This window comes from Carlito syrichta, unplaced genomic scaffold (genome assembly GCF_000164805.1).
Source record: "Carlito syrichta isolate Samal-C Ts95f unplaced genomic scaffold, Tarsius_syrichta-2.0.1 Scaffold303646, whole genome shotgun sequence".
Taxonomy (NCBI): Eukaryota; Metazoa; Chordata; class Mammalia; order Primates; family Tarsiidae; genus Carlito; species Carlito syrichta.
The window spans coordinates 294,298-362,931 of NW_007247742.1; the positions used below are offsets into that span (position 1 = coordinate 294,298).

The 68,634-nt window shown below is 44.0% G+C and overlaps 2 protein-coding genes across 4 annotated transcripts in view; both read left to right on the forward strand.

Annotated features, from left to right (window-relative positions):
* STK36 (serine/threonine kinase 36) overlaps positions 1-6,032 on the forward strand; it is a 29,238-nt gene extending 23,206 nt beyond the window's left edge. The window contains exons 22-27 of the mRNA XM_008058856.2: positions 1,158-1,232; positions 1,676-1,850; positions 2,097-2,244; positions 2,502-2,649; positions 3,214-3,960; positions 5,681-6,032. Of these exons, the coding sequence (XP_008057047.1) occupies positions 1,158-1,232; positions 1,676-1,850; positions 2,097-2,244; positions 2,502-2,649; positions 3,214-3,960; positions 5,681-5,824 (1,437 nt within the window). The 3' untranslated portion in view covers positions 5,825-6,032. The remainder of the gene's footprint in view (positions 1-1,157; positions 1,233-1,675; positions 1,851-2,096; positions 2,245-2,501; positions 2,650-3,213; positions 3,961-5,680) is intronic.
* Positions 6,033-25,175: 19,143 nt separating this feature from the next.
* Positions 25,176-56,994, forward strand: TTLL4 (tubulin tyrosine ligase like 4). Of its 3 annotated transcripts, none has more exons than XM_021712797.1 (19): positions 25,176-25,368; positions 42,373-43,960; positions 45,270-45,376; positions 45,734-45,797; positions 47,895-48,019; positions 48,460-48,570; positions 48,949-49,025; positions 49,969-50,160; positions 50,260-50,342; positions 50,573-50,701; positions 51,131-51,253; positions 51,547-51,645; positions 51,986-52,120; positions 52,455-52,592; positions 54,231-54,333; positions 54,976-55,186; positions 55,331-55,401; positions 55,817-55,902; positions 56,364-56,994. In XM_021712797.1, the coding sequence occupies exons 2-19, from the start codon at positions 42,471-42,473 to the stop codon at positions 56,617-56,619; spliced, it is 3,600 nt and encodes a 1,199-aa protein (XP_021568472.1). In that variant the 5' UTR covers positions 25,176-25,368; positions 42,373-42,470; the 3' UTR covers positions 56,620-56,994. The 3 variants fall into 3 exon arrangements, with proteins under 3 accessions (XP_021568472.1, XP_008057051.1, XP_008057050.1); XM_008058860.1 differs by having other exon boundaries at positions 25,184-25,322; positions 42,702-43,960; positions 56,460-56,994; XM_008058859.2 differs by lacking the exon at positions 25,176-25,368 and having other exon boundaries at positions 42,365-43,960.
* Positions 56,995-68,634: the final 11,640 nt, after the last annotated feature.

Below are 68,634 nucleotides of genomic sequence, written 5' to 3' on the forward strand. Positions count from 1 at the left end.
ACGGAAAAGGAATCAAGGGGTCCTTTTTGAGCTTTCTGCACCCAGATAATAAGCCCCTCTAGCCCAGGTTGGTCAGGACTTCAAATTTCTTCTTTTGGTGAAACAGAATTTTTATTTTTATTTTTTTTTATTTTTGAGTTGGAGTCTCACTCTGTTGCCCAGGCTGGAGTGCAGTGGCACACTCACAGCCACCGCAGCTTCAACCTGCTGGGTTCAGGCGATCCTTCTGCCTCAGCCTTCTAAGTAGCTGGAAACTCCAGGTGCAAGCCACCACGCCTGGCTAATTTTCTAATTTAGAGATGAGGTCTTGCCAAGTTTCCCAGGCTAGTCTGGACTCAGGCAATCCTCTCACCTCGGCCTCTCAAAGTTCTGGGATTATAGGCATGAATCGCTGTGCCCAGCAGATTTCTTCTTACTATGCAGGGCTTCTAGAGAGGGAGGGAGGAAACAAAGGAGAAAGGGAGACCGACATGAGTTTTCTGAGGAGTGAGATTTTGCTATCCCCTTCTCCAGAAACTCATGTTCTTGTCAAAGTTCTTCCTAATGCATGGTTTCCTCACTACTGACTGCAGTTGCCATTCTGCTTTTCCTACTGTTCTTAACTGAAATGGAAAAGATAGCTGACATCCTGTGAATTCTTCAGGAACTAAGCCCATTACGTAGTCTTCTTTCTATTTTCTTCTCTTCTAGGCATTTTCTCTCTTTCCTTTTTAGACCCTTTGGAACTCATATTTCCCCTATTTTTTAAAAAGGAGAATGGACTTCATATCAAGTTATTGTCATCCCTTATGAGTGTAGAGTTCTTTGTAAAGCACCTTCACATATGTTAACCCACAACACACTTGAAAGATAGACACACCAAATCTTATAATACTTATTTGCGTTTTCTAGATGAAGTTAACCTTCAGAGAGGTCATATAATTAGTGATAGCACTAACATTCACATAGGAGCCTAAGTCAGAACTTTTGGGGGTCTTCAGTGACTGCTCCCTCTCGCCATTATTCCCCCATCCAAATGGTTCCCCAGTCCTGTATGTTCTAACTTCTGATTGACTCTCAAATCTGTTCCCTCCATGGCACCATCACTGACCTGCCTTAGTTTAGAGGCCACTCTCTCCTTCTCAGGGATCTATATTCTTCTTGATTCTCTCTGACAGGTTCGGCTGATTCCACCAGGTAATTATGGATTTTATGATGGCCTCCTCATTCTTCTGCTGCAGCTTCTCACCCAGGTACAGGTGCATCTTGAGATGGATGTAAAGTAAGGAGAGAGAAACTGGGTGTTTTGGGGAACCACTGAGCAGTAGGAGTGAAGAAACAACCTACAGCCTCTCCTCTCCAACTACTGTGCCTGTGTTAGCCTTAGAATTACCCTACCTGTTTCCAATACGAACCCATTGAAAGAATCTATTCAGCTGCATCCCTTGGGGTTCAGTTGGGAGAACAATGAATTCCCTGGTTTTCTGTAAGCATCCACATGGGTTGAGAGATCAGAAGCTTAAAGAATAATAAGTGATAAGAAAGTTAAATAAGACAAAGGAAACTACTAGATGGGAAAACAGAAGAAATTATTTCTGGAACTTCCTTTTCTTGTAGGTCAGGGACAGCAATGAATGAAGGCATTTGGATTCCTGACTTCTGCCCCTCACTGACCCTCTTTCACTTTTGTCTCCAGCAGGGAAAGACTGACCTTATTAGGAATGTGGCTAGCTCAGAAATGTGGACCATTTTGTGGCACCGCTTCTCCATGGCCCTGAGGCTACCTGAGGAGGTATCTGCACAGGAAGAGGAGCAATCACTATCTAGTACACCAAGCCCAGAGCCAGACTGGACACTTATCTCACCTCAAGGTACCTTTCTGTCACATTTTTTGTGGAAATATATTGGTCCCTCTTCAAGAGGAGGCAATCTAGATCTGAGTTAACTCACAGACATTTTTTTTTGTTTCCACCTTGGTAGAGGAGACAGAGTCTGCACTAGAGCTGCTCTGAGATGGAAAGGGACTGAAATAGGTGATAGCCCTGGAAGCCGTGGGGAAACAAGGACATCTGGGCCTCTTGTCTGTTCCACTGGGTCTCCATTCTTGGTGTTTCCAGGCATGGCAGCCCTGCTGAGCCTGGCCATGGCCACCTTCACCCAGGAGCCCCAGTTATGTCTGAGCTACCTGTCCCAGCGTGGAAGTATTCTTATGTCCATCCTGAAGCATCTACTTTGCCCCAGCTTCCTGCATCAACTGGACCAGGCGTGAGTTTGAGCTAGAGGAAGGAAAATGGAAGATATAGAGGGTCAGTAATGGGGAGGCAGGGAAGAAAAGACAGGCGAGAATTTGCTGATAGATTATGCTATAAGGTCAGAAATGAGATAAGGTTTAGGCTGGAAACCTCAGGAGTTGTTGAGATTGGAGAAGGGGAGTTGGGAAAGGTACTTTGAGAAGAGAGAGGGAAGAATTATAAAGAGTAAGTGAGAAGACCAAGTCTGTTTTTCTATACTCCTTTCCTTAGGCCTCATGGGTCTGAGTTTCTCCCTGTCATGGTGCTCTCTGTCTGCCAGCTCCTCTGCTTCCCCTTTGCCATGGATGTAGATGTTGACCTTCTCATAGGTATCACGACCAACCTCAGTGACTCAGAAGTCGCGGCCCACCTGCTGCAGGTATGTGGGAAGCTATCTAGGTATGAAGGTGAGAAAAAAAGATAGCCAACCTTGTATCTTCTAATTCACTTCCCAAGGGTTCCAGGGTTCTCCTAGAACTCGTAAGAGTGGAACATCTGGCTTGACCTAAGAGTTAGAGTGGAAACAGTACTAAGGCCTGAAGAGAGGCATGTGGTTGGAACTGAGTTGGCGCCTCCTTCTCTCCTTCAGCCCCTCATCTAGTTCTTTTGGAGCTTAGTGGGAAGAATGCCCTGATTTAGGCACTGGAGACTCAATTCCTTGGCTGGGAATCATATCTCTGGCAATTCTTTGCATTATGCAATGGATCTTTGAAAGCAAGAGACTGAGCCCTTGCAGAGCAAGGGGTGAACTTGAAAAGAACCTGCTCACTTAAGTTGCACTGTGTCTCATATGGAGTGCTGTGGGGAAGGACTTCCACCTCTCTGTGGCATTTCTCATCATAGCTTGGCTTTTCTCTCCTGGATTTTGAACTCCTTTTTACCTAACTGTCGTATACTTTCCCTCCCCCTGAACTCTTTTTACCTGCATCCCCTATTGTCTCAGGTCTGCTGCCACCATCTTCAGTTGCTACAAGTTGAACTGCCCATCAGCCTCCTCACACGCCTGGCCCTCACGGATTCTACCTCTCTCAACCAGTTTGTGAACACAGTGGCTGCTTCTCCTAGAGCTGTCATCTCATTCCTCTCAATTGCCCTTCTGAGTGACCAGCCACTGTTGTCCTCTGACCTTCTCTCCCTGTTGGCCCACACAGCCCGGACCCTGTCTCCCAGCCACTTCTCCTTTGTCCAAGACCTCCTAGCTGGCTCTGATGAATCCTATCGGCCTCTACGCAGCCTCCTGGGCCATCCAGAGAATTCTGTGCGGGCTCGCACTTACGGGCTACTGGGACACTTGCTCCAGCACAGCATGGCCCTACGTGGAGCACTGCAGAGCCAATCCGGACTGCTCAACCTTCTGCTGCTAGGGCTTGGAGACAAAGATCCTGTTGTGCGCCGCAGTGCCAGCTTTGCTGTGGGCAATGCAGCCTATCAGGCTGGTCCCCTGGGACCTGCCCTGGCAGCTGTGGTACCCAGTATGACCCAGCTGCTTGGAGATCCTCAGCCTGGTATCCGGCGCAATGCTGCATCAGCTCTGGGCAACTTGGGACCTGAAGGGCTTGGGGAGGAACTGGTACAGTGCCAAGTACCCCAGCGGCTCCTAGATACGGCATGTGGAGACCCCCATCCAAATGTCAAGGAGGCTGCCATCATTGCCCTCCGGAGCCTCCAACAGGAACCCTGCATCCATCAGGTACACACCAGAGGTTTATGAACCATGATGATGAGGAACCCTATTGTTTACAACATTTCTCTGAGATAGTCTGTAAGGAATTGGGACACCCAGAAACCCAAGCTGTGTTTTTCCCTGGGTGCAGGAAACCCAGGGACAGTGTCTTGGAGATGCGTTTTCCAATTCCTGTCTCTCCCCGGAGAAGGAAAGGGAGCTAGAAGAGGGCTCCATTGGGCTGAGAAATGCCTGCGTTCTCAAGGACCACAGCGATGTTTTCTAGAGCCCGGGCAGGAGAACGATGAGGGGAGAAGACTAGGAAGTGTTGGAGGGAAGAGTGGTTTCGTTCGGGAGGCCATGAAAGCACTCTTCTTTCGCACTTGCCAGGAAAAAAGTACCAGTGATAAGCATTTTACCTTTATTAGCTCATATAATACCTTAAGGTATTATATCCTCGTTTTGCAGGTGAGTACAGGGGGTATAAATAATGTAATGGTTTGTCCAAGTTACAAAGCTAGTGTATAGGATATGAGCCTTTGAATTCAGGAGTCTGAGTCCAGAGCCCATACTCTTTCTTTTTTCTTTCTTTTGTGAGTCAGTGTCTCACCCTGATGCACAGGTTGGATTGCAGTGGCACAATCATGGCTTCACTGCAGCTTTGACCCTCTGAGCTCAGGCGATTTTTCCACCTCAGCCTCCCAAGTAACTGGGACTGCAGGCACCTGCTACCACACCTGGCTAATTTTTTTTCTTTTTTATAGATACAAGGTCTCGCTATATTGCCTAGGTTGATCTAGAACTCCTGTACTCAAGCAATCCTCTCTTCTCGGCCTCCCAAAGTACAGATGTGAGCCACAATGCCCAGCTTAGAGCCTATGCTTTTTTTTTTTTTTTTGAGTTGGAGTCTCACTCTGTCACTCAGACTGGAGTGCAGTGGCCGCTCTCGGCCACTGCAGCCTCGACCTGCTGGGCTCCACCGATCCTTCTGCCTCAGCCTTCCAAGTAGCTGGAACTACAGGCACAAGCTACCACGCCCGGCTAATTCTTGATTTATTGTAGAGATGAGGTCTTGCCAAGTTGCCCAGGCGGTTCTTGAACTCGGAGGCTCAGGCAATCCACTCACCTCAGCCTCTCAAAGCACTGGGATTACAGACTGAGCCACCGAGCCCAGCTGAGTCCATGCTTTTAACCACTACTTTATTCTGTCTCTTCTCAGTTTTCAGTATATAAAGAGCCCAGGGGAAATCACACACCTTCCTATGGTAGTCCAAATTATGACATCTTACTGTGCTAGCTTTGGGTAGTTAATGCAGAACAGAAATTTGACAGGATGGTGAAGATTTTGCAGGAATGTTTGGCGATTGGCAATCCCAATAATCAAAGAGAGTCTTGGTGGTAATGAGGTTGGTACCTCTGGTCTAGATCCAAGACTGGGAATCAGACCTTTTGGCTCACTGTCAGTCACTGCTGCATTTATTACTTCTTTCTGGGGACAATTGTATGGGTCCCTTGGCGCCTTGGTTTCATAGTCTATAATCAAAGAAAATGGAAGCAGACCTTATGATTTCTGTCTCCAAGATTTCTCTCCTGTTGTTCAGTCTATTCCAGAAGTCCCCAAGAGCCCATTTCCTTTTTCTCCCTCTTCTGGAGTGAGAATTGCCGTGTAAATGAGAGTCCTCTGCACCTGCCCCAGACACTACCATTTCCGAGCTCACATCTTGTTCTGTCATCTCCTATCCTACAGGTGCTGGTGTCCCTGGGTGCCAGTGAGAAATTAGCGTTGCTCTCTCTGGGGAATCAGCTAATGCTGCACAGCAGTCCCAGGCCTGCCTCTGCCAAACACTGCAGGAAACTCATTCACCTCCTGAGGCCAACCCACAGTACGTGATCCCAGATTCTTGCGGTTCAGTCTCTAAACTTTGTTGGCCCACTATTGCCAACTTTTCCTTATTTTACTACACAAGCACCAACTCAGCCAAGAGAACAAGATACTAGAAGATATATAGATATGTAAATATGTAAAGCTCCTTCCTGCTCCCAGACTCAGGATGATTTCGGCTAGTAAATTTCATTGCTGTTGACGCCAAGGAAGATTCTTCCATTCTCTACATCCAGGGGTCTTTTCTCCAATAATGTGCCTTTAACCCCAGGAACTTGCCTCCTGGACCTTAGGGGAAAACCTTGACTGAAGAGATTTCTTCCTTTCTGGAGCTCCTTTAATCCTCCTAGCAAGTTTTTGCTTTAAGTATGCTGGCTCTAGGACAGTGATGAAGACAGAGTCTATCTTGGCTCAAGGCTATAGGGATAAGTGCCATCAGTCCCTGTTATTGAGGGATTCTCCAGCCCTTAGCCAACATTCATATCTGTGGGTGGGGGTATGGAGTGTTTTTTTTTTTTTCTTAGTAGTGCTATTTGTAAACTCTTTTAATAAAAATTGTGCCTCACCATACTTGAAGCTCCCAGGACAAGGGGTTGGGAGGCTCAGCCCCTCTTTTATTTTATTTTACTTTGTTTTTTAAAATAAAAACAGGGTTGCCGGGCACAGTGGTTCAAGCTTGTAATCCCAGCACTTTGGGAGGCCGAGGCAAAAGGATTGCCTGAGCTCAGGGGTTCAAGACTAACCTGGGCAACTTGGTGAGACCACGTCTCTACAATACAAAAAAATTAGCCAGGTGTGGTGGTACACACCTGTTGTTCCAGCTACCTGGAATGCTGAAGTGGAAGGCTCTCCTGAGCCCAGCAGGTCAAGACTGCGGTGGCCATGAGTGTGCTGCTGCACTCCAGCCTGGGTGACAGAGTGAGACTCCAACTCAAAAAAATAAATAAATAAAAATCAATCAATCAATCAATCAAAACAGGGTCTCAATATGTTGCCCATGCTGATCTTAAACTCCTAGGCTCAAATGATCCTTCTACCTCGGCCATGCTGGGATTACAGATGTGAGCCATCTTGCCCAGTTATCTCTTTTAGCTTTTTTTTTTTTTTTTGAGTAGAAGTCTCACTCTGTTACCCAGGCTGGAGTGCAGTGGCATGCTCATGGCTACTACAGCCTCAACCTGCTGGGCTCAAGTGATCCTTTTACCTTAGTCTTCCAAATAGCTGGAACCACAGGTGTGCATTACCACGCCTGGCTAACTTTGATTTATTGTAGAGATGAGGTCTCACCAAGTTGCCCAGGCTGGTCTTGAACCCCTGGACTTAGAGAGTCTTCTTGCCTCTGCCTCCACAAGTGCTGTGAACAAGACACCAGTAGTTCCAGCATCACATAGAAGCTAAAAAAGACAGCTAGGCATGAGCCACTGCGCCCAGCTGTCTTTTTTAGCTTCTATGTGATGCTGGAACTACTGGTGTCTTGTTCACACAAGATCTTGGTTTGGTGGCAATTTATATCTTTTCCTGCCTTCCATTCTTTCTCCATCCTAGGTGAGTTACATATGGTTACCTACTTTGAAGCCAAGGCCAGAGGAGCTGAAATAGGAAAGGGTAGGTAGGATTAAGCAGAAAGATAAATTGGGTTACTTTGAGATCTCAAGCCTAGTGACTGTTTTTTAAATAGAATTTATTATAAGTTTGCATAATTATTTTAAACAATAGCTGTTTTTGAGAACATATTCAGAAATCCCTGAAAATTTAACAATCGGTTCTCATGAACTTGTGCAAGCTAGCTCTACAACATAACTGACATCTACCATAAGGAGTCTGTAGTAATGGATGGTAAAATATCTCACACTACATAGACTTTAGCATATTTTAGATAATTTAATATAGAAATAGGCATTGTTAAACACCAAGTGAGAAATGAGTGAATATGCATTTCTAAACATAGTTAGCTTATGGTCCAAGAAGTGGACTTTGGGAATTTTTAAACTAAGCAAACAATTTTTTAAAAAATTTTAAATTTAAGAGATACAAGTATGTGTTTGTTAAATGTGTATATTGTATACAGGATTGGACTTCTGGTGTCCCATTCCCCAAATAGTGATCATTGTATCCAATATGTAATTTTTCAACCTTGTCTCCTTTCTAACTTCCCCTTTTTGATGTCCCCAGTGTCTGTTATTTCCATCTTATGTCTGTGAGTACCCATTGTTTAGCTCCCACCTGTAAAAACATGCAGTACTTGGTATTCTCCAAACAATTTAACCTCAAGATGTTCTTTTTTTTTCCCTTTAGAGACAGGGTCTTACTCTGTTCCCCAGGCTGAAGTGCAGTGGTGCCATCATAGCTGCTGCCTCAGACTCCCAATTTGGCCTCCTGAGTAGCTAGAGCTATGGGCATGCATCACTGTACCCACTAACTTTTTAATTTTGTAGTCACAGGTGTTGCTATGTCTGAATCTTTTGACTACATTTTATTTTCTCTCTTGTTACATAGCCACCTATTCTTTTACATTCACCCTAGTTGTGGCCCTTAAATCTGTTCTACTGTCTTTGTCTTCTTTCTCTACTTCTCCTTCATAACTCATCTCTTGGGACAAAGGAAGCCTTTGTTATTATTTTTTATATTTATTTATTTAGAAAGCAGGAATTTATTAAGAAGACAGAAAAGCTCCCACAGCAGGAGGAGACCTGAAAGAGGGTTGCCCTATTTTTTATTAGACAGTAGCCAAGTTTAAAAATCTGGACTTACTAGTAAGATTTTTGGAAAGACTGTATTTTCCTTCTTAGTTAGTGGCAGAGGGCTTCTCCCATTGCTTTTTCCCAGACTTCTTACAATACTTACGCCCTCAGACTTGTCTCTCACAACATTCATGCTCTTTGCAGCTATTAAATCATGGAGAAGATAGAGGTTGTCTTGTCAGTTTGGCAATGCCAACCTCTGGGTTACTGCTAGACATCAGCTGCCTTTCTAGTGGTCATATAATATGATTTATAGTGACTAGTTTTAATATTTAATGGGGTTTCAATGTATAGGGAATCCCAGCTGCTTCAGTCGGGTAACTCTGTATGGAGAGTGTGCAAGTTACCAGAAAGGGGTTTTAGGCAGACCTGCTGGAATTGTAATCCAATTAGAAACACAGGAAAGTTTAAATCTTAACTCATTAGATGGCTTAGGACAAACTTCTAGGGCCCTGATTTCTGCTTCATAAATTGATGAGACTCTTATTTGTCCTTCTTTAAATTCCAGTTGTTTTGGAAATGAAAGACAAAGTGTCATGATTTATAAGGAATTTTGTTTAATCCTTATCTTAATTGTCCACTGTGTTTATACTTTAGCAAAATAACAATTTTCGGGATCACCATAATTTTCTCCTATTTAGAGGAGGAATTCAATTCAACATATATTTATTGACTTCTTTCTATGTGCCAGATACTATTCTAGGCACTGAACATAAAACAGTACCTATCTGTCATAGAATTTCCATTCTGGTAGGGGAGATAGTGAAATGATTAAAATAAGAGAATTATGTACATAGGAAGGTGATGAAAGCTCTGGAGAAAAATAAAGCAGGGAAAGGGTGATGAGTGCAGAGTTGGATGGTCACGGTAGGCCTCACCAGAAGGTGACATTTGGGCTAAGACTAGAAGGAGGTGAAGGAGTAAGCAGTTTAGCTATTTGAGGGAAAAGCTTGGTCAGAGAGAATGATTACTTCAAAGGCACTGAGGTGGAAGCATACCTGGCATGCCTGAGCAGCTGTGGGAGGGGGCCAGTTTAGATGGTGCAAGTAAAGTTAAGTATAGATTGATAGGAAATGAGCACAGAAGGTAATGGTGGGGGCCAGATGTAGACTTTGTAGATCTTGGGCTTTACTGTGGATAGCGTAGGCATCTGTTGGAGTGTTTTGAACAGAGGAATGATGTGATCTACCTTATATTCGAAAAGGATCGCTCTTCATTCTGGTTGTGCAAATGGACTGTGGAGAGCAGGGGAGGCTGGGAAGCAGGGCTATTATACTCTGGGCAAGAGATAATGGTATCGTGGATGGACTGGGGTGGTAACTAATGGAGTGGTAAAAAGTAGTAAAAAAAAATTGTCTTTGATTTGGAGTCTCACTCTATCACCCAGGCTAGAGTGCAGTGGCATAATCACAGCTCCCCACAGCCTCAACTCCTGGGCTCAGGGGGTCCTTCTGCTTCAGCCTCCCAAGTAGTTGGGACTACAGGCACTAACCACCATGCCTGGCTTATTTTTTTATTTTTTGCAGAGACGAGGTCTCACTATGTTGCCTAGGCTGGTCTTGAACTCTTGGGGTAAGGAATCCTCCCACTTTGGCCTCCCAAAGTCCTGGGATTACAGACTTGAGGCACCATGCCCAGCCTTTGACTGATTGGATGTGGTGAGGGTGTGACTAAAAAACAATCAAGGATGACTCCAAGGTTTTTGTCTTGAGTAACTGGAAGGATGGAATTGCCATTAACTGAAATGGGAAAGGCTAGCAGTGGAGTGGGAACATTCAAGTTCAGTTTTGAACATGTTAAGTCTTTTAAACACAAAGTAAAGAAGTTAGTCCAAGCCGGGCTCAGTGGCTCAGCCTGTAATCCTGCACTTTGGGAGGCTGAGGTGAGTGGATTGCCTGAGCCCGCAGGTTCAAGACCCGCCTGGGCAACTTGGCGAGACCTCATCTCTACAATTAAAAAAAAATCATCTGGGCATGGTAGCACATGCCTGTAGTTCTAGCTACTTGGAAGACTGAGGCGGAAGGATCGCTGGAGCCCAGCAGGTCGAGGCTGCGGTGGCCAGGAGCGGCCACTGCACTCCAGTCTGGGCCACAGAGTGAGACTCCCACGCAAAAAAAAAAGAAACATCGAGGTCTGAAATCTTAACAGTTAAGAATAAACCATTCCACTTTTGCCCGAAGGATTTGAGTCACATTGACCCAGAGAAGCGGTCTTGATTTACAGCCCAGGTGCAGAGCTGCAGATAAGGCGTCTCTGGACACAATATTCTGTCAATGTTTACGGAGCAGTCCAGACCCGATGTTGACTTTTTACACAGATCCCTATTTACAGTGAGCCTGTTGGAACACTGCTTCATCCACCTAAACTCCCCCCTTGCAGATCCCATAGTACACCTGTCTCTTCCTTTCTTTGGCAAGTTCCTTTGATGATATGTGATTCCTTTCAAGTCAATAAACCCATCAGGGTGGTTGGCTGATGGGCTAGGATAAACTTTCCAAAGACACTTTCCAAAGAAACTTTCCAAAGAAAGTTTGGAAAAATCACCATGCCCAGCTGATTTTTTGATTTATTGTAGAGATGAGGTCTCCAAAGAAAACCGGAAGGCCACGCCCAGTGGCTCATGCCTATAATCTCAGGACTTTGGGAGGACAAGGCAGGAGGATCACTTGAGCCCAGGGGTTCAAGTTCAGCCTGGGCAACTTGGCAAGACCTTGTCTCTACAATAAATCCAAAAAATTAGCCAGGTGTGGTAGCGTGCGCCTGTAATTCCAGCTACTTGGAAGGCTGAGGTGGAGGGATCGCCGGAGCCCAACAGGTCGAGGCTGCGGTGGCCGGGAGCATGCCACTGCCCTCCAAGCCTGGGTGACAGAGTGAGACTCCAATTCAAAAAAGAAAAAGAATGAGGTCCAGTGGAATGGAATGTAGTAAATCGTATCCAACACAGGCAAGAAGTAAGAAGTCCCCAGGAGTCAGAAGAGGAAAGGGCAAAGGGTCAGAGAAAACGAGACCTGGTGGCTCCAGGAAAGTCACCCTTGGGAAGGCGAGATTGACTCTTGCTTTCAGAGGGGACCCAGACAGCTGGAAGAGTCTGGGGCCAGTTAATAACATGCAACACTTTGGGAGGCCAAGATGAGCAGATTGCCTGAGCCCAGGGGTTCAAGACCAGCCTGAGCAACTTGGCGAGACAGTAAATCAAAAAATTAGCTGAGCGTGGTGGTGCTCAGAGTGTGAGACTCCAAGTCAAAAAAACCCCCCCAAAAAAACAGAAGAAAACAAGCATTTCAAGGAAAGAAAGGCATCTGAGGCTAGACACAGTGGCTCACACCTATAATCCCACCACTTTGGGAGGCTGAAAGGATTGCCTGAGTTCATGGGTTCAAGACCAACCTGAGCAACATGGCAAGACCTCATCTTTACAATAAATCAAAAAATTAGCTGGAGGTTGGGCACGGTGGCTCATACCTATAATCCCAGTATTTTGGGAGGCCGAGGTGAGAGAATTGCCTGAGCTCACAGATTCGAGACCAGCCTGGGCAACTTAGCAAGACCTAATCTCTACAACAAATTTTAAAAATTAGCCAAGTGTGTGGCACGTGCCTGTAGTTCCAGCTACTTGGAAGGCTGAGGCGAAAGGATCGCCTGAGCCCAGCAGGTTGAGGCTGCGGTGACTGTGAACATGCTACTGCACTCCAGCCTGGGCGACAGAGTGAGACTCCAATTCAAAAAAAAAAGAAGTTAGTCCAGTGAACTCTATCACTGCTTAAACAGCTACCATGTTTAACATGCACCCAACCTGTTACTCAGGTATTTTGAAACAAATCCTGGGTAACAGAGCAGGTCTTTTGTTTTTAACAAAAGCACAGTATGGTACCATGCTTGGCAAAATCTAACAAAAGTGGTTAATATTAAATATCTCCTCTGACTTCAGTATTTCTTGGCCTATAGTTTGTTCAAATGCAGATCTGAACAAGGTCCACTCATTGCATTTGCTTAACTTGCTCTTAAGGTTCTTAATAAGGCTGGGCTGGGTGACTCAGTCTATAATCCCAGCACTTTGGTAGGCTGAGGTGAGTGGATTGCCTTAGCCCACAGGTTTGAGACCAACCCGGGCAACTTGGTGAGACCTCATCTCTACAATAAATCAAAAATTAGTTGGGCATGCTAGCGTGCACCAGTAGTTCTGGTTACTTGGAAAACTGAGGCAGAAGGATCGCTGGAGCCCAGCAGGTCGACGCTGGGGTGGCCGTGAGCATGCTACTGCACTCCAGCCTGGGCGACGGCGTGTGACTCCAACTCAGAAAAAAAAAAAGATTCTTAATAGAGGCCAGGTAAGGTGGCTTACATGAGTAACCTTAGTGAGCCTGAGTTAGGAGAGTCATTTGAGGCCAGGAGTTCAAGACCAGCCTAGGCAACATAGAGAGACCTCGTCTCTACAAAAAAAAAAAAAAAAAAATTAGCGGGGTGTGTTGGCATGTGCCTGTAATCTTAGCTATTCAAGAGACCAAAGCAAGAAGATCACTTGAATCAGGAGTTGGAGGCTGTGGTGAGCTGTGATTTTGCCACTGCACTCCAGCCCGAGCAGCAAAGTGATTCTTCAACTCAGAAAAACAAAAGTATTTTAAAGATTTTTAATATAAAACTCCTGTCTACTTTTTTTGATTTCCACTTTATTGAGCAAATTGGATCATTTGAGCAGGAGATTTTTCTCACATTGGATTTGGCTGATTCTATATTAGTATGTCATTTATTCCATTCTAGTATTCGCCGTATTTCCTTTAAATTGGTCATTGGAGTTACATAGATGATGATGTTAGAAGCACTTTTCCTCTTGAAAATTATGTTGTTCAAATCTCCAGTGCCTATTCCTTGATCAGGACCCATGCAGTCAGTCAACTATACTCTTTTAACTTCACTAAGGTCTGTCTGGATAAGTACCTGTCTAGGCAAATACAGTATTTTTAAAATCTGGATTATTTTCCTAAAAGATAAACCAGAAGGAACTACTTTATCCAAGAATTATTTATTTATTTTCTAATATCTCACTAACTATTAGCTGGAAACATCATGCTTACCTGGTACATAAATGATTTGCTGTAGCTGTAAACGTATATCTAAACTCTTTAGGCTATTGCATAATGCAATAGTTGGTCATTTAATTATGCAGCATCAGAAAACATGTCTATGTCCTTGGAAGCATTCAATCTAAAGGATGAGATATACATCAACAATTTTATTTTATTTCATTTTTATATTTATTTTTTGAGTTAGAGTCTCTCAATCTGTTGGCCAGGCTGGAGTGCAGTGGCACACTCACGGCCACTGCAGCCTCAACCTGCTGGGCTCAGGCAATCCTTCTGCTTCAGCGTTCCACATAGCTGGAACCACAGGCATGCACTACCATGTGCGGCTATTTTTTTTTTTTAATTTGTTACAGTAACAAGGTCTTGCTAAGTTGCCCAGGCTGGTCTCAAACTCTTAGGCTCATGCAGTCCTATCATCTCTGCCTCCCAAAGTACTAGGATTACAGGCATAAGCCACCACCTCACTTGACTAACAAGTTTTTATCTAGGAATTATTGCACAGTGTTGACAGAGTGCCAAAAGGGTTTGGAGTGAAAGGTCTGAGCAGTGCCTGGAATTCAGGGAATGTCTGGAAGGTTTGAGGATTTGTGCTTGTATTTGGTTCTGTGTATGTATGAGCATGTATAAGTTTTAACTTTTTTGGTGGTGGGGAGCTTAAAGTTTTTAAACAAAAATAGAATGGCATAATAAACTCCCCATCTCACAGATTCAGTTGTAATTGACATTATGCACTAATGGCTCTATGTACTGTATTTTTTTTTTTTTGAATTGGAGTCTCACTCTGTTGCCCAGGCTGGAGTGCAGTCACACACTTACAGCCACCGCAGCCTTGACCTGCTGGGCTCAGGCGATCCTTCTGCCTCAGCCTTCCAAATAGCTGGAACCACAGGTGTATACTACCACGCCTGGCTAATTTTTTTTAATTTATTGTTGAGCTGAGGTCTTGCCAGTTTGCCCAGGCTGATCTCAAACCCATAGGCTCAGGCAATCCTTCTTCTCACCTCAGCCTCCTAAAGTGCTGCAATTAAAGGCGTGAGCCACCACGCCTGGCCTTGTACTATATTTTTAAAAACGTTAGTTGGGCTTGGTGGCTCAGCCTGTAATCCCGCGCCTTGGGAGGCTGAGGTGAGTGAATTGCCTGAGACCGCGGGTTCAAGACCCACCTGGGCAACTTGGTGAGACCTCATCTCTACAATAAATCAAAAAATTAGCCAGCCGTGGTAGCGCACACCTGTAGTTCCAGCTACTTGGAAGGATAAGGCAAAAGGATCACTGGAGCCCAGCAGGTCGAGGCTGTGGTGGTTGGCAGCGGCCACTGCACTCCAGTCTGGGTGACAGAGTGAGACTCCAACTCAAAAAACAAAAAACCCCAAAACGTTTATCATTGCTGTAGTTTAAAAAATTCTATCTTGAGATAATTTGAAGCTTAAAGAAAAGTTGTAAGAACATTACAAAAACTCCCATATACCCTTTGCCCAAGTTCATTCATTGTTAATATTTTGCAAGATTTAGCTAGTTAGTTAGTTTGTTTGTTTGAGACAGCTTCTCACTCTGTCACCCAGGCTGGAGTGCAGTTGTGCAGTTCTAGCTCATTATAGCCTCCGCCTCTTGTACTCAAGTGATCCTTTCATTTCATCTTCCCAAATGGTGGTGACTACAGGTGTGCACCACCACACCTGGTTAATTTTTTTTTTCTTTTTTGTAGAGATGAGGTCTATGTTGACCAGGCTGAAACATTTAGTTTTTATATTATCCTGAACTACTTGAAAATAGTGGGAAATATCACAGCCCTTTTCCTTTAAATACTTAAGTGTGAATTCCTTAAGATCAAGGATATTCCCTTATATAACCGCAGTGTAATTTATAAAATTAGGAAATTTAATGTTGACAATGCTATTAAGTATATCTGCATATTCAACCAATTAATTTCAAATCATGTTCTTTTTTTTTGAGTTGGAGTCTCACTCTGTCTCCCAGACTAGAGTGCAGTGGCCGCTCCCGGCCACCGCAGCCTCGACCTGCTGGGCTCTGGCGATCCTTCCGCCTCAGCCTTCCAAGTAGCTGGAACTACAGGCACGCACTACCATGCCCGGCTAATTTTTTTATCTTTATTGTAGAGATGAGGTCTTGCCAAGTTTCCAGGCGGGTCTCGAACCCACAGGCTCAGGCAATCCACTCACCTCCACATCCCAAAGTGCTGGGATTACAGGTTGAGCCACCAAGCCCGGCCCAAATCATGTTCTTTATATCAATTTTTCGTTTTCCTGGTCCAGGATTCAACCCAAGATCACGCTTTACCTTAGATTAGAGGTCTTCAGCCTCTAATCTAAAAACATTCCTTAGCTTTTGGCTTTTATGACATTGGTTGATATATTTGAAGAGTACAGGCCAATTTAGGTATATCTGATGTTTCTTTGTGATTTGATTTAGATTATTTATCTTTGGCAGGAACACTACATATGTGATATGTCTTAGTACATGATACTTTTTTTCCATTGGTGAAGTTATCTCTGATCACATGGTTAAAGTGGGCTTGGAAGGTTTCTGTAGCTATATTTTAAAAAATTAATACTTTTTTTCACAGCATGACAAAGTATTTACTGATGCAAATGGAACAGTAATATCAAAATTGGAAAAGGGAATTCTTTTTTTATTATAAAGATACAGGGTACAATTCAGGGTTAGGTATACAAACGATTATACAGGTACCCTTGTTGAGGAGATATGCCCCTCCCTCCTCTAGCAGTTTCCCTCAACTGCCAATCCCACTCCCCCTCCCCTGACAGTTTCCCACTACTGCCAGTCCCTTTCTTATAGTATTATAATAATTGTTCAGGGTCCGCTTATGAGTGAAAACATATGGTACTCTGCTCTTTGTTTTTGTGATCGATCACTGAGTATGATCGACTCTAAATCCATCCAAGTTGCTGCAAAGTCCATATATTTCTCTCCTTTATGGCTGCATAATATTCTATTGTGTATATGTACCACATTTTTTTTTTAATCCAGTCCAGCTTCGATGGGCAACATGGTTGGTTCCATGTTTGTACTATTGTGAATAGAGCTGCAACAAACATACGTGTGCTGGTATCTTTTTTATGGAATGATTTGAGTTTCTCTGGGTATATTCCCAATAGGGGAATTGCGGGTCATATGGAAAGTCAATTTCTAGTTCTTTCAGAAATCGCCACACTGTCTTCCAAAGAAGTTGCACTAGTTTGCATTCCCACCAGGAGTGCAGAAACATTCCTTTTTCCCCTCATCCTCGCCAGCATCTGTTGTTGTTTGTTTTTGTTTTTTGGTTTTTTTTTTTGAGTTGAAGTCTCACTCAGTCGCCCAGACTGGAGTGCAGTGGCTGTTCCCGGCCACCGCAGCCTCTACCTGCTGGACTCCGGCGATCCTTTCGCCTCAGCCTTCCGAGTAGCTGGAACTACAGGCATGCACTACCACGCCCGGCTAATTTTTTGATTTTTTGTAGAGATGAGGTTTCGCCAAGTTGCGCAGGCAGGTCTCGAACCCACGGGCTCAGGCAGTTCACTCACCTTGGCCTCCCAAAGCACGGGATTACAGGCTGAGCTACCAAGCCTGGCCGTGTTGTTTGTTTTATTAAAATTTTGGCCATTCTTACTGGGGTTAGGTGGTATCTCAGTGTGGTTTTGAGGCTGAGCAGTTTTTCATGTGTCTGTTGGCTGCCTGTATGTCTTCTTTGGAGAAGTGTCTATTCATGTCTTTTGCCTAGTTTGGATGGGGCTGTTTGTTTTTTTTCCTTTTGGAGCATTTGAGTTCCTTTTAGATCCTAGATGTTAGGACTTTGTCAGATATACTGTTGGCAAGTATTTTTTCCTATTCTGTGGGCTGTCTCCCTGCTCTCTTGATGGTTTCTTTTGCTTTGCAGAAGCTTGTTAGTTTGATGAGGTCCCACTTATCTATCTTATTTCTTCAGGTATGGCCATTTAGGGTTCTGAATAGGAATTGGTTGCCAGTTCCAATTTCCATAAGGGTGTCTCCTGTGTTTCCTAAAATTCTAATAGTTTGAGGTTTTACATTTAGGTCTTTGATCTATTTAGAGTTAATTTGTGTATGGTGATAGGTAGGGGTCCTGTTTCAATCTTCTGCATGTGGTCAGCCAGTTTTCCCAGCACCATTTACTGAATAGGTTCTCCTCTCCCCAGTGGTTGTTGTTGGAGGCTTTGTCAAAGATGAGTTGGTTGAGGAATTCAGGCTTTGCTTCCAGAATCTCTATCCTGTTCCATTGATCTATAAGCCTGTTCTTGTACCAATACCAGGCTGTTTGATTATTGTTGCTGTATAATAAAGTTTAAAGTCTCGGAGTGTGATAACCCCCGCCTTTTTTTTTTTTTGCTGAGGATTGTTTTAGCTATTCGTGGTCGTTTATGTTTCGATATGAATTTCTGTATTGTCATTTCCAGGTCTGAGAAGAATGATGTTGGTAACTTAATGTGTTGACTCTATAGATTGCCTTTGGTAGGATGGACATTTTAACGCTGTTGATAAATTAATACTTTTTTTTTTTGAGTTGGAGTCTCACTCTGTCGCCCAGATTGGAGTGCAGTGGCTGCTCCCGGCCACCACAGCCTCAACCTGCTGGGCTCTGGCGATCCTTCCGCTTCAGCCTTCCAAGTAGCTGGAACTACAGGCGCACGCTACCATGCCTGGCTAAAATTAATATTTTTTAAGGACAGTTTTAGATTTACAGAAAAATTTAGCAGATACAGAGAGTTCACATATTATATCTTGCCCACACAGTTTCTCCGATATTAACAGCTTACATTAATTAGTATGATACATTTGCTATAATTAATGAACCAATATTGGCATATTATTATTAACTAAAGCCTGTTGTTTATTTAGATTTTCTTAGTTTTTACCTAATATCCTTTTTCTGTTCTAGGATCTCATTACACATTACATTTCATTATCTCCTTAGGATACCCCTTTGCTGTAGCAGTTTCTCAGACTTTCCTTGTTTTGATAACCTTGACAGTTCGAGTACTGGTCTGGTATTTTGTATGATCTCTTTCTCATGATTAGATTGGGTATATGGAGTTTTGGTAGAAAGATCACCAAAGTTAAATGTCAATTTTATCACATCATTTCAAGGGCACATATTATCAATGTGACTTATGATTGTTGATATTCACTTTGGTCACCTGGCTGAAATGTTTGTCAGATTTCTTCACTGTAAAATTACTCCTTTTGTCCCACTCCCAAGCCCCTTTCCATCCTGTGTACTCTTTGAAAGTTACTAGATACAGTCTATACTGAAGGAGTGAGGAGTTATGTTCCCCCTCCTTTAGATCAGAGTATTTACATAACCCATTTGGAATTCTTCTATACAGTGATCTGTCTCTTCTGTATTTATTAATATATTCAATCATTTATTTAGACCAAGGACTCATGGATATTAATTTTAAATTTGGATTATAAACTAACCACTGCTTTGTTTTGTTGCTCAAATTGTCCAGGTTTGACTATTGGGAACACTCTTATACACAATGTGTGTGTGTGTAACACTACCTTTCTAATATTACAAGATGTGCCAGACTCATCTTGTGTATTTCCTGCCCCAGTCCTAGAATCAGCTATTTCTCCAAAGATCCATGGTTCCTTTTAATGGAGAATGGTATTAGAAACCAAGACCGGCCGAGTTTGGTGGCTTACACCTGTAATCCTAGCACTTTGGGAGATGGAGGCGAGAGGATTGCTTGAGTCCAGGGGTTTGAGACCAGCCTGGGCAACTTGGTGAGACCTCATCTCTACATTAAAAAAGTTAGCTGGACATGGTTGTGCATGCCTGTAGTTCCAGCTACTTGGAAGGCTGAAGTGGAAGGATTGCCTAAGCCTAGCAGGTTGAGGCTGCAGTGGCTGTGAGCCACAGCACTCCAGCTTGGGTGGCAGAGTGAGAGTCCGACTCAAAAAAAAAAAAAAAAAGAAATCAAGACTTAGGTGTTAGGTGTGCTCGTTGTTACTGAGTTGTCTGCTGTAGTATTTTAAAGCAAAAGCAGGCAGGACGTGGTAGCTCATGCCTATAATCCCAGTACTTTGGGAGGTCCAGCCGAGAGGATTGGCTGAGTCTAGGAGTTCGAGACCAGCCTAGGCAACATAACAAGACCTTGTCTGTACAAAAAATCAAAAGAATTTGCCAGGTGTGTTGGTGCGTACCTGTAGTCCCAGCTACTCAAGAGGCTGAGGTAGGAGGATCACCTGAGTCCAGGAGGTTGAGACACTGCAGTGAGTCATGAGTGTGCCACTGCACTCCATCCTGGGCAACAGAGTGAAACTCTGACCAGAAAAACAAACAAAAACAAAAAACCCGGAAGCAAACCACTGACATCATGTTATTTAATCCCTAAAAAATATCTATATATATCTCTAAAAAATAAGGATATTTTCTTATGTAACCAAAATGTCAAAATACCTGTATTAGTTTCCTGTGGCTGCCATAAGAAATTACTACAAAGTTGACTTAAACAACAGAATCCTCTTGCCTCTGCCTCCGAAAGTGCTGGGATTACATGTTTAAAAAAAAAAAAAGCCAGACTCAGTGGCTCAGCCTGTAATTCCGCGCCTTGGGAGAGTAGATTGCCTGAGCCCACGGGTTCGAGACCCACCTGGGCAACTTGGTGAGACCTCATCTCTACAATAAATAAAAAAATTAGCTGGGTGTCGTAGCGCGTGCCTGTGGTTCCAGCTACTTGGAAGGCTGAGGATCGCCAGAGCCCAGCAGGTCGAGGCTGCGGTGGCCAGGAGCAGCCACTGCACTCCAGTCTGGGTGACAGAGTGAGACTCCAACTCAAAAAAAAAAAAAGAAAAGAAACAACAACAACAGGAAATTATCCTCTCACAGTTCTGAAGTCCAGAAATCTGAATCAAGGTGTCAGCAGGGCTTAATTCCCTCCTGAAGCTCTTCTGTGTCCAGTTAACCTTCCCTGGTTTATAAGATACTCTGGGAGAGGATTCATAACAATTGAGTTTATTTTGAAGGATTCATCTTTAGGCAGATAAGGGAAGCTCAGAGAAAACCCCTGCTTGCATCTGCTGTACCCCAGTGTCCTCAGTCCAAAGTAATCACATAAAACATCATATTTTAGGGTGGCATTTTCTGAACGCCTTCAGCCATATAAAGTAATATTTATAGGTTCTTGGAATTAGGATGTGGATATATCTTTTGAGGTGGCTGCCATTCAGCTCCCAACAATAATTAACAAAATTAATAGTGGTTTCTTAACATCAACGATTTTTTTTTTTTTGTAGAGAAAGGGATCTTGGCTGGGCGCGGTGGCTTATGCCTATAATCCATCGCTTTGGGAGGTAGGGGTGAGAGGATTGCTTGAATCCATGGGTTCGAGACCAATCTGGGAAACTTGGTGAGACCTCATCTCTATAATAAATCCAAAAAATTAGCCGGGCATCATTGTGTGTGCCTGTAGCCACTTGGAAGGCTGAGCTGGAAGGATCATCTGAGCCCAGCAGGTCGAGGCTTCGGTGGCCGTAAGCATGCCACTGCATTCCAGCCTGGGCGACAGAGTGAGACTCCAACTCAAAAAAAATAAATAAATAAAAGAGAGAAGGGGGTCTCATTCTGCAGCCTAGGGTGGAGTGCAGTGGTATGATCATATCTCACTAGAGCCTCAAACTCTTGGACTAAAGCAGATCCTCCCACCTCAGCTTCCCGAGCAGCTAAGACTGCAGGTACTACCAAGCCTGAATGTTTTTTATTTTTTTATTTTTTTTGAGTTGGAGTCTCACTCCTGGCCACTGCAGCCTCGACCTGCTGGGCTCCGGCGATCCTTCCACCTCAGCCTTCCCAGTAGCTGGAACTACAGGCGCGTGCTACCATGCCCGGCTAATTTTTTTGATTTATTGTAGAGATGAGGTCTTGCCAAGTTGCCCAGGCGGGTCTTGAACCCGTGGGCTCAGACAATCCACTCACCTCAGCCTCCCAAAGTACTGGGATTACAGGCTGAGCCACCGAGCCCGGCTTGTGTTTTAGTTTTTAAGTTTTTTAAGTTCATGCTGTGGCCCAGGCTGGAGTGCAGTGGCACGATCACAGCTCACAGCTCACTTTTGCCTCAGCCTCCTGAGTAGCTGGGACTATAGGCACACACCATTAAGCCTGGCTGATGTTTTTATTTTTTTTTATAGAGACGAGGTCTTACTGTGTTGCCTAGGTCTTAAACTATGTTCTTTTTTTTTTTTGAGTTGGAGTCCCACTCCCCATTCTGTTGCTTAGGCTGGAGTGCAGTGGTACACTCATGGCCAGCATAGCCTCGACCTGCTGGGCTCAGATGATCCTTCTGCCTCAGCCTTCCAAGTAGCCGGAACTACAGGCGTGCACTACCATGCCTGGCTAATTTTTGATTTTTTGTAGAGATGAGGTCTCGCCAACTTGCCCAGGTGGGTCTCAAACCTGCGGGCTCAGGCAATCCACTCACCTTGGCCACCCAAAGTGCTGGAATTACAGGCTGAACCACTGAGCCCGGCCAGCTATGTTCTTAATGTCCCCAGTCCATGTTCAGTTTTCTACATAGTCTTTTCAATGTGGAGTCATGAAGTTCATACATTTGGAAAGGAGAGCTTTATTTCTCTTAAAGGATTGCAGTCTGCATGGTGCCCTTTCTGACAGCCTGGGAGGTATAACCTCTGCCAGAAGCTGAGAACAAGCATGTTGAGGGCGCAGGAATTTATGAAGAGCAGGGTGGCTAAATATACTTATTTAATTAGCTATAGGAGGAGTCTGAATATTTATGAAAGGAGAAACACATACATAATTGGGCTTCATGGTTCTTCATGGGTTGCATGCTCAAAAAATGGTGGTACCATGATCTGAGGGCGGCATTTTTGGCCTTTTGTATAAAAAGGTGAAGCTGAGAACACAAAAACCCTCACCACTGTGCATTATCTGCAAGTGGGCCAAGGAACCAGTCTGGAGATGCATCGTGAAACTGGTAAACTGTCACTTTGAGACTGCAAAGAGGAAGAGGGTGTCCCATGACAGTCTCAGACAATTGGCTAAAGGCAATAAAGAAATGTGTCCTCCCTTGTTTTCTAGAGCTGGTTTCTGCTTGCTCCTTAAGAAAGAATTCTGGTTAAAAGTTGATGAGGAAGGGGCATAGGCATACTGATGTATGTCTGACCTCCCATCCTGTCACGGCTGCGAACTCAGTTTTTTTTGTTGTTGTTTGTTTTTTTTGAGTTGGAGTCTCACTCCGTTGCCCAGACTGCAGTGCAGTGCATGCTCATGTCCACCCTAGCATCGACCTGCTGGGCTCTGGTGATCCTTCCGCCTCAGCCTTCCAAGTAGCCAGAACTACAGGCATATGCTATCGCGCCCAACTAAATTTTTTTTTTTTTTAATTGTAGAGATGAGGTCTTATCAAGTTGCCTGGACTGGTCTCTAGCCTCTGGGCTAAGGCAATCCACTTGCCTTGGCCTCCAAAAATGCTGGGATTACAGGCTGAGCCACCGAGTCCGTCCAGAACTCAGTTTTTAAGGTTGTTTTGAGGTCCCCTTAGCCAAGAGAATGTTCATTTGGTTGAGGGGCTTAGGATTTTGTTTTTATTTCCCAATCTCAAAAATGTCACTTTGCAGTTTGAATCAGGATCCAAACAAGGTGCGCTCAGGTGCATTTGATTTTGTCTCTTAAGTCTCTAATAATCTAAAACATCTTTCCCCATTTTTATATCCTGAAATTATTGGAGGAAAAGGTCAGTCATCCTGTACATTGGCCCACATTCTAGATTTGTCTGATTGCTTCCTTGTAGTGTTATTCAATTGTTTCCTTTATTTACTGTAAACTGGAAGTTACAGCCAGTCCAAGCCTGGCAAGATGACTCAAACCAGTGCTTTATTATATCCATTCAGCATTTAAAAAAATTATGTCACTTTTTTCATTGCTTGCTCTTTTTTTTTAGATTAGAAAATATAGTTTATTCAGAAAGTAAATTAGAGAGAGAGAGAGAGTGAAAGGAGATTCACCTCCCCAAGGTAGGGGAGGGGGCCAAAGCCAGGAAACATGTCCTGGCCATAGCTCAAAGAGCAAATGGCCACACCAGAAAATAGTAAGGCAATTGCCTTTTTCTTTTCTTTCTTTCTTTTTTTTTTTTTTTTGAGTAGAAGTCTCACTCTGTCACCCAGGCTGAAGTGCAGTGGCACTCTCATGGCTACCGCAGCCTTGGCCTGCTGGGCTCAGGCAATCCTTCTGCCTCAAGCCTTCCAAGTAGCTGGAACTCTAGGTACGTGCCACCGTGTCCCGCTAATTTTTTGATTTATTGTAGAGACAAGGTCTTCTCAAGTTGCCCAGGCTGATCTGGAACCCCTGGGCTAAGGCAATCCTCTCGCCTCAGCCTCCCAAAGTGCTGGGATTACAGGCATAAACCACCGCTTATTCTTAATGTTTTTTTTCACTCAACTTTACACTGTATTTTATAAATATTGCTGTGTAATTGAAATTGCATCACATCAGGAGACATAATGCATAGATGTCTCATGTTTCATGATCTAAGAATGATTAGTACATATTGGTGATGGTAGACATCCAGTGTAAAATTCCTCCATCAATCATCTAATAGTTTTAGCATGTATCAACGACTGTTGCCCAAATAAATTATTTATCGAGATTCTTGCTCTGGACCAGATTGTTTTCATCAGATTAGTTTCATCTTTGTCCCAGTCATTTCTGTAGCTTACAGCAATTCCCCAAATCCATCAGGTCCAGGAACATCTGAAACAGGAGCACGATTTGTCTTACCTGGGTGACAGTGAATTGAGTATTTCCTAAAGTTCACACTTGAAGTCCATAAAGCAGGTGGTTGTAATTTTTCCCTGATGGGCCGGTTGGGGTTAGGGGAAGATGGGATAGAGAGGAGCCTAGTGGATGGGGCGATGTCCCCTATCCTGGAATCAAACTCAAGGTTTTTTTGTGTTTTTTTTTTTACTGGAAATTATTTAATAGAGCCCAGACTCTTTGATTTCGAGTTGAGGTGCGGCCAAAGGAAGAGTCCAAGCCTGGCAAGATGGCTCAAGCCTGTAATTTCAGAGATGAGGCCGAGGTGGGAGGATCGCTTGAGGCCAGGTGTTAAAGATCAGCCTGGGAAACATAGTAAGACCTTGTCCCTACCAAACATTTGTAAAAGCTAGCCTGGCGTGGTGGCGCGCTCGTGTAGACCCAACTACTCAGGAGTCTGAGGCGGGAGGATCACTAGAGCCCTGGAGTTGGGGATTATAGTGATCTGTGATAGTGCCACTGTGCTTCAGCCTGGGCAACTGAGCAAATCCCTGTCTCTAAAAAACAATAATATTAAAGAAAACACTCCGCCGGGGTTTAGGTGGAATCAGGGTAGACAAGAGAGTCCTGGATTCCCAGAGCAGACTCTTTCCGCGCTTTAACCTCGGGACTACATCTCCCAAGATTCCGCTCGCCGGTTCCACCGCGCGGCAGGCACTGCGCGCGCAGGCGCTGACGGCCCGCCCTCACAGCCCCCGAGATTCCCCGCGCTTGCCTCCCGCCCGCTCCTTCCAGGCCTTCGGTCTGTGTGCCGGGGGCAGGCGCAGTGCGTGGCCGGCGACAGCGGCGCTGGCGGCTGAGCGCGCGGGTCGCGTGGCCGTGCGTGGTTGCTAGGGGCGCCTGAGGCCGCCCGCTAGCCTAGCAGGCCGAGGAGGGAAGCCGCGCGGAGCCGGCGCCGAGCCCGGGCGAAGCTCAGCCCCCTAGGTGAGTGTGGCTGCGGAGCCGGGATGCCCCCCCGACCCTCCCTCGGGCCGCGTCCTCTCGCGCGGGCCCCCAGCCCCGCTTCCGGCCGCCTCCTCTCCACCCCGGGGTGAAGTGGGGGTCGCGGCCTCCTACCCGGCCGGGGCTTGACACCTCTTCCGAGCCCTTCTCCCCTCCGCCACGCCCTGTGAACTCAGTCGGCCTCGCCTCGGGGTGCACGAACCCTGCGGCATCCCCTCGTGCTGGCCGCCTACCTCGTCTGTCCGGCCGCACTGAGGTTGAAATCCTCGTCTGGGTATGAGCACAAGCTTCTTTAGGTTTCAGGGCCGAATTTAACATGGATACCTACTTTTTTTTTTTTTTACTTGCCCACCCTCAGCATCTGGAGAAATACTTTGCTACACTGTACAGATTCTGAGATCCTGTGAATGTAACTTCTTTATCCATCCAGACCTTCGTTTTTTCATTCTGTAAACAATTTTTAAATAAACATCGACAACTATGTAGTGAGTCAGAATACTGTCAAAGGCGTTGAGCGCATAAGACAAGCATGTTTTCGCGGAGTTTTGAGTCTACGGTTTTGCTTGCAAAACTGCAGTATTCCCATTCTGAAGCTAGGAAATGTTGTAATCCTTTCCTTATGGAATCATCTCTGCTTTCTCAGATACTCCAAATCACAGCTTCCTTAACTTCAGCACCTGTTGATTTAGCCAATCAACAAGCATCCGAGCGACTCTTGGGACAGTGTTCCATCCCATCCTTCCATTTCTTGCAATAAATACGAAGACACTGTTTGCGTTAAACTACCCCTTGGTGCCCAGAAAGTCACCAGCTACTTATCGATTGGACTGAACCTAGTCTTGAAAAAGTAAGTGTTTTCTGGTAATAAAGAGGTGGGAGGACATTCCAGTTAAGAAGTGGCTTTAGGGAAGATACAGTACGGCCTAAAAAGATAACTGGAAGCAGTTTGGCAGACCAGAGCTGGGTTGGGGGGTGCTATCCAGTGACAAATGGGCAGAGGGAAGTTAATAGGGATTAGATCACGAAGGGCCTCGGATATTTTGCTGTCAGAACTATAGCCGGAGCAATGGTTTTCAAGCTGGGGTAGTCAGGGCCCAAGACTTCCAAGGAATACTCCTGCACATACAGCTTTATATGAATACGTTTTCAGATCCTCAGTTTCCCAATGAACTCTTTTCTAAAACTGCACTTTAAAGAAAAAAAAAAAGATGGGGGAGATTCCTCACACTTCCCAAAGTATACTATGATGTATTGAGGCAAGTGTAAAAACTTCCTCAGATACTAAACAAGGAATGTTGTGGAAATAGTGACATCAAGTAAGCCTCCTTTAGTGATTTAGGTTACCTCCCAAACACAGAGGCTTCCTGTGTAACACACATTCCTGTTAGAGTAAAGCATGTTCCTTGTTGGGATACTCTGAATTCAGAAGAACACAACAGTTAAATGTAACTGGAGTGGTTTTTTGGGGTTTTTTTGAACCATGGAGTTTTTAAAGATATTTTGGATAAAACTTGCATACAAATTTTAAGAGATTTATTTTAGTTTAAGTGTATGATATTCAGTAAGATAGTTAAAACCCGTCTTATCAAATAGGGTCATGAAATGTTAATTCCAGTTACAGTTAATCCTCAGCTTATTTCTTTTTATAAAATGTTTAACATTTTCTACCTCTTAACAAAAACACACACTTGTTTAAACTTGTGATAAAAACAATTTATTATTATTATTATTATTATTTTTGGTTTATTGAAAAGATGCGGTCTCGCCAAGTTGCCCAGGTGGGTCTCGAACCCGCGGGCTCAGGCAATCCACTCACCTCAGCCTCCCAAGATGCGGGAGATAAAAACAATTTTAGATGTCAACTTGAATATCTCTAAGAAACATGTGGTTTTAAACGTTATTTTGCGCCGGGCTCGGTGGCTCAGCCTGTAATCCTGTGCCTTTGGGAGGCTGAGGTGAGTGGATTGCCTGAGCCCGTGGGTTCGAGACCCGCCTGGGCAACTTGGCGAGATCTCATCTCTACAATAAATAAAAAAAAAAAATTAGCCGGGCGTGGTAGCGTGCGCCTATAGTTCCAGTTACTTGGAAGGCTGAGGCGGAAGGATCGCCAGAGCCCAGCAGGTTGAGGCTGCGGTGGCGGGGAGCGGCCACTGCATTCCAGTCTGGGCGACAGTGAGACTCCAACTCAAAAAAACAAAAAAACCCCCATTATTTTGGGGATTCATAAGTAAAATCATTTGAAGAGGATGTTCCAGGAAAACCACAGAAAGATAATTAGCAGAAAAATAACATCAGTTTGGGTTTGAGATTACTATAGTGTCGGTGTGAGGGTTTAATAGGATTTTAACACTAGCGGCAGGGAGCCCAGGAGAAAACTATTATGTGGTACAGGCTGGAAGTGATGAAGGTTTCGTGACTGATAAAATGGTAGAGAGAGTTTAGAGAAATGTTAAAGATGGTAGTATTGACAAAACCTGGTGGCAGAGTAATGTAAGAGAGTGGTACAAGAGCAATGTAGAATGATCCCAGGTTTCTGACTTTAGTGACCAAATGAGTGGTGGCGCAGCAGCACTTCCAGATAGAAAGGCCCCGGAGGTTGTTTTGTAGTCTGGTGTTCACAACGGGGGTCTAGGTGATGATAGCGTTGAGAATTTTGGAGGTGGTTTAAGTCATGGGATGGAAAAGACTGCTCTGGGAGAGAGTGTAGTAATCATTACAGCTCCCACTTGTTGATTCTTCCTATGTGCCAGAATGAGAAGCCTGAACTCAGAGGAATACCGACATTGAAAGGGTGGGTAGAGGAAAAGGGAAAGAAGAAGGGAACAGAGAAGAAATACATAATTAAATACAAAAATGAGTATGTGAATAGAAAGTTTTCACTTGCTAAAACCTGTGTCTAGATAAAGCCTTCATTTCTGGAACTGATACTCATGATTTGGAATTGGGCTCAGCTTTCCCAGATGCTTTCTATGAACTTGGAATTGTCTGATCATAGTCTCCCTGTATTTTAGCCTGGGATGGGGTGCTTTGGTCTGTCAGTGAAATGCAGAGAAAAGGTTTTTCTTTAATGCTTTTTACTTTCGCCCTCTCTTCCAGCAGAATTCAGAACAAATACAGTGCTAATTTCTCTTAGGCCCTGAAATACACGGATGTTGTCCTTCAGGGCTCTCTCTCTATGTCCTCCTGGGCACTAGTGCCTCTCTAGACCAGCAGTTCTCAGACTTTTTGGACTCAGACCTCCTTTGTTCACTTCAGAAAACTCTTTGGGATTTTCAAATTTTTAAAAATGTGGGATATATATCTCAATATTTATATTAGAAACTGCAGTATTCATTTAGAAATAATAAGCCCACTACTAACATAATTTTTTTTTTTTTTTTGAGTCAGAGTCTCACTCTGTTACCAAGCCTGGAGTACAGCCATCACAACCTTGACCTGCTGGGCTCGGGTGATCCTTCCCCCACAACCTTCCAAGTAGCTTGAACCACAGGCATGTGCCACCTTACCTGGCTAATTTTTTGATTTATTGTAGAGATGAGGTCTTGCCAAGTTGACCAGGCTGGTCTTGAACTCCTGGACTCAGGCAAGCCTCTCACCTCAGCCTCCCAAAATGCTGGGATTATAGGTGTGAACCACTGCACTCAGCATAAGTAATATTTTAAACATACATTATAAAACTTACATTAACTTTATATTAATGCAAATTAACATAAGTAATGTTTCTTTTTTTTTTTTTTAGTCAGAGTCTTACTCTGTTGCCCAGGCTGGAGTGCAGTGGCACACTCAAGGCCACCGCAGCCTCCACCTGCTGGGCTCAGGTGTTCCTTCTGCCTCAGCCTTCCAAGTAGCTGGAACTATAGGCTCACACTACCACACCCAGCTTATTTTTTTATTTATTGTAGGGGTGAGGTCTCACCAAGTTGCCCAGGCTGGTCTTGAAACTCTGAGCTCAGGCAGTCCTCTTGCCTTGGCCTCCCAAAGTGCTGGGATTCCAGACTTGAGCCACTGTGCATGGTCAGTAATGTTTCTAACTTACATTATGGTTAACATAGTTCATATAAAATAGCATTTTTTTTTTTGAGTTGGAGTCTCACTCTGTTGCCCAGGCTGAAGTGCAGTGGCACGCTCATGGCCACTGCAACCTTGACCCACTGCAACCTCGACCTGCTGGTGATCCTTCCGCCTCAGCCTTCCGAGTAGCTGGAATTACAGGCGTGCACCACGACGCCTGGCTAATTTTTTGATTTATTGTAGAGATGAGGTCTCACCACGTTTCCCAGGATGGTCTGGAACCCCTGGACTCAGGCAGTCCTTTCGCCTCTGCCTCCCAAAGTGCTGGGATTATAGGCGTGAGCCATCATGCCTGGTTATAAGTAGCATTTTAAAAATACTTTTGTTTCAAAAGATTAATGCGAAGAATGGCTTTATGTTTGCAGAGCTTTTTAGTGTCTTAATAAAAGACAGCTGGATTTTCACATCTCCATTCAAACTATTGTGATGTTTTGGTTGAATAATGAAGAAAATCCAGTCTCACACAGATAGCTGGAAAAGGGCAGGCAGAGTATTTCAATAGTCTTGTCAGATCATTGTGGGCATTCTTGGGTACTGCACAAAACAAGGAGTGATTTTTGTAAGGGTTAGTTGCAGTGTGGAATCTGAAATGACATCAGTGAACTTTTCACACTTTGTTACATTGAAATCCATTGGTCTCTCTCACACTTTGACTGGGTCTTATATCCATGCATGATTCTGTAACATCGTGTGATACAGTCGTGCTATGAATAGCCTATTGCTTTTAGTCTACTAATCTGTATTGCATGTTACTGTACTGAATACTGTGGGTAATTATAACACAATGGTAAATACTTGTGTATTTAAACATTTAATCATAGAAAAGATATAGTAAAAATATATCATTTTATTGGACCACCGTCATATAGGGGTCCATCTGTTGTTGACCAAAACATCATAATGTGGTGCATGACTATATTTGGAAAATACTGGTTCACTGAATTATGCAAATCTCTGACATGTTACTATAGTTAATGATACAACATTAAAAAATCATATCTTAAGAAAAGCAGTTAAATATTGGGAAGCTGTCAAGCTCATGGTAACAGATAAAATTTTGCCAAAATTCTAATTTTCTCTTGGAAGCTCAAATTTTATCATTGGCAACAAATACTGTCAATTGTTTTTCTTGAAGTGTGACAGGCTTTGTTTCATTTTCCAGAACCTCTGCCAAATACTAAAGTCTGAATAACTACCACTTATGTGTCATTTATTCTTTCAAATAAACTTGGTGTTCCACAGAAAAATCCTGCAATTCAGTCAGTCACACAAGTGCTTTACTTAGAGACAACCATCATCTTCTGTATGCAGCATCAGTGGGTTTTTGTTGTTGTTGTTGTTGTTGTGTTTTTTTGAGTCACAGTCCTGATGCTTAGGTTGGAGTGCAGTGGCATGCTCATGGTCACAGCAGCCTCATTCTTCTGGGCTCAGGTGATCCTTCTGCCTCAGCCTTCCAAATAGATGGAACCACAGGTGTGTGTGACCACGCCCGGCTAATTTTTTTGATTTATTGTAGATATGAGGTCTCCCCAAGTTGCCTAGGCTGGTTTAGAACCCTTGGGCTCAGACAATCCTTGGACTCAGACAATCCTTTCCCCTCCCCCACCAAAGTGCTGGGATTACAGGCGTGAGCCACAGCATCAATGTTTTATATGTACTTCTCATTTTATCACACAGAATATTAAAAAGATGCATACTCAAAGATCAAGAATTAATATAACTTTTACTATGTCATCAAGTAACCTGGCATGTATTTTTTCACTGTGATTAAAAAGTGTGTAGTGATGAAGAAACTAGCTTGGTACCCTTGTCTTGATTCATGCCACAGTGCCAGCAAAAACTCACCATTTCTTTTGCACTGTGAGTGGAAAGGTCAGTGCAGTAAAGCAAAAGAGGCAAATAACATCTTAGTTGTATTATGAAAATAGTTTAGACCTAGCAGAAGCCCTGAAAGGGTCTCAGGGTTCCCTTAGGGTCTGTGGGCTGTCTTTTGAGGACTGTGGTGTCAGAGCTTACCTGAGGAAGAAGAAAGAGGTTCCTTTCTGAAGCTGATATTAAGGCTTCCAGAGAGCTTGTCACCCAATTACATAAAGCCTTCAGCTGGTTTCACTTCTCAATCTGTAGATTTACATCCCTCAGCTCTAGCTGTTGTGTAACCTGTATCTTTTCCTCAGCACTTGATTTGCATTACTGAACTATTTTTTTGTTGTTATTGTTTTGTTTTTACAAGAACTACCTCTGAATTCACTTATTTATTTATTTTTTTTAAGAGATGGGGTCTCTATCACCCAGACTGGAGAACAGGGGTGCACTCATGCCTCACTGCAGCCTTCAACTCCTGGATTCAAGTGATCTTCCTGCCTCAGCTTCCTGAGTAGCTGAGACAACAGGCACCTGCCACCACACCTGGCTAATTTTTTTTTTTGAGTCTAAGTCTCACTCTTGCCCAGGCTGGAGTGCAGTGGCACGCTCACGGTCACTGCAGCCTCGACCTGCTGGGCTCAGATGATTCTTCCGCCTCTTCCTTTCAAGTAGCTGAGACTACAGGCATGTGCCACCATGCCTGGATAATTTTCTTTTTTTTTTTTTAATTGTAGAGACGAGGTCTTGCCATGTTGCCCAGGCTGGTCTCGAACCTGTGGGCTCAGGCAATCTTCTCACTTTCGTCTCCCAAAGTGCTGGGATTACAGATATGAGCCACTGCGCCTGGTCTAATTTTTTTTTTTTTTTTTTTTTTGTAGCAACGAGGTGTTGTTTTGTCCCTTCTCACTAGACATCTTCCTCTCAGTAAGGCTTTAAGAAGTTGTCTCCCTAAAGAGTACCTCCAACTTTCTTTAGGGAGACATAGCTTGGCATTTATCTCATAAGAGCAAATGGATCTGATTCCTACACTCTTCCCTTTCTGTTTGGTTCCAGGTAAGTCAGTTCTGTCTTATAACTGTTGAGCAATTGAAGTAATCTCATCAGGGATCTTGTGGATTGTAAATTGAACCATTTCTGGTGTCCTGAGTTCCCCTGGTGACTGAGGGAAACAGCTAGATGGAGGAGGAAAAGGAAACTGCAGATCGCAAGAGCCACATTCTCCTATTATGATACAGGAGAGTGATTTAATCAGTGGCTAATGAATAATTGCTTTCTGTCGAAATAGATACCTTGTCCAAGTTGGTCTGGGCCTGGCCCCTGGAGACTTGATGGTTCAAGATAATAGCAATAGATTTTCTAAAATAGGCTACTAATCATTCATGTTCCTCTATGGAGGAAACTCAAGGCAAAATAACCCCTTAAAGATTGGAGGACAGAACTGGATAGGCAGTTTCTGAATGCTGCATAGAGATTACAAAATAGGATGTTTGGATCCTGAGACTGACTGCTTTAGAAGAGGAGATTATGGAGCCAGGGACGTCAGTTGGGATGCTACCTTAGCAGGCCTATACTTGGTTAGGGGGGTTTAGAGATTAGGCTGAGCCAGCTATGCAAATAGAAAGATGTTGGAGGCCATTTTGTTTATCTATTTTTCTGAGACAGGACCTCACTCTGTCACCCAGACTGGAGTGCAGTGGCACAATTATGGCTCACTGCAGCCTCAAACTCCTGGGCTCAAGTGATCTCCTGCCTCAGCCTCCTGAGTAGCTGACACTCTAGGTGTGCATCACCACAGCTGGCTATTTTTCTATACGTAGAGATGGAGTCTTGCTTTGGTGCCCAGGCTGGTCTCGAACTCGACCTCAAATGGTCCTCCCACCTCAGCCTCCCAAAGTGCTGGAATGGCAGACTTGAGCCGCCACACCCAGCTTCATTGTGTTTATACAGCTCTGCACTTCTTTACCTTTTACTCTTATCCGTTTATTCAATTTTTTGTTTATTTTTAACAATTTTGTGGAGGTATAAATGACATTGAACATATCCATCATCCCTAAGTCAAGTGTTTTTATTTTTATTTTTTATTTTTTTTTAGTTGGAGTCTCACTTTGTCACCCAGACTGGAGTGCAGTGGCCGCTCCCGGCCACCGCAGCCTCGACCTGCTGGGCTCCTGCGATCCTTCCGCCTCAGCCTTCCGAGTAGCCGGAATTACAGGCATGCGCTACCACGCCCGGCTGATTTTTGATTTATTGTAGAGATGAGGTCTCGCTGTCCAGGCAGGTCTCAAACCCGCGGGCTCAGGCAATCCACTCACCTCAGCCTCCCAAAGGCGCGGGATTGCAGGCTGAGCCACCGAGCCCGGCTAGTCAAGTGTTTTTAAAACTTTGTTTTAGGAAGCCTTAATGTCTCATGAAGTTGTTGGGGGAGGAAACTAGGGCAATATTGCTAAACAGAAGTCTGAACTGGGCCAGGCTCTTTCCACCCTGCTTCTACCAGAATGACTCTGCATTTGTCTGTTAGAGATATACAGGGATTTCTATAATAGCCATCATGAGCTTATGGGGCATATCCATGTGGAAAGTTAATAGTGGTATAAGATAGCCTTGGTAAAGAATCAGGTGAGTGCAGTACAAAACAGGTGCTCATGGAGAGGGTGGGTCTTGAGTTGAGTCTGGGAAAGGTAAACAAAATTCTATATGGTATGGTTCAGAAGGAGGAAGCTTAGTAAAGCCCTGCAGACAAGCATTTGAAAGGGTTATTCTAGGAGTTAAGTGTAAGGTCAGCACAGTTCATACAGCAGAGTTCAAGATAGGAGGAAATGGAAATAAACCTTTAAAAAAATGAAACAACCGGGCATGGTGGCTCATGCCTGTATCCCCAGCACTTTGGGAGGAGGAGGCTAGAGGATTGCCTGAACCCAATCCTCTAGACACCAGCCTGGGCAACTTGGCAAGGCCTCATCTCTACAATAAGACCTTGTCTACAATAAATAAAAAGTTAGCCAGGCATGGTGTCACACGCCTGTAGTTCCAACTACTTGGAAGGCTGAGGAGGAAGGATTGCGGTGGCTGTGAGCATGCAGGTGATTGGTTGATTATTATGACACAATGTTTACTGAATGCTCATGAACAGTTTTTGAAAAGGGATTGTCCTGATCAAGCAGTTTTGTTGTTTTTTTGTTTTGTTTTTGAGTCAGGGTCTCACTTTGTTGCCCAGGGTGGAGTACAGTGGCACAATCACGGCTTACTGCAGCCTCCAACCCCTGGGCTCAAGTGATCCTCCTGCCTTGGCCTCCTGAGTAGCTGGGACTACAGGCACATGCCACCACACCTGGCTAGTTTATTTATATTTTGTGGAGACAGAGTCTCGCTATGTTGCCCAGGCCGATCTCAAACTCTTGGACTTAAACAATCCTCCCACTTTGGCCTCACAAGGTGCTGGGGTGTGAGCCGCTATACCTGGGCATGATCAAGCAATATTTGAGCAGAGTTAACCTGGTGGTTGTCCTGCAGCATGGAGTTAGGAAGGGCAGACCCTAGAGACATTACCTTCAGTCTGGATGCCGTTGCAATAAATCCAGATCTGGGGTGGTGGTGGAAATAATAAAAGGAGAAAGAATGCCAAGAAGACAGACTGTCTTAAGTTTCATGACTGGCTTGGCTTTAGGGAAATGAAAAGAAAGGAAGAAGTAAAAAAAATTTGCCTGTAATCCCAGCACTTTGGGGAGGCAGAGGTAGAGGAATTGCATGAACCTAGGAGTTCAAGACCAGCCTAGGCAACAGAGTGAGACCTCGTCTCTGCAAAAAAACAAAAAATAAGGGCTGGACACACTGGCTCAAAGCCTGTAATCCCAGCACTTTCGGAGGCCAAGGTGAGAGGATTGCCTGAGTCCAGGGGTTGGAGACCACCCTGGGCAACTTGGTGAGATCTCGTCTCTACAATGAATCAAAAAATTAGCCGGTGTGATGGCATGTGCCTGTAGTTCCAGCTACTTGGAAGACTGAGGTGGAAGGATTGTCTGAGCCCAGAAGGTTGATACTGGTGGTTGTGAGCATGCCGCTGCACTCCAGCCTGGGCGACAGAGTAAGACTCCAACTCAAAAAATACACACACACACACAAATTCGCCAGGCATGGTGGTACATACCTGTAGTCTAAGCTACTTGGGAGGCTGAGGTGAAAGAATTGCCTGAGCCCAGGAGGTCAAGGCTGCGGTGAGCCAGTATCGCACCACTGCACTCCATCCTGGGTGACAAAGTGAGACTCTCAAAAAACAAACAAAATCTTAGTTTTCTTCTTAGGTGATTTGGTGAAAGAAGATTCCACTGAAGGATCTTGGAAGGTCAGGAGTAGAGAGCTAGTTTGACAAACTGGATTGAAATGGTTGGACATGCATTTGGAAAAGGTGGAACGATGCTGACAAGAAGCTTGAGAAAGGTCAAGTCTGCAAAATGACTGTTCTGCAGGTAATAATTGAAATTGTGAGAGCAGATTTGTTTGCTATGGGGGAGGATAAAAGAGAACAGTGGAGAATTTTGGAGTTGACCGCAGGAGGAGGAAAAGACACTGTTGAAGGATTTGGGTATAGCTGTGGCAGAGTGCATGCACTGAGTAAAAAAGGAGGTGGTGGTGAGAGGGGGGGTCCAACTTGTGACTTTGCTTGTGTGATACTGTGGTATAATAAGAAATATGTAGTTGATCTCTGCCATCGTTTGCTGGTGTACAGCTCCTAAAATCCTTGGACTCCTAAGTGATAAATGTCTTTTTTTTTTTTTGAGTCGGAGTCTCACTCTGTTGCCCAGGCTGGAGTGCAGGGGCACACTCACAGCCACTGCAGCCTCGACTTGTTGGGCTCAGGTAATTCTTCCACCTCAGCCTTCCAAGTAGCTGGAACCACAGGCACGTGCCACCACACTTGGCTATTTTTTTGTTTTTTTGTTTTTTTTTTGTAGAGGTGAGGTCTTACCAAGTTGCTGATCTTGAACTCAGGCAATCCTCTCACCTCAACCTCCCAAAGTGCTGGGATTATAGGTGTGAGCCACTGCACCCAGCCTGTCTTTTTATATGCTAATGAATGTCTGAGAGCTGGGGACTCCTGGGTAGCCTCTAGATGGGGGGGCTGGTTGCCAGGGGAACCAATCATGTGATTAGAGAGTTGGAGATTTCAGTCCCAACTTCTGGTAAGGGAAGAGGGTCCAAAGGTTGAACTGATCACCAATGGCCAATGATTTAATCAGTCAAGGCTACATAATGAAATCTCCATAAAAACCCAAAAGGACCAGGTTTGGATTTTTGGATTGTTGAATGTGTAGATTTACTTGGAGGGCTGCACTTGGGGGTATTGCATGGAAGCTTTCAGCCCCCTACCACATACCTTACCCTGTGTATCTCTTTTATAAGACTGTTAGTCTATATTCTTTGTAATATATATTTTTTTGTTTTTGTTTTGAGAGAAAGTGTTTTGAGAGAAAGTGTCTTGCTCTGTTGCCTAGGCTAGAGTGTAGTGGCAATTATAGCTCACTGGGCTCAAGTGATCCTCCGGTCACAGCTGGGACTACAGGTGTATACTAACACACCCAACTAATTTTTTAATTTTGTAGAGACCAAGTCCCACTATGTTGCCCGGGCTCATCTCAAACGGCTGGCCTCAAGCGATCCTCCCACCTTGGCCTCCCAAAGTGCTGGGTTTATAGGCGTGAGCCACTGTACCTGACCTTTTGTAAAGTATTCTTTATAATAAATGGGCAAGTGTAAGTAAAATGTTTCCCTGAGTTCTGTGAGCAAATTAATGGAACCCAAAGTGGGAGTTATGGAACCCCAGTTTATAGCAGATCAGTCAGAAGTGCAGGTTACAAGCTGGTACTTGCAGTTGGCATCTGAAGTGGGAGCAGTCTTGTGGTACTAAGCCTTTAACCTGTGGGATCCGATGCTATCTTTAGGTGGATAGTATAGAATTGAATTACAGGATACCCAGCTGGTGACCTCTGGAGAATTTCTTGTTGTGTGTCCCTACACACACATTTTGATGACCAGAGATGCAGGATTCTGTGCTGTGTTATGAGTAATTGTGTAAGAGAGTAGAAAAACAGTGTTTCTCTTTATAGCTGGTCATAGCTGTTGTAGATGAATTTTTTTGTCTTTGTTTCTGTTTTAAATTTTTGTAGAGAAGGCGGTCTTGCTTTGTTGCTCAGGCTGGTCTTGAACTCCTGGGCTCAAGCAGTCCTACCACCTTGGCCTCCCAAAGTGCTAGGATTACAGGTATGAGCCACCATGCCCTGCCAAAGCTGTGTTTTAAAAAGAGCCATGTCTGCATAGTAGATTATAAAAAGGGGTAAGAGTGGAAGCAAAGAAACCAACAGATAATAGATGCTAGTGGCGTGGCTAAGGTAACAACAGTGGTAATGGGAGAAAACTAGATGGATTCAGGGACATATATTTGAAGCTGGAAACACTTGTTGATGAATTGAGAGGGAGTGAAAATCTGCTGGGTCGGGGTGAAATAAATCATTATCACAGGTCTGTCAGGAGCTTCTGTGTTGCAGGAATGCCTGAACCAGGGATTGAGTCCCTTCTGCCTGTGTATTTTTTAATTGAAGTCATCTTTGTGCAATTATGGTTTATTTCTTGCCCCTGACTCTTAAGTGTAATTGGGCAAGGAAGGCATATGGTTGATCCATTCTTGTCTCTTTAGTCCTCCCCCAACTTCTCCCAGCATGGATTTACTAAAATCTGACATTCCCATCTAATTTCAAGGAGATTAAAAGATAACATATTCCCTCCTTGAATAAGAGTGGTTATAAGAAACCTTTGAGCTTCTCACAGTGCCCCCTTGTTTCCTTGTCTCTGGCCTTAAAGACCTTATCTCAGCTGGGCGGACAGCTACAGTTTTCCCAGTTGAGGGCACAACAAGGACTTGTGTTGACTTGTGTTTTGTTGGGCAGTGAGGTTTTATGTAGAATCAGGTTTAGATAGCATTGCCTCCTCTCCCTGCATTGTGTGATGGGCCCCAGATAAGTTGCTTTCATTAAGCTGTGGTGTTTGCCTTTTCTCTTGATCTCCTCTTGAGCCAGTTTGCAAATTCACTGGCAGGTTAGAGTGGTGTATGCTATCACACCTGGCTTATTTTTTGATTTATTGTAGAGACGAGGTCTCACCAAGTTGCCCAGGTTGGTCTTGAACTCCTGAGCTCAGGCAGTCTTCTTGCCTCGGCCTCCCAAGTGCTAGGATTACAGGCTTGAGTCACCATGCCCGGCCTGAGGTTTTTATTTAATCAGGAACCTCTATAAGGAGAAAGATGGAAGTTACTTTTAGCAACTGTCATTTCCTTCTCTTACTTGACACTACTTCTGAACCAAAAAACACTGAAACCAGGTTGGAGCATTTGTAAAAGGGGAAATCCCCCCAAAACTGGAATTATCTTTTGGAGGGTGGGCCCCTTGGAGTACAGGCTTCCCCCACTAGGTACGTGTTCTGGGAACCTATTCGCATCAGTGTACAAGCTAGCATTGGCATGAGAGCCTGCGCTTGGCTTCAGTGAACAAAAATTTTTTTGGGAGATTCTTGTTTCTCTGATGAAAAAGTCCTCAAAGGGAAACATTTTGCCGACGTGAAAAAGGCAAAACACAAAATGGCAAAAACACTAAAAGGTATCATGAAGAGTTAAAAAACTGTTTTGAGCAGTGAAAGAAGCATCTCGATAGGTGTATTGCATCAGAGTATTTTGAAAGTGAAGTTTAAATATGTAAGAATAAATACACAATTTTAAATAAATTTGGGGGTTTTTTAAAGTCTTGTATGTAATACTGTTTATTTTGTGTTCTTGAAGTTATTCTCTGCAGAGTATCTGATGCAACAAATTTGTCCTTGCTTGGCAATTCCTAACACAGCCATCTTAGCCAAGCCTGAATGTCTCTTAGCTGTGTAGCAATTTCCCAGAAAGAGAGTTACAGAGACAGCTTCTCACTTGCTTGGCCCTTGAGTCCAGACATGTTTCTTTAGGAAGACAGGTGGCTCTTTCCAAGTTGCTATCCTGTACATCTTGAGGACTGTGAGAAGAGATAAGAAGTAGAGAATGACCATTGCAGAATCATGAGATCTGGAATCCTGTTAGTCAGCAGAGAATCCACTCTCTGGTGCTTGCCCAGCTGGCTTGCGTCACACTCTCTCTGGGGGCAGGCAACCTGTAGCTTCTGACGGGGTGGAAGTGTATCCTTAGCTTTCTTCTTCCTTATTTGGATTAGAAGTCAAACCACCTGGGTGTTGGACTACCTGTGTTCAGTATTCTTGGCACTGAGGATTCATGTGGTGGGATGCAGTGAGGCAAACATTGAGCAGGTGTGCAGAAGGAGGGGTTTTCTTCCCCTAGCCCTGAGGTATTGTGTGTTGGGTGTCTGTGGCTACAAGAGAAAGTGAGATCGGCTGCAGCATTGATAAGTCAGTGGCGTGCTCCTAGGCGCTTCACCCATGAAGGACCTTAGCGTAAACAATGAAAGAGTATTTCCAGCTTGACTTTTTTGTTTTTGTTTTGTTTTGTTTTGAGTTGGAGTCTCACTGTACGCTCACAGCTACCACACCTCAATCTGCTGGACTCAGGCAATCCTTCCACCTCAGCCTTCCAAGTAGCTGGAACCACAGATGCATACCGCCATGCCCGGCTAATTTTTTAATTTATTGTAGAGACGAGGCCTCGCCAAGTTGACCAGGCTGGTCTCGAACTCCTGGGCTCAGGCCGTCCTCTCACCTTGGCCTCCCAAAGTGTTGGAATTACAAGCCTGAGCCATTGTGCTTGGCAGATTAGTTCATCATTAAATTTAATGTAATATGAACAATCATGGTGACATGCACAGAGGTGAGGAATCCTGTTCAGACTGGGGAATCAGGGAAGACCACCCTGGAGAAGGTGATGTTTGAGCTGATTTTTTAAAAGTCAGGTGAAGGAGAAGGAAAGGACTTCAGGGACTAGGACATGTAAAGGCATGAAGATCTGAGATAGCATGATGCATGTGAGGAGTCAACATTCGAGTTGTTTTTTAGGGGGTACCAGCCTGAGTTTTCATTTTCTTAGCTGTTTTCTCCCATCACTTTGGTGTGTCTGTTGTGTTATACTGGGAAACGAGGTGTAGATTCCTGAAAGAGGTCTGAGTTGAGACTGAATCTGAACATACTGATACACACACACACACACACACATATTCTTATAAAGTTCTTGACTGAATTTGACTCTTTACTGTGTGAACATTCTCTACCATAAGTGCACACTGTAATTGTTCCCTGCACAGTATTTCCATGGCTTGAACTTGTGTAAAGGTTCACTTTCTGTCACCTCATTTTGAGGTTATGGGCTTCAAAATCTAGTTTTATAATTTATACTTTTTTTTAGCTTACTACCATTTTGAATATTGACAGTGATGTGCTGTGATTTTTTTTGTACTCTCCTTGAGAAAGAATCCATATAGGTTAACTTTTGCAGGAAGAGAGGACATTACATGACGTCTGCAGGCTGTTTATTGGTGTTGTCCATTCCTGTAGCTTAGATTTTCATTGACCATTATTCTCTTATCAAAATACATGGTTGCCAGACGTAGAGGCTCATGCCTGTAATCCCAACACTTTGGGAGGGAGAGGCAAGAGAACTGTCTGAGCCCAGGGGTTCGAGACCACCCTGGGCAACTTGGGTGAGACTTTGTCTCTACAATAAATTAAACAATTAGCCAGGCATGGAGGTGCACACCTATAGTTCCAGCTACTTGGGCAACTCAGGTGGAAGGATTGCCTGAGCTCAGCAGGTTGAGACTGCAGTGGCCATGAGTGTACCACTGCACTCCAGCCTGGGCGACAGAGTGAGACTTTGACTCAGAACAAACATGGTCTTCTGCCTGTTTTTGTGCTTTAAATGTACCTTGAACAAGAAACCTCTCTGCTAATTTGTTCCCTCTAGCTACTCTGAAAATACTTGATGAGGATGTCAGGATTTCATTCATAGTTATTCCAGAGAATGACTTCTTGTGGACAGATTTTGTGATTTTTCCTCCTGAATGCTGCCTTGAAAGCAGGCCCATTCTTCCCTACAGTTGTAAAAACTGGAGAATATTTTGTGAATTCAATTTAGAAAGTGAGTGACCATGCTGAACAGACTGTTTGAGACCCAGAACAGCAAGACTGGTTCAGAGGTTTTGCATTAAAGGAAACATTCAATGAGAAAGTATAGGAGATAGGCTCTCCTTCCCTTAGATCAGCCCAAACTGAAGCCTAGGCTTTGGAGTAAAGAAAGCTTCTCTTCTCCTCTCCTCTGTGTTCTACTCCTTGAACTCTCCTGTCTCAGTATGGCTGCTGATAAAGCCACTGAAAGTAAAAATAATGTAGTTCCATTTTCTTCTTTTTCCCACCAGCATACAGGATGTGCTTTAAGTCTGTATAGTAAGCAAGATTCTTGAAGAGATGAATTGCTCTCTCAGCTTTAGAACAAACTCCAGGGTCAGCAAAGATACTCTCTGCTTCTGTCTGAACTTGTCCCACTTAACTGTGAGAAGTGGACCAAACCGGAGGCAGCTGAGAGTTGGTTTAAGAAGCAGTAGGTGTAAAATGTGTTTCTCAGATAATCTTTGATCTTTCAGAATTGGTTGGTAATAAGGAAGGTATTGACTGATTTCTGTCCCTTCCAGACTTGCCTCACTCCCAGCCACAGTGGTTTTAGGTGAGGGAAGGTATCCACTCATGTAAAGTCATGGATTGTGAGACAGAAAGGTGTACTTTTCTTTGAAGAGAGAGAAAAACTTTCGGGATGAGAGAGTGGTTACTTGTGAGCAGCCTCACAATGGTGGCTTCTTAAAGTCATAGTCCTGGATGAAGCCAACTTTGATCATACGAGGGTAGTAGGAAGACCACCGAAGACTCCCTGGAGATCCAGTGTTCTCCTCCCAGGGCCCCAAATGATGACCAAGACTGGTTGCCCACGAAAGACTAAAGTGGGACTCTGCTGCTTACCTGAGGACCCCTTCAGCATGGCGTATGTCCTCTTGGTGCTGTAACATTCCCAATTATTCCTCTCCCCTTCAGACTGACAGATTTTAAGGATGCAGCAGCTACTACTGGAGGAGTGTGGCGTCTTGCCTGGGCTAGGCCATGAGGCCATGTGTCTATGATGTGGGCCCCTCATGGCCTCAGCAGGAACAGAAAACTATAGTATTGGCCTCCGCCGGAGAAGCAGCTTCAAGCAGAGCGGTCCCTCAGGCTCAGCGCCTGCCCCAACACCTGAGAAACCCTCTGAGGGTAAAGTCTGGTCTCAGGCTCATCAGCAGGTGAAGCCAATCTGGAAGCTGGAAAAGAAGCACGTGGGGACACTTTCAGCAGGGTTGCACTCAGGCCTCTTGGGTGTTCCACCCCAGCCAGCATACTTCGTTTGCCCCAGCACTTTATGTAGCTCTGGGACCACAACTGTCATTGCAGGCCACAGCAACTCTTGTTATCTGCACTCTCTCCCGGACTTGCTCTGTAGTACCCTGTTGTATTGCCGCTCCAACTGTAGGCACAAGCCGTACCAGCAACTGGAGTCTTTCTGCTTACGTTCAAACCCATCAGAAAAAAGACGTTTTTTTCTCCCTCAGAAGAGCCTTCCTGTCAGTCTCACTGCCAATAAGACCACTTCTTCCATGGTCTTCCCTATGGCTCGGCCCATGGCCTCCTCATCCACAGATCCATACCTCTCCCTGGCAGCAGCTGGGGAAAACCCTTCAGGGAAGAGCCTGGCCTCTGCCATCTCAGGGAAGATCCCATCTCCACTGTCCTCCTCCTATAAGCCCATGCTGAATAACAATTCCTTCATGCGGCCAAATAGCACGAAAGTGCCTTTATCACAGGCCACAGAGAGCCTGAAGCCAGTATCCTCACCCAAGACCCAGTCTGTCTCCTGGCATCATTCGGGGGGTACTGGAGACTGTGCACCCCAGCCTGTTGACCACAAGGTGCCCCAAAGCATCGGCACTGTTCTAGATGATGCCATTGCCCATATCTCCCTGTCTACCCCTAGCTCCCTCAACACATCTACCACCAGTGTTGCCTCTTCCTGGTATAACCGGAATAACTTAGCCATGAGGGCAGAGCCAGGTCCCTGTGGCCTGGATGACAACTCTGATTCCCAGGTTCCAGCTAAAGAGATTCAATTCACTGAGGCTGTAAGGAAGTTGACCACAAGAGGCTTTAAGAAAATGCCAAGGCAAGGCTGCCAATTTGAACAATCTTGTTTCCTGAACCCCAGCTTTCAGTGGAACCTTCTCAATAGGAACAGGCAGTGGAAACCTCCTGTACTAGACCAGCAATTTCCTCAGGAGGATGCTGGATCAGATGGTAGGATCCTCCCTGGTGCCTCAGACACCTTGGAATTGGACAATACAGTCTTCTGCACCAAGCGTATCAGCATTCACCTCCTTGCCTCACATGCCAATGCACTCAACCACAGCCCCACCTGTGGATCTGTAATCGACCCCCTACCATTGGGAGAAGACAAAGCTCCACTTCCACCTTCTCCCTCTCAGTCCCTTGGCATAGCTGATGTGGTCACCCGTCTCTCTTCCATACATCTGGACCAATCTGAAAAGGAGGGGCTGGAGGAGACCACAGAGCTGGACTCACCTGGTAGGGTTATTGGGTAAGTTGCAGAGCACCTTTTCTTAAAATTTTAAAATTGTTTTTATAGATACAAGGTCTCCATGTGTTTCCCAGGCTGGTCTTAAACTCCTGGGCTAAAGCAATCTTTATACCTCAGCCTCCCAAACTGCTGAGATTATAGGCATGGGTCACTGCACTTGGCCCTGGAGAGCATTTTTTGGTTCATTTAGTGTAGTAGAACGTATGTGCCATAATTTGGGACATTGTGCTTCTGAAGGTTGGTTTTATTTTTTTTAGCTGCCCTATAATTTTTTTCCCTCCAAGTCAGGATCTTACTCTGTTGCCCAGGCTGGAGTGCAGTGGCATGATCACAGTTTATCACAGTCTCAATCTCCTGGACTCAGGTGTTCTTTCTATCTCAACCTCCCGAGTAGCTGGAGCTACAGGCGCATGCCACCCTGCTTAGATAATTATTTTTTTTGTAGAGATGACATTTTGCTGTGTTGTCCAGGCTCTCTCCTTGGCCTCCCAAAGTGTTGGGATTACAGGCGTGAGTCACTGCACCCAGCTGCCCTAGAATTTTTGGTTTTTACTTTAGGGCAGGGGGTCAGGAAACTATAGCTTGCAGGCCAAATCCTGCTTGTTGCCTGCTTTTGTAAATACAGTTTTATTGGAATGCAGCCTTGCCCATTCATTTACAGTTGTCTACGACTGCTTTCTTGTTACAGTGGTAGAACTGAGTAGTCGTGACAGACTGAATGGACTACAAAACTGAAAATATTTATTATCTGGCCCTTTAGAGAAAAACTTTGCTGACCTTTGTTTTAAGATAAAACCAGAAGAGAAATAAGAATTACAAACACCAAGTGTTGGGGCCTGTGACTTTCCTACCTTTTCTAAACCAAATCAGATTCCCATTCATTGTTGGCATGACAGCCATTCACATTTAGGGCATATACATTGTAGGTTCCTTTCTATGTTTTGTTATTTTTTTGGAACCTTGGTGCAACAGGGCCTTGTTCTGAGTTCTAAGAGAGTGGTCTAGAGACGTTTGAAGTCAATTCTCAGATATTCATTGATGGCTTTTTGTATGCAGAATTTTGTACTTTTATGCTATGAGGTACATCAAAGAAAATGGAAGATGTAGTGCCTCTTTGTAGACTGGTGGAGGTAAGGTTGAGGAACTATGGTTAGACTATAAGCTTTAAGGGTAAGAGAAATGAATTGTGAGGTCCAGGCAAGAGATAGCAGATTGGTAATGGGGAAGAGACAAATATTGGAAGATAAGAATCTAACTATGACCTCTCTTATGGAGTCGGCTGAGCTGAGGGCATGATCCCTTCTTTTAGTTCAGCTACTGACCTCCAGCCAGACCAAGTTGAAACAGAAGATGTAGAAGAAGAACTAGTAGATGGTTTGGAAGACTGCAGTAGCCATGATAATGAAGAGGAGGAGGGTGAGTAGGAAACTCTTTCACTGTCGTCTAGGGTTGGTCATGACCCACTGGGGAAGGGGCTAACAATTGTGTGTACCAGGTCCATGACTCACATTATCACCTATATTAATTATTTGCTTGGGGGGTTTTAAGGGGATAGTGGCTTCTGAGGGACTTTGGTTTCTAGTCTTCCTGTCCCACTGGTCTTGCCTTCTCTCTACTGCTGTTGAGTTCAAGAAAAGAAAGGCAAGGCAGCAAGGTGGTGCTTATAGCTCCCCAAGAGGGGCTGAGCCCAGGATATTCAAGGAAGAGCTGCCTAGGCTTGGGGAGTTTGTGTGGCAGCCTCTTTCAGTCAGAACTTCTATGTTCTTCCCCCAGGTGACTCAGAGTGCTCCTCGTTAAGTGCTGTCTCCCCCAGTGAGTCAGTGGCAGTGATTTCTCGGTGAGTTTTGGTTGTGTAGATCATTGGTGGATGCTCGTCTTCTGTCTCTTCACGATTATAAAGAGATTAACCACCCAAGTCATAAATGGCCCTGAGAACCCTAATGAGCTTTTAACAAGTTTTTGTTTGCAGCTTTAGTTTTTGAACAGGGAGCAATGGGGGCTAGAAACACATCTTATCATTTGGGTTTAAAAGCAGTACCACACTTCTTAGGCAGCAGTTTGGTATTTAAGTTTCAAGAAATTGGTCAAGTAAAAGTTAAATTTGGCTGGGTGTGGTGACTCACACCTGTAATCCCAGCACTTTGGGTGACTGAGATAGGAGAATTGCCTGAGCCAAGGAGTTTGGGACTAGCCTAGGCAACATGGCAGGACCTCATCTCTACAAAAAATAACCTGGACATGGTGGTGCATGCTTGTAATCCCAGCTGCTCGGAAGCCTGAGGTGGAAGGATTGCCTGAGCCCAGGAGTTCAAGGCTCCAGTGAACCACGATCATACCACTACATTCCAGCCTAGGCAGCAGAGTGAGATCCTGACTCAAAAATTTTAAAATGTCAAATTATTTCAAGAAGTATTTAAAAAATTAATGACCTTCTGCTTTTTGGTAACAGGATAAGCAAAAAATAATGATAACCAATGAATTAAGAAACACGCTGTTTGAGGTGAATTCTTAGTCCTTTCTAGGCCACCTGCATGAGGGTAATTGCTACTTTGAACTGTAAAATGTGTCCCACTATCAGAAACAGTTGTGAGATACCCCACTAATTGGAGCTTTTTAAAATGCTCTTTTGTTCCCTTCTGAGATTAGTTTTATTTTGGGAAATAAGACTGACATTAAAATTAGTAATAAAAAATTAAATAAAAAATTTTATAGCTTTAGGCCAGACATGGTGGCTCATGCCTGTAATCCCAGCACTTTGGGAGGCCGACGTGAGAGGATTGCCTGAGCCCATGGGTTCGAGACCAGCCTGGGCACTTGGCGAGACCTCATCTCTACAATTTAAAAAAAGATTTAACTTATTTTCCTTGATTTTTAGCAGTCTTAAATTCTGATACTCAGTAAATTCAAAGCCTTTGAAGAAAAAGTTTTGGAAATGAGGAATAGAGTTAAATTAATTAGAATTTTTTTCATTGGGAATTAGTATTTAACTTGACCTAATAAAATTTATTAACCATCTTTAAGATTTAAAAAACTGAAATGTGTCATATACAGTGCCTGTTTCTGTTGTGCTGAAAATAATAACAGGTAAAGTGACTTTTTGTAAGCTAAAAATTGATGTTATAATGTTTGTGGATTATATCTACTCAGTTCTAGAGAGTAATAGCTGTTCTCTTCATTTTTCAGTGTTATTTAAAGGAATGGTCACGGTCTATCAGCTTGGATGTGACAGATAGTTGAAGTGTTTGCTATTTGACACCCTTTGAGATAGCCTTGGCCAAACCCTTGTTGAATAACAGTAGAGACCCCCATGGCCCACTGCCCCAGATTCCCAGCCATGTTTATCAGATCCAGATTTGTGTTACCATACAGTTACATAAAAACCCAGTGTCACAGATCATTTCCATATGAAGAGAAGCATTAACCTTCCATGAATCTTTATATGAACTTAAACACAAAAGGAGTTAGTATCATTGTTTTCTTTCTGGTTTTTTATCCTTTTTCTTTTTAAAAGTCTCTACACCTCTTCTCAAATTTTTTTGGTGGTTTTCCTCCTTTATAATTATTCCATTGTTCTTTTTATCTCCTCATTTACTTCTTTGTCTTAGAGTATTGTATTCTTCTACTAGTACCCACCCAAACTCATTTCTTCCTCTCAGAGCCACTCTTTTCAGGGATTTCGCCAGCAATTTTGGAGCTGTATTAGAGAATGAGGTGTTGGAAAACTTTGTCTTTAGGTGATATTTAATGGTGTGACTGTGTGTAGGTTAGCCTTAGCACATTATAGATTAATAATCACAAAAAAACTATTGAGCACTTGTCTTTTTCTAGAATCCAATTTAAAAGACAGCATTCAGAAAGAAAATGTACATAATTTTGACAACACTTCAGGACTGTTGTTTCCTTTTCTCTGCTATGTGTTTGTTTTTCATCTTAGGAACTATGTGGAAATTCTGACCAAAACCCTTTCCAGTCATGAGAAAGTTGTTCGACCAGCCCTCATCTACAGTCTCTTCCCCAATGTGCCCCCTACCATCTATTTTGGCACTCGGGATGAAAGAGGTAAACCCAGTGTCAAAGCCCACAAGAGCCCCAGGAGAAGGTGGCTAGCTAAGTTGGGAGGAGGTGGCAACAGGTGGGAGAGGGTTTCCAGAATGGCTATGGCAGTTGTCAGACTACTCAGTTCCCCATGTTGTCATAGGTCCAGTGTAACCTTTTTCTTGTCTCTCCTTTAGCTGACCCTACTCAGATGCATAATCTCACGCTTAGTTCATATTCTCTAACCTTGTTGCTTTCTCCTTTCAACCCCTTTGCTCTTTGCTCCTCATTCCTACACAGCCCCCTTTCTTCTGTGTGCTCCTCTGAAACCCTGATCTGGAGCAATAGTTGGTGACCTGCCTATCCAGGGAGGGAGGGCAGCAGTGTCATCTATTTTGTCTTCTCACCATGACTTTTCTTTTCCTCTCCACCCTTCATTCCCCCACCTTGTGCATTTCCCTCAGTGGAGAAGCTTCCCTGGGAGCAGAGAAAGCTGCTTCGGTGGAAGATGAGCACAGTGACCCCCAACATTGTCAAGCAGACCATTGGACGGTCCCACTTCAAAATCAGCAAAAGTGAGTAACTTGCCTTGCTGTACATCTACCTGTCGCTTTGCCCCAACAGATGCGTTTTGGAGAGAGGCAGTGCCCTAGCTACTTCATGTTATGTAGGGACAGCTGGGGACCCTGTCTTGACATTTACAACCTCATAGGAGGGCACAACTCTGAAAGCCCTCTGGGCTGAGCTTATTGTTCAAAATTGGGAGACAGAGGGCCATTGTTCTGTCCCTAGTCACAAGGCCTCATGTAGGACAGCTCCATGGCAACTCTTTGAAAACTGAGTCTGGGAGCTGTGCCCAGGCCCAGTGGTATTTCTGGTGGAGCCTCTGGGCCCCTCTATGTCCTAGGGACTGAGCTCCTAGCAGGACTGACTTCCTGATATGCCTTCTACAGGAAACGATGACTGGCTAGGCTGCTGGGGTCACCACATGAAGTCTCCTGGTTTCAGATCCATTCGAGAGCATCAGAAGGTAGGGACACTTTCTGAGGAGCTGTTCCCCTGGACTTTGGACTAGACCGGAGGAGGGTGGTGCTGGGGGTGGGGGACAGGGTTTGGGAAGACAGGGATGGCCACTGAAACATCAGGAAGGTTTATGGAGGAGAAAGTACCAGAGGGGAGTGCGGTGTGAGACCCTAGTGGATCGTGAACTCTCCAGTTCAGCTGCAGTGTCAGTTGTAGCCTCTGAAAGCTTTTTCAGCTGAGTACCATGGTTCATGCCTGTAATCCCAGTTCTCTGGGAGGCAGGAGGGTTGCTTGGGCTCAGGAGTTCAAGACCAGGCTGGGAAACATAGCAATCTTATTTCTATAAAAAAAAATTAGCTGGGCATGGTGACATGCACTTGTAGCCACTTGAGAGGAGGGGGTGGGAGGATTGGCTGACCCCAGGAGGTCCAGGCTGCAGTGAGCTGTGATAATGCCACTGCACTCAAAGTACAGTGAAACCCCAACTCAAGTGAGTGAAAAACCCCAACTCAAGAAAAAAAAGTTACTTTTTTTCTCTAATGTGTCTTGAGGTGCATTGTCTGTTTTTAGTTTATTATGTTTCCCCTATAGCCACTGCACATTGCCTCTATTCCCAAGCTGAACACGTATAAAGAGGACTTCTGGTCTTATGTTGGAATGAATGAGTCCCTTGCCCCCAAGAGTCCCTTGTCCTCATCCCGTGTTCTGTCATGGAAAAAGATTTAACAACTTTTTTTTTGCCCTTAAGGTGAATATCCGATCTTAATCATTATTATATTTTGTTTGTGTCTTAATCATCTTTTGGTGAGTTGCTTAGCAGTTGTTTACATGAAGACCATTAGGTAGTGATGGTAAGGTAGAACAGGAGCTTGGAATGCTACTAAGGAAGTTGGAATGTATATTGAGTCTTGTCATCTTCCTCATGCTTCCAATCTTTGTCTTTTCTGTAGCTAAATCACTTCCCAGGCTCATTCCAGATTGGGAGGAAGGACAGGCTGTGGCGAAATCTATCTCGCATGCAGAGCCGTTTTGGCAAGAAGGAATTCAGTTTCTTCCCCCAGTCCTTTATCCTGCCCCAGGATGCCAAGCTCCTACGCAAAGCCTGGGAGAGCAGTAGCCGCCAAAAGTGGATTGTGAAACCAGTGAGTGGATTATAGCGGGCAGGAGACTATGGTCTGAGAGTGAGAACAGCAGAGTATTGGGCCCAGACAAAGCTCGTCTCCTTTCCACTTTACTTTTAGCCGGCATCAGCTCGAGGTATTGGCATCCAGGTCATCCACAAGTGGAGTCAGCTCCCCAAGCGAAGGCCTCTCCTAGTACAGAGGTGAGCATATCTCTAGTGCACAGCACCTCTCCCAACCTCCCCACCTCCTTGCCCTCAAGGTTTCCTTCTTACAATGTTATTCTGCTCTTTGTCCTCCCAGCCAAAGACCTTCCTTAGCCAACTGTTTTAAGGTCTTTATCTTGGGGACTTTAGCTGGCTTTTGCCTTAGCTCGATTATACACTGAGCCATATCATCTGGCTGGATGAGAAGCTGGCCTTTCCCTATGTAGGTATCTACACAAACCCTACCTCATCAGCGGCAGCAAGTTTGATTTGCGGATCTATGTTTACGTCACTTCGTATGATCCTCTACGGATTTACCTCTTTTCAGATGGACTTGTCCGCTTTGCCAGTTGCAAGTATGTGATAGTGGTGAGGTATCACTGTGACAGTAATGGGGATTTTATTTTCCTCAGAGGGAGGGACACTAGAGGACATCAAACAGAAAAATAACAAATGTTTTGGTCATTTTTGTCAGTGAAGGGGAAGGCAGAGAATGGGAAATAAGGAGGTTCTTTGCTCTTGAATTGGGGGACGGTCTTCCTGCAGAACTGAGATGTAGGATAAAGGAGATGAGTAGCTGGACGGTCTTCCTGCAGAACTGAGATGTAGGATAAAGGAGATGAGTAGCTGTGGTTTCTAGAATTGTGCTTACAGATACAGTCTCAGACCCTGTGGATCTAAAAAGATCTGTGTATTTGTCCTTTACTTCTTCAGGACTTGGGGAAATGATAGGCTTATTCTCTTATCTGCTTTCTCATCCTGCCATTCTTTCTCCTCACTTGCAGGTATTCTCCTTCCATGAAGAGCCTTGGCAATAAGTTCATGCACCTGACCAACTACAGTGTCAATAAAAAGAATGCTGAGTACCAGGCCAATGCAGATGAAACGGCCTGCCAGGGGCACAAATGGTACTGAGGAGAGAGTGTCCCAGTTCACTGAAGGCCTAGAGGAGTACAGGGTTCTGGGGCTTTGGAAGGTTCAGAGGGAAGATGAGGAGGATTAATATAAGACCTAAAGATTATATAAACATTTGTCAATTCAGAATTGGTTCGTTTGCATCCAAGTTAATTTCTTTTTTAATTCAGAATGTCAGAGGAAGAGATGAAAATGCTTTAGGTCTCTTATTCCTTTTTCTTTCTCTTTTCTTCATCGCTCATTCCTAGACTATAGCCCCAAGTACTCCCTCCTCCTCCCTCTGCAGGGCACTGAAGGCTTTGTGGAACTACCTGAGCCAGAAGGGAGTCAATAGTGATGCCATCTGGGAGAAGATAAAAGATGTTGTTGTCAAAACTATCATCTCGTGAGTCATTACTGCCACTCTGGGTGAGGGACCTGCCACTGAACCCTTCCTTTCTCATTGGCCTCTACACTGCTGTGCCCCAGACTTTGACTGGAGATTTGACTTTGTTGAGGTTCTGTTTTGAGGACAGGGTATACGAAAGAATGACTAGAGTTAAATTCCACTTGTCTACTGAACTTAATCCCCAGAAACTGGTCCCAGATCAGAGATGTCTCTTGAGAGCCACTGTTTCTGGGCTGCTTCTGCCTGCCTATCTCTAGACCACTCTGCTGGAAGGGCAGCTCTGGGTAGGGCCCTCTGGGAGGAGCTGACCTAAATATTTCCTTTTCCTTATGACCAGGTCAGAGCCCTACGTGACCAGCCTGCTCAAGATGTATGTGCGGCGGCCCTATAGCTGCCACGAGCTCTTTGGTTTTGACATCATGCTGGATGAGAACCTCAAACCCTGGGTCCTGGAAGTCAACATTTCCCCGAGGTAGGTGGTATTCTCAGGTCACTTACAGACAGTAGAATCCTTCTTAAATCCTCATGATCCCATTGCTGCTCCAGTATGTTGTTGCTTTTGAGTCGATCCCTACCACTTGCTCTTCTCTGGCATGCCAAGGTCATGGGCAGGTTGACCGCCCTGGGTGAGGATATTTACTTTGTTTGGGACCAGAGACACAATGATGATCATGCATTTGGATGTTTGAGCACTTTTCATCTTAGGGAAGTCAAAGGGTAAATGGGGCTAGCCCTGACTCGGACATATAACCAGAAACTGTTTTTGGAGTGCTGCTCTGACTACTCTTTGTATCCTTTCCCTGAAGCCTCCACTCCAGCTCACCACTAGACATCAGCATCAAAGGCCAGATGATCCGTGACCTTCTGAACCTGGCAGGTTTTGTCCTGCCCAATGCAGAGGATGTCATTTCAAGTCCCAGCAGCTCCAGCAGCTCCACTACCAGGTTAGCCCTCTTGCTTCCTTGAGGCTTGGTTGGCAGCAGGAATGGCCCCAGTGTGATTTCTGGGCGGGGGAAGGTTCTGCGCTTTTCCTCCTGCCTGGTCTCCCTTGCTGCTCAATCTGCTGCTATAGGCCACTCGCACACCACTGCCATGTCAGTGCCCCTAAAAGTATGTTTAGTTATGTTGCTCCCCTGCTCAGAAACCACAGGGCTTGGGAATCAAATATAAACACTGTCAATAGGGGCGCGTTCCTGTAGTCCCAACTACTCGGGAGACTGAGGCAGGAAGATCACATGAGGCCAGGAGTTTGAGGCTGTAGTATGCTATGATGGTTATGCCTGTGAATAGCCATTGCACTCCAGCCTGGGCAACATAGTGATATCCTGTCTCAAAAAATTAAACTTCTTACCTGGGCATTGGAGGTCCCAGTCTCCTGTCTCTAGGCTTTTCTCTTTACTCCTTCCCTGTCTCCTGTGCTTTGACAAACTGGATCAGTCAGAACCTCAAGATTGGTAGGATCCTAAGGAGTCAGAGAGGAGTCCAGTCTCCTCTTTGAAATGTTCATTGCTGCTTGTTCTTCCCCCATAGTATTCTTGTCTCTTCTCAAAGGATGTCTTCCTCATGAAATGCCCCTCAGCGAGACCTACCTGTTGCAACCTCACCTATCCATCAAAGCCTAGCTCAGGATATCATCAAGAAGCCACTCTGTGTGGCCTTTTTCTCCATATCCCCCAAGCCTTGGAACCACTCTTGAGGGGAGGGAGCTAATATTTAGTTAGTACCAAAATGTGTAAGGAATAATCTATAACTTATCATCCCAACTCTATGAGGTATCTGCAGTTTGTGGATGAGAAAACTGAAGATCACTGGGATTAAGTAACCCACTCAACTAGAGAGTGGTAGAACTGGAATTCAAATCCTGGTTTGCCTAATAACAAAACTTGTTTTTTTCACTATACCTCATAGACTCATGTTTGGCTCTGTTGTGTGGTTGTCATTTGACTTATTCCACTTGCCATACCTTAATCTCTTGGAGGCAGGGCTGCTTTTCGGACATCTTTTGTTGTTTTTGTTGTTATTATTATTATATTAAGCCAACTATGTCTGACTGACCCTGGGACTCCTGGACTCAAGTGATCCTCCAGCTTCAACCTTCTGGGTAACTGGGAGTACAGGCACGTACCACTGCGCCTGGTTATCTTTGTGTCTCTCTCAGTAGAAATCATAGCAATGTGGTAACATGGATGATGAAACTGAGGTACAGGAAGGTTAAGCCACTGCCCAGGGCCATACAGCTGGTAGAGCAGAACTGAATGTATAGTAAGTATTCACTGAATTAAACTAAAATGAAGTGCACAGTGATTAGGCTGATTCTAGGGTCCTCATTTTTAATCATTCAAATTCAGCCTGAAGAAAGTGGTTTGTACTCTTAGTTCTTCTATAGTATTTAATATTTGGTGACTCTCAGGCTACCTGAGTGGAGTGCATTTTAGTCTGATCTACTCAAGTAACAAATATCTGTTCATATTTTTGTGTTCTCTTGAGAAGGGTGTCTTCCTGGGCTGGACCTTCTCTCCATATTTTCTCAGGATGTAAGTTGCTGACCTTACCTTTTGCTTTCTTTCTGTCCCCTGCCTTAGCCTGTCCAGCTCTCCCCGGGACAAATGTCGAATGGCTCCAGAGCATTTCACTGCACAGAAGATGAAGAAAGCCTATTATCTGACCCAGAAAATTCCTGATCAGGTAGGAGGTTGGTCATCCCCCCAAGTGTCAGCAGAAAGCTTCCCTGGCCAAATATTTAGGACCACAAGGCAAACAGTTTTTCCTCTCTCTAGAGCAGGATTTCCTATCCCAGATCTGTGATACCCTTGATGTGCGGAGATCTGATGTGCATGTATGTCATTTTGGGAGAGAGTTGATGGTTTTTATCATGTTTTCAAGAACTCTTAGCTCTTAGCAAAATGCTGTTCTTGTTGTCCAGTCTGTAGACCTTTACCCTTTGTGTTTCTTTGCCTGGAGGTACAGTGAGACCTCAGGTGGCTTGACATTCTTAGAGCAGAAAAGGGAGCCAGATATAAGAGTGGCAGACAAATCTGTGGTTAAATCTTAGTTGCCAGATCCTGATCTTGACTATATCCAATGAACCACTTAACTTGCGATCCTGTGACTCCTCTGACCCCATACAAGAGGCTCTTCCCCCACAAACTAAGTTCAGTAAATTTAGGAACAGATGAGGTACAGAACTGGCCCACCAGGATGCCTTAGTGGTCCCAAAAGAGTCCCAGAACAGCAGGACTGTACTCCCTGTCCCCTAGTTTCTTAATTCTTTGTCTCTGGCTAGTACTCTCTGTCATACCTTCTCCTTCCCTGTTCCTTGGGCCATAGGACTTCTATGCAACTGTGCTGGATGTCCTGACACCAGATGATGTTCGGATTCTGGTTGAGATGGAAGATGAGTTTTCTCGGCGTGGTCAATTTGAACGAATTTTTCCTTCTCGGATCTCCTCCCGCTATCTCCGCTTTTTTGAGCAGCCACGATATTTCAACATTCTCACTACCCAATGGGAACAGAAATACCATGGCAACAAGCTCAAAGGTAATGTGCCTTCCTTGTCCTCAGGAGGCCATGTTTAGTGAGAGATTAAATCCTTGTAGACCAAGAAATGTGCCTTTCTTGCAAGAAAAATTGACCAATCGATTCCACCCTCTTAAGTCCCAACTCCTGCTAATCTTGTCCTAGGAGTAGATCTGCTTCGGAGTTGGTGCTACAAAGGGTTCCACACAGGAGTTATCTCTGATTCTGCTCCAGTGGTGAGTGGTGCCAGTGTTGGGGGACAGCTCCTTCTCAGGCCTTTCCCTCTTCTGCCTTAGAGTGCAGCAGGAGTTGGGTTGCAGGTACAGACTCTCTCACTTCTCCCCTTGGCCCTGCCTCTGTGTCTCATGACTGTTTTCCTTTCAATGGAAGACTTACCTCCAGGATTCCCTGGGTGCCTTTCTTTCAAAAATCAAAAAGCGCTTTGTAGCCTCTACTTCTTGTCTGATTCAGTAGAGAACTAAGACACTTACCTACATGGGGCCATGCCTTGAAGGGTAGGGAAAGGGAGAAACATGATCACTGAGGGGTAGAACTGGAAAGAGGCACAAGATCCCAGACACTCCTTCCTTGACTCCACTCCCTCCTTGACTTCCTTGGCCCTTTTGGCATCATTGCTTTCTTTGCTTTTAGTGGTCTCTCCCGACATCACTTCTGACTGTCTCAAAGGGTGACATGATGCTCAATGCCTTCAGCAAATTGGAGACTGGCAAGCTAGGGTGAGTGGTGCAGGGACAAGGGAAGGGCTGTTGGTCGTATCTGGGAAGTTTTCTTCCTTCCTCTCTTCTCAGACCGAAAGATCAGCATTCTCCAGCGGGAGGTTGGTGGGACTGTCAGAATATGCAGCTACAATATCCTCTTCCTGGGGGCTCTTGGTATGCCCAGTGAAGCTGAGCTGGAGGACAGAAGTACCTGCTAAAGCGGCCACTTTCAGCCATACCCACTAACTGTAGGAAACCTTAGCTCTCCTATCCCCACCCACATTAACACTTGCACTTAAGTTCTCAAGCTTTCAAATAAATGCGATTTTTTTCATGGTTATTAATATAGCCATATAATTATGGTCTACAACACCCTACTGTAGTAAATGCCTGGTCCAGACTCTGAAGGCAGAGCTTAAGTTAAAGTTTCAACTATACACAGTGTCTCAGCCATTTCTTTCCTTACCTGTTCCTTTCAGAAAACACAGCTCTTCCGAGGGAAGCCTGTTACTTTCTGAAGATGGTACCACACCCAAGCCCAAGAGGACTCAAGCTGGCTTTTCCCCATGCCCCAGGAAACCCAGTCCCTCAAAAGACAGTGAGGACACCAGCAAAGAGCCCACCCACTCTACCCAGACATTTCCTGTAATCAAGTACTCTGGACGGACTTCAAAACTTTCTGCTTCCTCCACTTCCCAGTCAACCAGTGACTCTCTTCTGGCTGTAAGCCCATAATTGGCCTCTCTCCACAAGCCCTACCCAGGAGCACCAGCGTCAGCTACCTCATGGGAACCGGCCTGCTGACCAACCTGAACCTCTATCCCCTCCACTTTGTTCCTCCTCAGAATATTTTTTGAAGTGGTTGTATTGCAGAGATGGGTATTTGTAGGGCTAGGGGGATGGTGGTGATGGGGAGAAGGTGAAGAAGGTTCGTCCTCTGTCACCTGCCTGCCTGGCTGGCACCTCATATCTCAGCAGAGAAGCCAATGATGGTCACACAGCCTTATAAAGCAGGATTTGGTTTCTACCATCAGAGAGCCATGTGTGGTTTGTTTTGGGCCTTGGTGCAGTTGTTGAATTGTAGCTCGAGGAGAAAACATACTAAACAGATTTGGGCTGCGAGTCCTTTGTTCTGTAATTGGTTCTCATTTCCCCAGATTGCTCCTTACCCCTCCCCCAATCCCTGTCCTGAGATGCCACTTTCAGAAACCTTTGAACTTCCTTAGTAGACAGGCAGGAGAGGCCACAACATACTGAATCCATTTCCTGTTATCCTAGTCTTGGGGACTTCACCATCTCCTGTCATATACCTGCCCAGCTAGTAGTTTTGGATCTTCCAATTCTGACTTCACATCACTACTTGTTCAACTTTCTAGACTTCTCTCCCATAGATAATCGCCCCTTTAGTTGTCTTTCAGTGAAATGTGAGAGCTTCTGTGAATTTTGTGAATCTCCCATGGCCCCAGTGAAGGAGCTCAGATAATACCCAGCTGCTGTTATCTATTTCCATGTATCAAAGGGCACAATCCAGAGGGAGGGTGAAAGGAGATATGATTCCCCTACAACACAGAGGAAGTGTCATGTTCTGCCCGACAGCAAGCAGGGACTGGTGGCTTGGCAGGTGGGTTTCAGGAGCAGTCACTATTATAGGATGGGCTTCTAATCAGACCGCTGACTCTTGTACTCAACTGATTCTACCTCCTGTAGACTTGGTAAACAGTGAATGTTCAATAAATGTTGACTGAGTGAACTGTACATACAGAGACCTCAAAGAACACAAGCACTTGAACCAGAAGTTCTACTTCTTTCTCACCTAGGGGAAAGTGGAGCCTGGGAAAAGCGCAAGAGTGGAGAGTTTGAATCAGAAAGGTTTTCACTTTAACTATGCTCCTTCCTAACCCAGCATTTCCCAGATGCTGCCTGCCTCCTCCCCAGCCACTGCAATTCCTTTACTTTTTTTTTCAATAAATTTTTTATTTTAAATATGTGGGGTACAATTCAGGGTTAGGTATACAAATGTTCATTATGTAGGTACCCTTGTTGTTACTTAGTTTTTCTTACTTAGTCCCATGTCTCTTACACAAGTTTTCCTTTTCACGTCAGACAGGAGGCTCAGCTCCTGCATCGCACCCTGGCCTCTAGTTGCCCACATTACTTCTGAGCTTTGGAAAGATAGAGACTCCCCTGCTTTGTGACTCCTGGAGTTCTGTGGCAAGTTGGCATGGAGCCCTGGAAAGATCACTGAGAGGCCTAATTGTATTCAAGGCCACAGAGTAGGTGAATGTCTGGCCGGTCCTAAGGCCATATTGACAGTTATGAGGAAAGCTTACTGGCAAAGTCCTTGGCAGTGCCTGCTGGTTATTAATAGGGACTTTAAAGTTGGGCCACTGTGGTAGAGGTCCTGACCAGTCTTGTTACATTTTGTTACATCCAGTGTAATTGAAGCAAGCCCCCTCTTAGGCTCCTGGCTGCAGTATTCTACTATAGGCATGACAAGAGACGTATGTGGCCTTGCCAAGAGCAAACGAACTGCGTGCTTAGCAGCTTTGCTGCGACTGGTTCTCCTTGAAAACCAACTTTAGTGTTTTGGCCTGCCCTCTGAGAATCTCCATATAACACAGCCAATCCATTTCCATCCCCTTAACTGGAGAGGGGTCCAACATTGCAGCATGCGAGGGAGTGGGGAGAGGCAGGAAGGACTTAGAAAACCAAACGAGCAATGAAAATATATTGATCTTGATGGTTTAAAACATGTTTATGCATATACTTTTAAATTTTTTTCATATTTGAATATCGGATAGCTGTGGATGTTTTGTGGGGTAGGAGAAAGGAATGGGGTTTATGTATCACATTTGCCTTTTACGCTTGAGAAAATTAAATCTTACTTATTAAGCATTCAGCATATGTACTTTAGCACGGAACATTCACAATGTAAGGTATTCAGCTAAATAGGAATTTTTTAGAAGTAATGAGATTTCTTTGGAAGTTTAAGTTTGGGAGTATAACAGAATAAATATTTGTCAGGATATGTCAATTGTGTTCCTATGCTGATAACTTAGGCAGTCTGGAAGGGAAGCAGGTGTTCCTTAGACAAAGAATAAAGTCCAGGCTAGTTCTGGAATAGCGGAGTAAGGACTTGGGGTGGAGAGAGTGGTCACTATTCATGTTTACTTCAAACCCACTCAGAATTGATGAGAAACTCAGTTCCTTAGAAAGAATGCTAATGAGAAGGTGGCATTGTGTCAGGAAAAGATTGGGAACCTTGAAGGCTGACCTTGGATTTAAATTCCATTTCTGCCACTTACTTGGTGACCTCGAGCACATCATCCATTTCATAATATGAATATAATACCTACGTTGTAGGGTTTCTGAAAATTTCAGCCAAATGTAGTGAAATGACTTAGGACATAGAGGGCCCTGATGCACGGTCACTCTTTTCTCCACTAGCTAGCCAAACCCTGTGCCTTGGATAGGCAGAGGAAGAAAAGAAATGTAATACCCTTTTCTGAGGGAAGTGGGGCAACTATGGAGATATTTTAGAAGTGAAGGGGCCAGAATAGGGTTTAGATACCTCATCACTCTCACCTTCACTCCAGTGCACACAGAAACATAACCATCATCATTCATGCTCATATTATCACTTTGCTGGGGATTTATTTCTTTTATTTTGAGTTGGAGTCTCACTCTGTCGCCCCGACTGGAGTGCAGTGGCCGCTCCCGGCCACCACAGCCTCAACCTGCTAGGCTCCGGCGATCCTTCCGCTTCAGCCTTCCAAGTAGCTGGAACTACAGACGTGCACTACCACACCCGGCTAAGTTTTTTTTTCCATTTTTTTATTGTAGAGATGAGGTCTCGCCAAGTTGCCCAGGCGGGTCTCGAACCCGTGGGCTCAGGCAATCCGCTCACCTCGGCTTCCCAAAGCGCTGGGATTATAGGCTGAGCCACCGACCCCGGCCGGGATTTATTTCTTTGGATAAACACTTTGCAGTCAGAATGCAAATTCCCTGGGAAAGCATTAGAAGAAAGTATATTTTTTTTTAGTTGGAGGCTCACTGTTGCCCAGGCTGGAGTGCAGCAGCATGCTCACGGCTATTGCAGCCTCAGCCTGCTGGGCCCAGGCGGTCCTTTTGCCTCAGTCTTCCAAGTAGCTGGAACTACGGGTGCTCTCTACCCTGCCCAGCTAGTTTTTTGAGTTATCGTAGAGACAAGGTCTCACTAGGTTGCCCAGGTTGGTCTTGAACCCCTGGCCTCAGGCAGTCCTCTCGCCTCTGCCTCCCAAAGTGCTGGGATTACAGGCATGAAACACTGTGCCCGACTGAAGGAAGTTAATTCAATGAGATTACAAAGTTATTTCAAGAGAAGTTTTTATAAAAAAGGGGCAACAAGGTAGCTATGTCAGGTGCCTGGAAAGGGGAGAAGCAGGGCACAGAAAATAGAGACCTCATTGGAGCCAGAGCCGAAGAACAGAGGCACAAACGTAACAGCTGTAAGGTTTGTCATTACTGTACATTCTCATGGTATCAGGCTATTTGGCTGAGGGTGACAATCCCCCCCCCGCCCCCATCATCTTAGCCAAAGGACATACCTGGTGGGCTCTGGGGCAATGCAACACCACTGAGGGCCAGTGAAGGAGGCCGATCATTTGGACCCAAAGACCTTTCTGCTTCCTCCTCAAATTAGTTACCCAAGATAGGTGATCGTCAAAGGCAGTAGAGGGATCACGTCTCCTGGCTTCCTCTTGATTTGTCCTCAGGCTAAGGCTTACCTCTGACCACTATTTGAATCCCCCAGCTGCTTTGAGAGTTGGAAACACTGATGGTTTTTAGAGATGTATAGCTAGGAAAGCTCCATTTCATGTCACTTGAGATTCTGATTGAGCCTCTCAGATAACCCTTGGCCTCTTAGGACCCTCACCCCATGTAGCAGAACTCGCACACGCATTAACATCTAGGGATCTATACAGGCTCACTTGACTGGCCCCTCCATCCCGTTTCCATCAATGAAACCCACAGTCTTTTTTGCTCATAGCAGGTTTTTCACATAGGTAAAAGAACACACAAAGGATCAATAGCAGGGTAATTGTTTTCTAAAACCTGTTTGTGCCTTAATTATTATGGAATGCCAGGAACTGCCACAGGAAAAGCTAAATAAAATTTAAAAATACATTTAATCTCTGAGCTTCAATTAGTAAGCTCGTACACAAAAGCCTACCTCATAGGATAGTCGTAGGGATTAAATAGGAAAAAAAAGTAAAGTACTAACAAAGTGCCTGATACATATATGGTACAGATTTAAAAGAGTAGATTTCCTAAAACAGACCGAAAAACGTTTCTTCCTGAAGGTGGTAGTACCTTAGCATGCTGTATAGTATTACAATATTATGGTAAAATATACTTTGGTCCAATCCATGGGAGATTCAAGCTGAGGATTTGATTGAGATAATTAGAAAGATTAGAACTCTTATCATTAGTTATTGGAGAAGAGCAATTTAAACTACAGTGAGATATCATTTACACACTAAAGTGGGTCAAATTTAAAAGACTGAAAATACCAGTTGTCAGTGAGACTGGAGCAACTGGAACTCATACATTGCTGGTGGGAATGCAGAATGGCACATTGGAAAACAAATTGGTAGTTTCTTATCAAATGAAACATTTATTGCATGATGTGGCAGTTTCACTCCTGCAGGCAAATGTTCATAGCAGCTTTATTTGTAGTAGCACAAACTTGAAAACAACCATATACTCAACAGTTAATGAATAAACAAATTGTGATATATCTGTTCAATGGAATACTCTCGGATATAAAAAAGGAGTAAATTGATTCATGCAACAACATGGATGAATCTTAGCACAATACTAGGTGAAAGAAGCCAGGAACAAAAGATTACGTATTTTATGATCCCATAATGTTCCGGAAAAGGCAAACTAGTTATAGAAAGATCAGTGGTTGCCAGGGACTGTAGATATGGGGCGGGAAGTGTGTTGACTGTAAAGGGACATAGTGGAAAACATTCTGTATCTTGGTGGTGGTTACACAACTGTATATAGTTGTTTCAACTCATCTAATTGTGCACTTAGAATTGGTAAGTAGTATGTAAATAAGTAAAGCTGATTTTGTTTTAAAAAGCACAAAAAGTTACCATTTCATGAGGCATATGCAAATTAGAATCATGGTGAGATAACACAATAGTTGAAAAGGCAGCCACAACCAAATGTTAGGATGTACAGCGATTGGAGCTTTCATATATGACTGATGTGGGTGTAAATTGGTGCAGCAAATATGCAACACTTAACAGTTTCTTATAAATTAGCATATATCTACCTATGACTCAGCAATTCCATTCCTGAATTCTCAAAAAAAGAAAAAGGAAATCACATGTCCACCAAAAATTTTACTGTAGCTTTATTCGTAATAACAAAAACTTGGGAACAACTCAAATGCCTCTCAACAGGAGAGCAGATGAACTGTAATTTGGAATACTACTCAATAATAAAAAAGAACAAACTATTGATTTATGCAACAATGTGGATGGATGATCTCAAAAACACTGAACGAAAGAAGCCAGACCTAAAAGAGTGCATACATACTGTATAATTAAATTTATATGACATTTAAGAACAGGAAACCTATGGGAAATGAAATCAGAACAACTGGCCTCAGGGAGTTAATAGTAAAGAAAGAAGGCACAAGAAAACTTTCTGGGGTGATGGCAGTGCTGTAATTCTTTTTTTTTTTTTTGAGTTGGAGTCTCACTCTGTCACCCAGACTGGAGTGCAGACCTGCTGAGCTCCGGCGATCCTTCCAAGTAGCTGGAACTACAGGCACGTGCTACCACGCCCGACTAATTTTTTGATTTATTGTAGAGATGAGGTCTCGCCAAGTTGCCTAGGCAGGGCTCAGGCAATCCACCCACCTCAGCCTCCCAAAGCACGGGATTTCAGGCTGAGCCACCGAGCTTGGCTGCTGTAATTCTTGATTAGGGTGTTGGTTACATAGGTGATGCACTTGTTAAAACTCATTGAATTGTGCATTTAAGACCTGTGTATTTTAAGGATAGCATTTTAAAAATAGAGGTGAAATTGACATAAAGTTAATTTTAGAGTGAGCAATCTAGTGGTATTACATTCACAGTGTTGTGCAACTATGACCTCAATGTAGTTCTGAAACATTTTCATCAACTGAAGAGGAAACCCATACCCATAAAAGCAGTTGTTCCCCCTCTCTTCTTCCCCTAGCCCCTAACAACTACCAACCTGCTTTCTGTTTCTAAGGATTTGCCTAATCTGGATATTTCATACAAATGGAATAATATGTGACCTTTTGTGTCACACTTCTTTCACTTAGCATGTTTTTGAGGTTCATTCACTTGGTAGCATGTGTCAGCATTTAATTTCTTTTTACAGCTGAATAATATTCTGTCGTTTGTATATACCGCAATTTTTCTATCCATTCACTTACTGATGGACATTTGGGCAGTTTCCAACTTTTGCTATTGTGAATAGTGCTGTTGTGAACATGTGTATAGATGTATTCGCGTACCTGTGTTCAGTTCTTTTGGGTATAGTGCTAATTTGCTAGGGCTGCCATAACAAGTTACCATAATTGAGTGGTGTACAACAATAGAAATGTATGTCTCACAGTTCTGGAGATTAGAAATCCCAAGTCAAAGTTTTAGCAGGGTTGGTTCCTTCTGAGATCTGTGAGGGAGAATCTGTTCCATACTTCTCTCCAAGCTTCAGGTGGTTTACTGGCAATCCTTGACATTCCTTGGCTTGTACAAGCAACATCCCAGTGTCTACCTTCATATTCACATGGCGTTTTTCCTGTGTTCATAACTCTGTCCAAGTGTTCCCTTTTATAAGGGCTCTGGTCATATTGGATTAGGAGTCTACTCTATTCCAGTATGATCTCATCTTAACTAGATATACCTATAGTGACCTTATTCACAAATGAAGTCACATTCTGAGAGACTAGGGGTCAGTGCTTCAGCATATAAATTTTCGGGAAAAGGAGTGGGGACACACAATTTAGCCAACCACAAATACATACCTAGGAATGGAGTTCCAAGATCATATCAGTTACTAATAATGCTGGGCAGCAGTATTATCACTCTTGATGTGCAGCTCTCTGGAATAATCGTGACTGCCGTTGGGATGCATTGTATATTTAGAATTTGAAAGATTGTTCAGTTGACATCCCAAACCAGGATGCTCTTTGGCAGAGAAAAATAAATTTTAGGATACAACTCTCTTGTTGAGAAACTGACTCAAAATCAGGATCCATGATCTTGGTAATTGCCAGGTATCTCAACAGTCACACCTGAGATAACCATCAATAAATTCCCTTTTGCCCATATCTTCCCTCTCCCACCTGCCTCTACCAGGAGAGAAATGATCAAATCCCAGGAGATACAAGAACTTTGTAAAAAATAATCCATCTCCATCCTAGACAAATGAACTTATTGATGAACTGTGATATTAACAGGTCAGGACCTTTGGCGTTAGGAATCTCATGATATAGTTCAGAAAAGAAATTATAGTCACTGGAAGAGGTATTATGCATATTTATTAATGTAAGTGTAATTCTTTTTACAGTGAGTGCTGGTGTGAAACAATAACTGTCTTTTATTGAGTTTCTATTATGATTCAAGCACTGTTTTCAGTGTAGACACACTCATTCTTACAAAAAAATTTCCTTTAATATTGGTATTATTATTTTTTAGATTTAAAAAATGAGGTTCAAAGGGGCTAGATGACTTGCCCAAGGTTACTGAATAGATTAGCAAATGCATGCACCACTCTATTTTCTAGTACTATGTAGAAGATGCTGGCTTCAGAAATCAGTGGGAAAACCAGGGCTGAAGCCTTAAAAAGAGGCAAAATACTAAGATATAGAAAAAAAATGTAATGATGGATTAAACATGTGATCAAGGATACCCCAATGGTTTGTGACAGTTCATAACAATTCAACTTCATAATTATAAAGTAACAATTTATAGATGTTTGCCCCATAAATTTGTTTCTTATACATTTTCTCTCACTGAGAATGATGGAATACAAAGTGCATATCTAAATAAAAACCTTTGCTGATTCTGAGTTCCCAACACCATTATTCCAGTATTTATTGCACACTTCCAAATTGTGGGCTTGGAAATGGAAGTGGGGCTCCTTTTTTTTTTTTTTTTTTTTTTTTTTTAAAGACAAGGTCTTGCTATGTTGCCTAGGCTGGTTTTGATTTCTTGGTCTCAGTGATCCTTCCAGCTCATCCTCTCAAGTAGCTGGGTCTATAGTTGCACACTATTGCACCCAGCTCTGCTCTTGGTTTTATTATCAATCTTTCATTTGCTCTAGTGAGTACACTTAACCATGGGTCCAGCCAACCCTCCACTATGCAACAAACTTCTAGAGTGAGGAATCTTGGGAGTATAGATTATATGCCCAGTTAGGAGCATGGAGACAGAATCCAACTTTGCTTGATGGAATGCCATGCCTAGCTTCTAACTTCATTTCCCACCTAACTCTACCTAGTTCAGTCCTAGGCTGGTCTTGATCTTTTACTCTCTTTCACTGTATTTTTTATTGTAATAAAGTATATATAACATAAAATTTATCATTTTGACCATTTTAAGTGTACAATTCAGTGGCATCAATGACCTTAATTACAGGTTTGCACTATCTGCTTCAAAATTTTCCATCATTCCAAACAGAAACTTTATTCATTAAATAATAACTCCCCATTCTTCCCCTCCCAGTACTGGTAAACTCTAATCTGCTGTCTGTCTGTCTTAATCTTCCTATTCTAGATTTTTCGTAAAAGTGGAATTATATAATATTTGTTCCTTTTGTGACTTATTTCATTTAACATAGTGTTTTCAAGACTTATCCACATTATAGCATGCATCAAAGCATTCCTTTTTATGGTCGAATAGTACTCAATTGTATTATTGTTTATTCTTATTTATCTATTCTTCACTGACAGACAGTTTCTACCTTTTGGCAGTTGTAAATAACACTATTATGAACATGGCATACAAGTATTCGTGTGAGTCCCTGTTTTGAATTTTGTATACTTTGTTTTATATACCTAGGATTGGAATTGCTGAGTCATGTAGTGTCTTAGTCTGTTTTGTGACAGAATACTTGAGACTGGCTAATTTGTAATAAACATAAATGTATTGGCTCACAGTTCTGGAGGCTGAGAAGTCCAGTATCAAGGTGCTGGCATCTGGTAAGGGCCTTCTTGCTGTATCATAACATGGCAGCAGGCATATGACGGTGGAAGGGCCCAGAGAGGGTGAGAGAGAGAGAGATTGAGAGCAAGAGGGGGTAAACCCACTTCTTTTTTTTTTTTTTGAGTTGGAGTCTCACTCTGTCGCCCAGACTGGAGTGCAGTGGCCACTCCCGGCCACCACAACCTCAACCTGCTGGGCTCCGGCGATCCTTCCGCCTCAGCCTTCCGAGTAGCTGGAATTACAGGCATGCGCTACCACGCCCGGCTGATTTTTTTTTTATTTATTGTAGAGATGAGGTCTCGCTGCCCCGGCGGGTCTTGAACCTGCGGGCTCAGGCAATCCACTCACCTCAGTAAACCCACTTCTAATAACAGCATTAGTGTATTCATGAGGGTGGAGCCCTCATGACCTAAATACCTCTTAAAGGTATCACCTCTTAATACTGTTACAATGACAACTAAATTTAAACATGAGTTTTGGAGGAGACATTCAAACCATGGCATATGGTAATTCTATATTTCACTTTTTGAGGATTTGCCAAACTTTTCTATAGTGACTGTACTATTTTGCATTATTCCCACCAATGTATGAGGGTTGCAAGTTCTTCTCATTGCCAACACTTGTTATTTTCAAGATTTTTTAAAAATATAAGCTATTCTAGTGGATGTGAAGTAGTATAATGTTGTGGTTTTCAATGCATTCTCTTATTGAACAATGATGTTAAACATAGTTTCATGTGCTATTGACTATTTGTATACCCTCTTTGGAAAAATATTCAAGTCTTTTGTTCGTTTTTAAATTAGATTGGTTTGCTGTTGTTAGTTGTAACCGTTTTTTAATGCCTTTTTATATATATGATTTGATTTTAAAATATTTTTTCCAATTCTGTAGGTTGTATTTTTACTCTCTTGATGGTGTCCTTTGATGCATAAAAGTTTTTAATTTTTGTGAAGTCCGGTTAATTTTCATGCTGTTACCTATGCTTTCAGTGTCATACTTTAGAAACCATTACCAAATCCAAAGTCATGCAAATTTTCCCTTGAGTTTTGTTCTAGGAGTTTCATAGGTTTAGCCCTTAAATTTAGGTGTTTATTTCACTTCGAGTTAATTTTAATTTTAATTTTTTTTATTTGGAGTGTCACTCTGTTGCCCAGGCTGGAGTGCAGTGGCATGCTCATGGCCCACTGCAGCCTTGACCTGCTGGGCTCAGGTGATCCTTCCGCCACAACCTTCCAAATAACTGGAACTATAGGCGCACACCACCACACCTGGCTAATTTTTAAAAATTTATTGTAGCCGGGCTCGGTGGCTCAGCCTGTAATCCCGCGCCTTTGGGAGGCTGAGGTGAGTGGATTGCCTGAGCCCGCGGGTTCGAGACCCGCCTGGGCAGGCGAGACCTCATCGCTACAATAAATTTTTAAAAAATTAGCCAGGTGTGGTAGCGCATGCCTGTAGTTCCAGCTACTTGGAAGGCTGAGGTGGAAGGATTACCTGAGCCCAGCAGGTCAAGGCTGCAGTGGGCCATGAGCATGCCACTGCATCCAGCCTGGGTGACAGAGTGAGACTCCAACTCAAAAAAAAAAAAAAATTATTGTAGAGATGAAGTCTTTCCAAGTTGCCCAGGCTAGTCTTGAACCCGTGGGCTCAGGCAATCCTCACTGTGGCCTCCCAAAGTGCTGGGATTATAGGCGTGAGCCACTTTGAGTTAATTTTTATATATGGTATAAGGTAAGGGTCCCACTTCATTTTTTTTGCTTGTAGCTATCTGGTTTTCCCAATACTATTTGTTGAAAGATCATTATTTCCCCATTTAATGGTTTTGGCACCCTTGTTTAAAGTCAATTGATCATTAATGTGAAAGTGTATTTCTGGGTTCTCATTTCTACTCCACTGGTCTATATGTCTATCCTTATGCCAGTATCACACTGTTTGGATTACTATAACTTTGTTTATTTTGAGTTGGAGTCTCACTCCGTTGCCCAGGTTGGAGTACAGTGGCAAGCTCACAACCACCCCAGCATCGACCTTCTGGGCTCTGGCAATCCTTCTGCCTCAGCCTTCCAAGTAGCGGGAACTATAGGCACATGCTACCACACCTGACTAATTTTTAAAGTTTATTGTAGAGACACGGTCTCGCCAAGTTGCCCGGGCTGGTCTTGAACCCACAGTCTCAGGCAATCCACTTGCTTCCGTCTCCCAAAGTGCTGGTATTAAAGGCTGAGTTACCAAGCCCGGCCAATTACTGTAACTTTGTAAGTGTTGACTCAGAAAGTCTGACTTTGTCCTTCTTTTCCTTTTTTTTTTTGAGTTGGAGTCTCACTCTGTCGCCAAGACTGGAGTGCAGTGGCCGCTCATGCCAGTGAAGCCTCGCCCACGCCCGGCTGATTTTTTGATTTATTGTAGAGATGAGGTCTCTACAATACAGGGTTAGGTATATAAAAAGCTGCCCAGGCGGGTTTCGAACCCGCGGACTCAGGCAATCCACTCACCTCGGCCTCCCAAAGCGCGGGATTAC

Coding starts and splice junctions, on each gene's coding strand:
- TTLL4 (XM_021712797.1), top strand. CDS start 42,471: ATGGCCTCAGCAGGAACAGAAAACTATAGTATTGGCCTCCGCCGGAGA. Junction 43,961..45,269: donor TCACCTGGTAGGGTTATTGG/GTAAGTTGCAGA, acceptor CCCTTCTTTTAG/TTCAGCTACTGACCTCCAGC. Junction 55,903..56,363: donor TTGGAGACTGGCAAGCTAGG/GTGAGTGGTGCA, acceptor TGTTCCTTTCAG/AAAACACAGCTCTTCCGAGG.